This window comes from Ostrinia furnacalis, unplaced genomic scaffold, assembly GCF_004193835.3.
Source record: "Ostrinia furnacalis isolate ACB-3 unplaced genomic scaffold, ASM419383v2 OfSCF7606, whole genome shotgun sequence".
In the NCBI taxonomy this organism is placed as follows: domain Eukaryota; kingdom Metazoa; phylum Arthropoda; class Insecta; order Lepidoptera; family Crambidae; genus Ostrinia; species Ostrinia furnacalis.
Window position 1 is genome coordinate 99,602 of NW_021137845.1, and position 72,089 is coordinate 171,690.

General features: G+C 36.2%; 2 protein-coding genes across 2 annotated transcripts in view; one reads left to right on the plus strand and one right to left on the minus strand.

Moving 5' to 3' along the window:
* Positions 1–26,259: 26,259 nt before the first annotated feature.
* Positions 26,260–47,403, minus strand: slou (homeodomain transcription factor slouch). Its single transcript, XM_028322287.1, has 3 exons — positions 46,961–47,403; positions 28,039–28,364; positions 26,260–27,538 (listed from the first exon to the last, which is right to left on the minus strand). Exons 1-3 carry the CDS (start codon positions 47,253–47,255, stop codon positions 27,290–27,292), a joined length of 870 nt encoding a protein of 289 aa, XP_028178088.1. The 5' UTR covers positions 47,256–47,403; the 3' UTR covers positions 26,260–27,289.
* A 22,441-nt stretch (positions 47,404–69,844) lies between these two features.
* Positions 69,845–72,089, plus strand: part of LOC114365648 (facilitated trehalose transporter Tret1) — a 28,450-nt gene continuing 26,205 nt past the window's right edge. The window contains exon 1 of the mRNA XM_028322264.1: positions 69,845–69,995. Coding sequence (XP_028178065.1) covers positions 69,944–69,995 — 52 coding nt within the window. The 5' untranslated portion in view covers positions 69,845–69,943. The remainder of the gene's footprint in view (positions 69,996–72,089) is intronic.

Consider the following 72,089-nt stretch of genomic DNA (forward strand, 5'->3'; position numbering starts at 1 on the left):
TTATACAAGTGAGAAATACAAAGACAACCGTTGTAACTTTCTCCGCGGTCCAGTTAGTAAAGAATGGGCTCAAATAAAGATTCTCAAAGATCTAGTGAACTGGATACTCTGGAGTCTCTGAATAGATAGGTACGTTTGGTTACCTATTGGTTCTAAAGCTTGTATTACGTCAGACGACGGCACCCCAAGATATTATAAACACTGTGGCATCTTACGTAATTATCTTTCAACCACAAAATATGTTATAAAAGTCGGAAATGAGTTTTTTATCATACTTGTTCGTTATCGTTAAACTATGTATTAGCAAATACAATACAAACCCAATCGAGAATGTCGTAGGGGACGACAATAGGTCTCTCCACCATTTCATTGATTCCTCTAATCCAGTGGGACTCTTACAGAATGTCCAATGTGATAGAAAATTGTATGGCGATTGGGAGTATTGGGACTCTCGTAGAGGTAGATGTAGTGCCTATTAAAAAATGTCCTATTTAATAAAGAAAAGAAATCGTTAACGATTTGATGAACCAATGATGAAAGATACAGCTTTTTGGTCTTTATTGGTGTACCTACATTAACTCAAATCAAATCGTCTATTTAAATGCAAGTACGCTCCCAAAGAGCACTTGTATACGTTTTAAAGTGCGAAACTGAAGTTAAAATTAACATTGGACGAACGTTTTTAGCTCTCATTTGCCATTTGAATTTTAATTAGTTATTACTCGATTTATCAGCGTTTTACCAAAAACTAATAGACGTAAATACCTAGGACGTGTAACGATTGAAGACTGTCGGTATATTTTCGGACAAACATGTTTTCGTATTGAATAGGCATGATGTCACACATGATGTGTCAGCACAACACGTCGTGTAACCGGATGAGTCAAAATAGCCACTTTTTTTCTTTGAAATAGCCAGTTACACATATCTTTAAAATCTTTTTAAATCGCTTTTCATTTTTTTTCTTGGCTTTCGCGGTTTACCTTTAGCCACAACAGTCGCTTTTCATTTTCCTTTCGAAAACAAACGAACGTGTAACATAGAGCGGAGTACACACTGTTCGCAGCTCGTTACACGGCCGATAAGAGGCCATTATGTCGCGACAGCAGGCCTCTCCCGCGGGACAACTATTTTATTTTAGTTGATTTATAGGCCCGGAGGTGTCGCCTTCGCGCCGGGATAATTAGAGATATAAACGATTCGGGGTTTGTTAGGTAGGTAATAAAGGGATGGGTTTTGCAGCAATGTTAGGGTTCAGATTTTTATACCATATTTTTTTCGTATTTTCTACAGGTTATAAATCCTTTGTAAGTCAGTGTCAGAAGCAGTCTTGACAGTTTTCATGGCAAATCATAGATTATGTGAAATTATTCGAATTGACAAAAAAACATTGTAACTTTAATAAAAACGTATATTATGCAGGTGTAAACTTTGTATAGAATATAATCAAGTTTGATTTCGGTATTGCTTATTACTTGGTACTAAATAAACATTTTTTCTTTCTTTCTTTGTAAACTAGCAATCATTTAAATCAAATTGGTATCAAATCACGGACGCGCTAATGTGACATCAGTGAAATTAATCTCAAGCGCATAATTGAAACATTTGCAGACAATTTCAATATCAAAGCGTTCGTTGTTGCGTCGCTAATTTCTCGTTATCCTAAATTGTTATAAAGACGTCAAAACCGCTGCCATATTCAAATTTGAAATCACCGATCGTTTATTTAAATTTAACACGCAGTTGACTTCGAAAGACGAATCTGTTGCCGGACCTTTTAAATTGTCAAACTAACCCTGTTTGTCTACGCGCTAACAAAAGAGTTTACACGCTATTTAACAATATATTTCACATTAATTCGTATTGCTCGTCAGATGATTTGCATAATCCCATTCATAAAAGTTGATTTTTGTAGTTACGGTACAAAATTACATTATAAGTTCGTCATGCAAAACTGCTAATAGCGATAATTATGTAAATGCTGCTGATCGTATTATGTACCTAATAAATTATACTTTTTCTCTACGCTAAAGTATTATTATTACAGAAATATATTTTTAAATTTTCAACCAGATATTAAATTGGAACGAAATAACCTCGTAATGTAAAGCTATCCATCATACACATAGACAATAACTGATTTACTCTGACTCTCTGACACTGACTCGTGCGAAAATGTTTTAAATGAGTTTTTAATGTCACAATCATTGTCAGACAGACGCCTTCTCATAGTCCGTATCGTCCTACAAAATTAGCCGATCAATCATTCGTGTGACCGCAGCATTATTTGATGGGGTTGGGGCCACACGTCACAGATAAAAAGCGATATAATTTTGGCGGGAAAAGTGACAGCTTATCAATTTATTTTTAATTTGTCTAGCAATCAGAAAAAAGATTACTTTTTTTGAGTGTACCTATGTTACCTCAGAAATTGTAATTAATTAAAATTGTTTTATAATTATTTTTAGCTAAAGAATTATTTTATTGTTTTACTCATTGTACCTATTAGTTTAGACGAGAACGTGGACAAGTGACGAAAAATATCTTAGCACTGATGATGATGATGACGACAGCTAAAAATAATGAAACTGCTCAAATAAAATACGCGGTAGAGACGTCACAAGAATATCATTAAAATTTTGTCCACCAAATTACGTAATTTCGCGAATATTCGCACTAAAGCGCCCCCTAGGGACTTTATTAGAGGCGACGTTGCCCATTATACATTTTTAAACCGTATCCATATAAATTAATGTCAATACCACCCCAGTGTAATATCAATCTCTCTGTGTAGTTGTTCGCGGATTTTGTTACAAATAATATCATTTTGTACGGTGATTCGTTCTGAATGGTGCTACCTACCCTGTGTTGTGTACTTGGATGGTAAAGTTTGATACTTTATTGAAACTGTTTATCTAGTATAACATTTTTATTGTTTAATTTATTAAATTAATATGCGAAAATAAACGTACCTAGGTATACTTATTAGTAGAAACGAAAATTAAGACTTCTCTAAGTGTTAGATCTTCAAAGACTGAATTTCAAAAACCTTACTTAATTTAATCCTATGGCACTATGTAAGTAAAAAAATGATTAATGTTTACAATATTAATCACGTTATTAAAATAGTAAAATATTGTAGAGATAATTTCCAAGTATCAAGACACTTGCGTCCCGCTTTTCGGCCTATAACGAAGTGTTCCCCCAAACGAGGGTTGTCAGTTTACTGTTTCTTTATTCCATTATGTTTTAAACAGAAATGTCAGCTATCGGGCAAGTGCAGCGCGGGGCCGGTGCGCGCGAACAATGACGTTCCAAATTTGAATTAAGATCGCCAATTACGACAAATTATTTCTTGCCTGCCAGTATTTTAATTGGATGTCAGTTGAAAGGAGTTTCGTAGTCAATTGTTTGTAGCGAAATTGCGCTATACACTTTTGTACCAGCCAAGTTATCGTGTATTTTAACAAAGAGTTAGATAAATTAGAAAAAATAGAACTATTTAAACTATCGCACAATCAACTGGTACAATTAATTATACTATGTATAATAATTATTATTATATTGATGGGATTGCTACCATCTACCTTAATTTCGAGTATCTATGTAAGTATTTAAAACTTTAAACACCAATAATATGCACAACGTGCCTAATAATGTATCATCAAACTTTAACTGATCCTGCACTTTACTCATCACAATAAATAAATAAAAAACAGGCAAATATCATTTTCATCCGCGATCGTATCATCTGACACCATCCACAGATAACTAGCAGCCGACCGCAATTTCGCCAAAATGTTAGAGGGGAGATATTCTGACAAAAAGCGTCCTAATCAAATAAACAAGGGATGCAATCGCTACTGATCTGTCGACACGATCTCCAAATTGCGATTTGATGCCGGAGTGTACCCCCTGAGATTGTAATCTGTAATGTTGTCATCGGAAAAAATATGGGAACTTTTGGGAAACATTGATATACATATAGTTTTTGGATGATTTAAAGCGTTAAGATAAACCTTGTAGTAAAGCAAACAAAGCAAGAAGAATTAGTTATAATTTTCCAGTTCTTTCAAAGCAAGCAATTAAGTCTAAGATTAGATGGCTGTAAAGATTGCGGTTGTAGTTTTTATATTATGCTTCCTAAAAGTATTTATTATCTCCTCTTAAAACATTGCCAAGTTTGAGTTTAGTTAAGTGATATTTGGAATGATTCTATTAATATTACAAAAATAATGTCTACAGCATTTAATTTTAATAACTTTTGTAGTTGGGTAGAGCTATCTCTACCACATTAAATCAAAAGGCAAATATTTGCAAAAGTTAACCGCTGCCCAATTCATCTCAATCCCATATTAATTAATTAACCAACCACTTCTGGTTGCCCAAGATTTACCCCAATATCAAACAATAAAATAATAGGGGAGCAGATCAATTACAAAAAAATATATTTGCACAATGCAAGCAGTAAGGAAGCTTGTTTACTGATATAATATTAATAAAGATTTGATTCCTGTATCGGCGGCCATGTTTGTTTAGCTGTCAAAGTTTTGGCGCGACGCACGCGCGGCACGCGTCGCCGTGTAACGTTTTAATCTAATACAGGCAAGGGTATTCATTGTATACTGCCGCGAAATTGAGATGTGTTATTAGTGGATTTGCCTGATTGTTATTTTTATGGTGGAATAATAGGGCAGTGGAGTCAATGGAGGTTGTCTGAGTTCTCACAGTAAGATTAGTAACGCTACCTCGTAAACTAATACCAGTGGTCATAAAATAGCTAAAAGAGAATCAGGCGTAGAATTATTGCCATTGCTGTCGATTGATCAAAACAATAAATATTAAACCTCATAACACCTATATATTATGTTAACCGTCACCCACCTGTACTGGTCAAATCCTTTATTATNTCCATTATCCACTGGTAAAATTAGAGATGGTCAATGGTCATTCACTACAGTAGTAGTGGCGCCTAACGGTTCATAAGTCATAACACTCGAGGCACCTGCCTCTTTTGCTCGGTCACATTCACTAACTCAGTGAGCAATAAATCAGCTTTCACTACCTAAACTTACAAGTCATACTAATAAAGTATCTTATAGCACCTAACATGTATAAATTCTCTACTTCATTAATCGTGCCTGCTAGCATCACCCAAAGATTACCTCATAAACGTCCTATATCATATCCGCGAATTGCGTATTCCTCAAAATGAAAGCGCGTTGGTGTTTAGTATTTACCCGCCGAGCTATTAATTTGCATACTAATTTATCTTGTAATTAAGTACGCCTCAAATTGCTATCTCAGCCCTTCATAATCCTTTCGCGCTGTTGCTTGCGTCTGCGGGTGGTTGGGCTTAGTGTGGACATGCCATGGAATATTAGCTTTGAAACAGGCCTAGATGGTCTAATTTTTTTTTATTTTTGAACCTTAAGCTAAGGCAATTTGATAGCAATTTAGTTTAACTAGGCTTTACCGAACTTAGCCTGTTGATTGGGCTAATGAGTATGACTTATTTTTCTTCTAAATTACTCCAGCCTGCCCCAGTTATTTCAGAACTTTATCAGCCATTTCAGGAAAGCTCTAAGTAAGTCAAGGTCTAAAATATGAGAACTGTAGTCACACCTACTGCCACTTAAACGGTTAACTTTCTTATTTTCTATTGTGGGGGTTGTAAACACCTGAGTTTACAATGGTCAACAGATAATTGATATGTGATCCAGAATCTTATTTTTCTTTTAGGACCACTTCCACACTTAAATCGCCATTCGATCGACGTAACGTTAATAGCTCGTAGAGACGATGGCCGTTGGGGCAGGAAAGTTCTCGAGTGGCGACCACGGGCTGGAAGACGTAGCGTGGGCAGGCCTCCTACTAGGTGGACCAATGATCTGGTAAAGGTCGCGGGAAGAGCCTGGATGCGGGCAGCGCAGGACCGTTCATTGTGGAAAACCTTGGGGGAGGCCTTTGTCCAGCAGTGGACGTCATTTGACTGAAACGAATGAACGAACGTTAATAGATACCTAACAACAGATTATTAATTTATTTAAGTAAAATCACTTTAAATTCGTTTCATAGTGAGACTTTTTATACATTACTAGCTGACCCGGCGAACTTTGTTCCGCCTTAATGGCAATAAATAAGCAGACTTTTTTTTTTATTTCGAACGGGATAAAAAGTATCCTATGTCCTTCTCCTGGCTCTAAACTACCTCCCTGACAATTTTCAGCTAAATCGGTTCAGCCGTTCTTGAGTTATAAGTGGAGTAACTAACACGACTTTCTTTTATATATATAGATTTCAGAGAAAATCCCGCGTAATACATCCCACAAATCCAAGGGCGTATCCAGCGAGGCTAGCGGCTCTGCGGCTGGTGTTGACACGTCGCCGACAGACAGGGATTAAGGGTATCTGCATCACAAAGCCACTGCAGCCCGCCCTGGATGGCCGGCATTTTGAACGACCGTTTTTGGCGCTAGGTAACTGGCGTTAACGGTGTCAGAGTTGAACTGTCTCGTGAAGGTGATAGAGTTTAATTAAACGGTGTAACATCTTTTCAACATCTTCATTAATTTAAGTATTCAAGACTTAAGAAACTTTTGTTAAATTCTGAATAAAGTTTTTCTTTTTATCTTACACATCAAATAGCAAACACATTTAGTGTGAAATTACTCCATGGATTTGTTTGTAGTTTTAGTTAGGACATTAATTGTGACAGGATTCCGTGCTTCAGCTACAGATCGGTCAATTAAAAAACTATAGAGAAATAAATTGTTTGTTCGATACTCTCATACAAAAAGTTGTTATATTTGAACACCAGAATCAGAAAATTCAAGTCGAAAAGAGCCTTCATCGAAAACAGAAAATTCAGCGCAAATCCGGGCGGGCCGCTGATTAGTATTCAATCAATTAGTAGAGTAACAGTTAATGTATTATGATAACTAGCTTTTGCACTGTCTTGTTTTGGTTTCTCATAGAAAGGTGTGTCAAAAGTTTTCCTGAGTCTCAAACTATCTCTACCTTTACCTCAAAGTACCTATACCTTTAATCTAAATCGGATCTGTGCTATAAATGTGAAGATAGAGTTTCTTGCGCGTTTATGATATACTTCTATCCTTCATAAAATCTACTAACAGCTTAATAGAGAGCTATTACGCTATGTCGTATGCTCCAATCGATATCCAGTAAGAGGTCCCATTTCACGGCCGGGCGCTCCTTTTCTAGCTCGTAGAATTGAAACGTTTCGACTCCGCCGTCAAAAGGTAGACATGGATTTTATACTACTAATATTAAATGTGAGAGTTTGTCTGTTACCTATTATTCCACGAAAAGTACCTGCTGAAAAGATTTCTATGAAACTTTACATAGATTATTGTTTATAACTACAAAGCCAAGCCAAACCTTGGCTTGGCAAATCATTATTTGTTAGATAAATAAGTGAAAAGGTTAAATGTCAGTTTACTACCGCCCGTATTCACAAACGATGATTACTTAAGTGAAGCAGCAAATCGAACGCCAAGCGTTGAATAGAGCTCTGTGATTGGTTCGTATGTCACCCTGTGCGTCCACGCGCACTGTGAGACCTCATAGTAATGTTTGTGAATACGGGCGTTAAAATTGTAACAGGAAAATGTCTTAAATAACCCAAATTGTGTAACTCTACGGTTAATGCTGCTATTAACGTTATTTTCTGCAGATCTTACATCATTAATTGACTAGAAGTGCGACGAATTTTATTATCTTAGTAGAAATTGCTATGTCAAATTATGTTCTACCTAATTAATCGTGGCGGAACTAATGTATTAAATTAACCTCAAAATTAGCCAATAATTATAAAACTCTTGACAGAGAACCGTGTCTAAATCGGTCAAACTGTTTTAGAGTCAGTTAAATGGGAAAATTCGTCTGCAAAAAACAAAGAATGCAAACATTTGAAGTAAAGATGACAAAACATTTCGAAACACTCAATTCAACTTCGCAATCAAATGAAGCCTCTTCAAAACTCGATTCAGCAGACATAAATCCTTCTAATGATAATCTGACCTCTTACAACGTTAATATACTTTTAAACTATTATAAAAGGGAAAAAGCGCCGCCACGCGTCGCGCACGCGACCTAGCGCGACGGCGGTCGGCGAGCGAATGGCGGGGTTTGCATAATTTTTAATCACACGCTTGAGTGGGTAGTCGGTTAATATGACGGCCGATTTAAGGGTATTTAACGGGAGCTTGTGAAAACTAACGATTTCAGCGCGCGGTTTTCAGATCGGTTGGAAAATGTAATATTGGCTATACACAGAGAGAGTTAAAAGTTTTAAGTTGGGAATTTTGACATTGCTAATTTTGTTTTAAAGGTTTGTTTGCTTTTACTATCTTCGTTGGGGATAATTTTATTCGCGTGGTTTTCTGAATAAAGAAAAATAAAATAAAATTAGTAATAAAGTAGGGTAATAAATAAATAACATTTTAAATTGCATTAAATTGATTTACCTATTGAACAATTCAAGTTATAGTTTTAGTTTTTATCAAAATCACTTTTGCTCTGGATTTCGTCAGTAAGTTTTTTCCTTCAGCAAGACACCAATCACAATTGGAAACTTTCGCCTGTATTTTTCCAAAGATTAACCAGTGGCATTTCATCCATCTTTACACGGCTATGAAATCGCAATTATGACGTCACAAAAGCGTCCCCAAACACAATTTTCGCCCTTATTAAACCGGCAGCCAGGCGTGAGATTAAAAAATAGATCACGCTGCTTAACATTACAATGGAGCATAATCGCTGCGTATCACTTAGTTGCAGAATTATGGGGAACCCTCAAATGAATTGAATTATTAGTTGGATGCTTTCGAATGAGTTCTGATTTCGATTCACAATTAATGTTCTAGTTTAGTTTTACAGTAAGTAGAGTGAAGTAATTTTTCCTAAACGAAAATGATTCTACTTTTTACCCGACTACGCCAGAAGGAGGGTTACGTTTTTAAAAGGAGGTTAAGCCAGCTTGAGACGAATATATCAGCTGTCAACATCAGGACATATTGTTGTTACAACAACACGGTAGACTACACATACAAAACAAGATAAAGCATGTTTAGTCGGGCTCAGTGTCCAGTACAGAGCTTATGTAGAGCTTTTTTTAAGATGGATTAGTAAGCTAAAACCCTGATTGTACCCTTAAAAAATACTCGAATTTCGACCATCCATAAAAAACTTAGACCATCCATAAAAAATACTCGAATTTCTTTGTAATCTTTAATGATAGATCGCCCGGTGCTTTGTCCTGCTGGAAGCTCTTCTGGAAGGACTGGTCTTTTGNCATCTTTACACGGCTATGAAATCGCAATTATGACGTCACAAAAGCGTCCCCAAACACAATTTTCGCCCTTATTAAACCGGCAGCCAGGCGTGAGATTAAAAAATAGATCACGCTGCTTAACATTACAATGGGGCATAATCGCCGCGTATCACTTAGTTGCAGAATTATGGGGAACCCTCAAATGAATTGAATTATTAGTTGGATGCTTTCGAATGAGTTCTGAGTTCGATTCATAAATGGGTTCTAGTTAGTACAGTAAATTGGCTGAAGTTTGTCCTAAACGAAAATGATTCTACTTTTATTGGAGGTTAAGCAAGTTCCAGACGAATATTATGTCAGCTTACAACATCAGCAACAGGACATACTGTTACAACAACACGGTAGACTACACAGTCATATACAAGAGAAGGTAGTACGTTCATTCAAGCTCAGTGTCCAGTAAAGAACTTATGTAGAGCTTTTTTTAAGATAGGAAGCTAAAACACTGATTGAATGATTGTACCCTGAATTAGACATCATATTCATGAAGAAATTCAANACATTACCATAATGCCTGAAACTTAAAATAACTACATACTTAGGTACATTAGTTTCATAGCAGAAAAGTCGCATGAAATAAACTCGTCCGCAAATACCTACTTCAATTATATTTTCCAACCGCTTACTCTAAAAAACAAATGAAAACAAAACCGAAATAACATCACCGCCTTTAAAAACCTGATTAAACTTTGCAGAGATTTCCTTTTGGAACCTTCTGGAAGTTTTAAAAAGCGGAAAGAGCATACCGGGGTATTGCCGCATACTAAGTTGGTATAACAAAACAAATCGCTGGAAGCAATTTTCCTCATACGGACCTAATGCGGGCTTTTACTGCGCGTGTGTACACACGGCGGTATATCCCGCCTTTGCATTTGTGGGGGATTAAAAAACCTCTTTCTCTTTTGTTAAATTGTTAACTTAAACGAGAAAAAAATAGTTAAATGTTACTTAACTACTACTACTACTACTAGTATTTAAGTATGTAATCTGTAAGTCTAGATATTAGCACGTTTGTTGTTTAATATACCACGCAATTTTGTATACCCATTATAAGATACACTTGCCAAATGTTGGTCTCGAAGCGCTGGTAGGGTAAAAAGATTGTGAGACATGTAGCTCCTTAAATATAAGTCTAAACAAATAAAGAAATTTTGACTTTGACTTTGACTTAAATAATCCCACAAAAATAATTTCTGTGTAAAAGTTATCAGATCTTATGTCGAGTCAAGTTTCTATTGCCCGTATTCACAAAGGTTGCTTAAGTGAAGCAGAAAATCGAATGCACAGCTTTGAATAGAGCTCTGTGATTGGTTCGTATGTCACCCTGTGTGTCCACGCGCTCTGTGAGACCTCATAGTAATGTTTGTGAATGCGGGCGTATCTCTACTAGCTCTAAGTAAGCGAACTCTACCTAGGTACACTTTAGTTAGTCAAAATAGGCACGGTCGTTTCACTATCGTCACATGGGAAGGTAAAAAGTAATGAACATGTTTATCACCTGTAAATACAAAAGTTCTTTTAGTAACGAACTTGTAGCAAATATATTTTTAACTATTTAAATTATTTATTAATAAATGAAACAAGATTTCCGTTCGTGTGTGCTAGGGCGGGCGGGCGCGATGATTCTTTTTAAGAGCTTAAAGCGCGGAGCCGCCTAAATATGCAGCTTTTAAATGAAGTCTTAGACGCTGTCTGTTTCCATTGTTATTAGTTTTTATTCAGAATTTTAAATAATATGGTAATACTTTATTGGCCAAATAGGAAATAAGATTTGTTCTCGTGATTCAATCTGTGAGTAAGGGTAAGGTGGTCATGACACTATCAGTGAAAACCGGCCAAGTGCGAGTCGGGCTCGCGCACAAAGGGTTCCGTAGCAGCAACAGTTAAATCAACCTATCTCAAAAACTATAAGAGATACTTTGATCAAACCAAAAATCGTTGAAAGAGTTAATTAGCATGCATCACCTCTATTTTTTTTAGAATTTTATACCCCGTAGTTATAAAAATAGAGGGGGGGGGACATACTTTTTACGACTTTGAGAGCTGATATCTCAAAAACCGTTCACTTTAAGAAAAATGTTTTTTAGAAAACTTTATATCATTTTAAAAGACCTTTCCATTGATACCCCACACGGGTATGTACATCGAAAAAAAATTTTCATCCCTCAGTTACATGTATGGGGGGCCCCACCCCCAATTCTTTTTTTTACTATTTAGTGTCATAATTTTGTAGCGGTTCATACAACACATATTCCCATCAAATTTCATCACTGTAGTACTTATAGTTTCCGAGTAAATCGGCTGTGACAGACGGACAGACGGACAGACGGACAGACGGACACATACTTTTTACGACTTTGAGAGCTGATATCTCAAAAACCGTTCACTTTAAGAAAAATGTTTTTTAGAAAACTTTATATCATTTTAAAAGACCTTTCCATTGATACCCCACACGGGTATGTACATCGAAAAAAAATTTTCATCCCTCAGTTACATGTATGGGGGGCCCCACCCCCAATTCTTTTTTTTACTATTTAGTGTCATAATTTTGTAGCGGTTCATACAACACATATTCCCATCAAATTTCATCACTGTAGTACTTATAGTTTCCGAGTAAATCGGCTGTGACAGACGGACAGACGGACAGACGGACAGACGGACAGACGGACAGACGGACAGACGGACAGACGGACATGACGAAACTATAAGGGTTCCGTTTTTGCCATTTTGGCTACGGAACCCTAATAAAAAAATCATCCTTACCTATAAGCCAGTCTCGACAAATTAAAACTTAAAACATGATAATATTCAGTTTAATTTTTCAGTATTGCTTATTAACTTTCACCTACTCGTGCGATTAAAAATTAAATCACGCTACTTAACACAACAATGGGGTTCACTTGAATACCTATTGAGCGGACCTCTAAATATCGTTTTTAATTAAAACACATTTTGATGTTATTATGACTATTGTTCTCACTGTATTTAATTTGAAATAACCTAACAATATCTTAATCGATGTCTAATGCCTACTGATCCAATATAGCGTTATAAGATCGCGTTAACAATATCACATTAGCTTTTCGAACCGTGCCGTGTGAGATATTGGAATCATGCCAGTGTCGACCGTCTACTCGTAGAGCCGGCGCGATTTATGAAAGAATTGAATTCTCAATTACCACGAGTCGCGTCGTTTAATGCGGCCGTATATCCGCAAGGATATCTCGGTATAATGCCTTTAAGTATGCCTCCCATCATCCTATGGCCATGAGCTTTTTGGTCTCATTAAGGAATATTATTAATTGGCTTAGCTTTTTAGGACCTGCAACGCAATTTTCCCACTATCCTTGACTTGCTAACTCTGATGCAATACGAACAATACTCGTATTTGCCAAGTTCTTTTTGCTAAATTAGGTTTTGACAGTTAATCGAATTGTGAGTTATCAAGACTAAAATAACTTTAACCCAAAGCTAAATTCTGTTGATACTTTTTTTTAACAGAAGATCAACCTAAAAAACTGTAAAACGAGAAAGATCTCCAACACAAAATTATAGTAACGCAAATGGAAATTCGTAGGTGACAGGTAGAGCTAAATCAGTCAATGATAACTAGCTTTTTCATACATAAAGATAGCTATAATTTATTTCAAATTACCTAAAACATTTTCATAGCTCGGACCAATATGACATTTGGTGGATTTTAAAGTATTTCGCTCTTCATTTCTTACTCTAAATTATTATCATTGCGCATTTCTTATTTATTCAAAATTCGGGTTCAATTTACAAATGTTCCCGAAGAAATCTCGGGAGATGGGCCGCGTGCTTCGAGTGCTAAATGTGGGGACTAGTGATGTGATTGTAGTCACACATCACTAAGTTACACATAAGTGTGTAACTTCGTAATGATATATCCGTTCCACCATAGTGTGACTATAAAACGTTGAACGGTTATGATAATGGAAAAGAAAATTTTAGACTAGGAAAATGAAGAAGGGTCTTTTCAAACTATAATATTTTATACCTACTTACACATAGTATGCATCTAAATTAGTCTAATGGTATAAGAGTGAAAATGTAATGAACAGAGTTATTTTGGAATTTATCATTTAAATACGAATTAAAATGGATTTGTTATCTGAACATCACACTGAAAAATCGTTCAAAAACAATACTCGTTCCGTTGGACCAAGTAAGTAACTGGATTACCATACTTGCGTACACCACTAGCGTTCCTAGTTCGCAAGTACGGCGCTCGTTCATCAAATATGTATCGAGGAACGGAACCGCGTTCGATATCGTGCCACGTAAAGGCGCCATCTTGTTTTGATAGCAGCCCGGAAAGTTTCAGAGAAGTGGTTGGATAAATGACCTTCTAAAGAGCGCTGCCTCGATTCTTATTGGTTCGTAAAATAAGGTATTGACTCGATTTTGAAGGCGTGTGAGAAGGGCTTAAAGTAGGTAGATGTACCTACTTACAAAATATCTACCTATGTTTCGTCATTGCTGAAATACTTTTTTCTACGCGTTCTAAACATTTGAGTCGTGCCTTTGTAACTAATTCTATCGTTTACAAGAATTACACTAGTTTTGGTTGCAAAAAATATTTTTCATGTTAGCGTTATAAAAACATTTTTTTTAATCCACAACGTGGAAGCTATTGGCCTGTATCTGTATTTTATTTTGATGAAAATGCTGTTTCAGAATAGATAGTATTTACGACTTTGTTCTCAATAGTGAGACGCTATTTTTTCACTGACAGTCTGAAAAATACAGGTATCCATCTGGATAAGTACCTAATCTTAGAATAGCTTTAAAGTGACAAATGGATTAATGCAGTGTGAACAACAAATACAAACAAAAATACCTATTCCGGATACTGTTATCTGTTACATTTAAATTGCTATAACTTTCCGTTTGAGCACTAGCTAAGATGAAATTCTCAGACACCAAAGAATACAAAATTTTATACCTACCTGTCCATTGACCACATTACAAAATGCTGTTTAAATTCCCGACGATACGGTCCAATGTCGCTTAAATCTACATCGCAAAATAGGTAATTTGTTGCTAGAAGTGAGCAGTAAATAAAATACGTTTTATACAGCAGTTTATCTGAAGATTGGACCGCAATGGAGGCACTTGCAGAAGCATTACTCTGAATGAACAGTGTCAAAATAATTTCTTAGGCCGAGTTGCACTGAACATTATTGTTATAGTTGCGGTTAAAATAAATTGGTGCAACTCAGCCTTAAAATCTATTCCTACTAATGTCAGATATGTTTTTTCTAATAATATAAAAAGTTTCTTTATTTCCCTTCCTCACTTATTAGGCGCTTCGATGCCGCGATGGTTAGTTGAAATTCGTACTTATCTTGTGCGAGTTCGATTTCCTGGGTATGCTTCAGAAATAAATACATTAGATACGCAATGTGTTGATTGTAGACTGAACGACAGTAGCTAATTAGACACCATCTACTATCAAAAAAACGATGGAAAGTCTCATGTTGACAATTGACAACTAATCAATGATTGATTAGTCCAGTGGATAATCCATCTATCATCCATCCATCCATTTGATAAATCATCATCATCATCATCATCATGAAACATTTGATGGTATAATTCATATGCATGGTTGTGAGTGAGAGCTTACCGTGTTAACATTTTCACTATGTCCAAGCAGAATTGTCTCTCCCAAGAAATGTAATAAACAGGCGCTGCTGTTAAAATGCATTATTTTCCTCCAAAGAAAAGTTGGAGAAGTTTTATTAAGAACATTTTAAGTTTCTGTCTGGGAGTACTAAAATTTTTCACTGTTTTAAAAACTAGTTATGCATCCGTCAGCTCCCTCTGCTCTAGACTAAACAAGATAAGTCATCACTTTCCACTCTACAGTGTAAGCATTCGTAGAATTGTTATTCACATAAGAGATGTGTCAGCAGAACTAAATTGTAAACACCGTACTGGACGACTGCGATCGGCCACAATATTAAATCATTATTAAATCGCCTCCAACTCGGCGAGGACGTGATCACTTAGTTTAATTAAATATAATCCTTTTTAAAAAGCTTCCACCCCGCTCCCGAAATCTGACTGGCGCAGCCGTTCGGATTTATTGCTGCAAGTTTTCCTAAAGTTTACGCGATTGGTGTCAAAATCCGNCATTTAAATTGCTATAACTTTCCGTTTGAGCACTAGCAAAGATGAGATTCTCAGACACCAAAGATACAAAATTTTATACCTACCTGTCCATAGACCACGTTACAAAATGCTATTTAAATTCCCGACGATACGGTCCAATGTCGCTTAAATCTACATCGCAAAATAGGTAATTTGTTGCTAGAAGTGAGCAGTAAATAAAATACGTTTTATACAGCAGTTTATCTGAAGATTGGACCGCAATGGAGGCACTTACAGAAGCATTACTCTGAATGAACAGTGTTAAAATAATTTCTTAGGCCGAGTTGCACTGAACATTATTGTTATAGTTACGGTTAAAATAAATTGGTGCAACTCAGCCTTAAAATCTATTCATACTAATGTTAGATATGTTTTTTCTAATAATATAAAAAGTTTCCTTATTTCCCTTCCTCATTTATTAGGCGCTTCGATGCCGCGATGGTTAGAGGAAATTCGTACTTACGAGTATCTATATAGCTCTTATATACAGGGTGTTAGGTAAATGGGTATGTGAGCTGACACTAGCCCATGTTAACATGGTCATATAAATGGTATGGTGAAGTCAGAAATTTGATATCATCATTTTATTTTTTTAAATTTTCATACAAAATAAATTTTATAAATTCCGATTTGTGATTGAACGACAGTAGCTAATTAGACACCATCTACTGTCAAAAAAACGATGGAAAGTCTCATCTTGACAATTGACAACTAATCAATGATTTCCAGTGGATAATCCATCTATCATCCATCCATAATTTGATAAATCATCATCATCATCATCATCATCATCATGAAACATTTGATGGTATAATTTATATGCATGGTTGTGAGTGAGAGCTTACCGTGTTAACATTTCCACTATGTCCAAGCAGAATTGTCTCTCCCAAGAAATGTAATAAACAGGCGCTGCTGTTAAAATGCATTATTTTCCTCCAAAGAAAAGTTGGAGAAGTTTTATTAAGAACATTTTAAGTTTCTGTCTGGGAGTACTAAAATTTTTCACTGTTTTAAAAACTAGTTATTAAAGACAGCATTTCGGGATGAAAAGAAAAGCAAAAAGGCGAAACTTGTTTTACTTACATTTCTCTAACGCTAGTGCAGGATTTTAAAATGTTCGTGGAATTCTTCTCATATTTGGTCGCCCTTGTTTCCCCGCGAATGAGATAAATTCACAAAAAATCAGCTGATAAGTAATTATGAGTTAGAATTATTTAAAAATCCACTACACGGTATGAACAAAAGATTATGTGATGATTTTAGATAGAATGCATGGACTTTACCTGCCTAGCTCGTACATTTTTTTTTTTTTTTTAAAAGATTATTAGTAATTTGTTATTACACAAATTACTAATACTCCCGTTAGCCCCTCGTACTAAGCTAAATATGCTTGTGTCACGAGTGAGCTCACCACAAGTTATCATGTTACATACATATCAATTCCTGTATCGATTAATTGAAAAAGAGGCTGACAAATTTTATGACTGAGTTTTTTCCGCCACTTCTTCTGTGCACCAGCCCGTATGTTATCCCGAAGGTGGTAGAGCATGCTATATTTGGGACGTGTACCAGGGCCTAAGTGCTGAATAAATACGAGTATTTTGTTTTTTTTATTTAATCTCGCCTCACAGTTTATCAGATATTAAACATAGGTAGGTACAGATTTCATAAGTTTAAACGCGTAGCACGATAGAAAATCGATTACATCTGTTGATATTTTCTTCAAAGCCAAATGTAACATCTTCGTTTTGTGTCTGTGACTACCAGATATTCCTGTCACGATAATCAGCCGAGGCTTCAGCCGTTGGAGCGTACGAACGATCAAAGACTGGGTAATGGCTGCAATTTACATTTAATTATACATATCGCGTAGTTTAACATCAATTTTACACGCCCGGTGGCAAGGTGCCTTTCCGTAGAGACGACTAGTCGGGTAATTATTTAGGTTGTAGCCGACATGATCAGGTAAACAGTAAGAATGCTGTTTGTTTTCCTAACAATAAAATAAAAATAAAATAATTTAGTCTCCACTGCAGGAAAACGACCCTATCTAATTTACCAAAGACAAAAAAGTATTTGGACTACATTGTTCACTTTGGTAGTCACTTTTCAGAGCATTTAATTATACTTACATGTACTTCATTTTTCAGAATAAATCATTCAATTATAGCTTGCGCTATTAATGTACTTACTTTTCCCAAAGTTCGAGCAACATCGACTAGTGCTAAGAAGAAGTAAGTGGAAGATACTCAGACTTCATGATTTTTACCTTGAAGAGGCTATTACTGGGCAGGTGTGTATCACCCTAGGGCCTAGACTGTGTCTGCTTAAAATAAGGTGTGATTGTTGTCCTATGCTGAAAAAAAATTTACACTGCCAATCGAAATCGTTGTCACAAAACAGCACCTTATCCAACGTGAAACCAATACCTCTAACGTTACAGCTGTCGCTCTCTATCTTGTCCAAACCGAAAGGGACAGACTCAGGGCGGCTCTAATTTTTGCGGCACCCGATATCCTTGAGGCGATGATAAAGCGTGTCGATCACACGTGTTGGTGTTGACTGCTGATGTTCTACAGTAGTAGGTATCTACCTTTAGTTTAATAGGTCTGTCTGTACTATCGTCAAATAGTTCGCGACACCCAAAGAGTTCGCAACACGCCTCGTCAAGAACACTCATAAAAACTCCTTTACTTCTGCAAGTAGTCTTTTAAAAAGCACTTTTACAGGTCCCAGCATTAACCCTACCACTGCTTCGGTACAATAAATAGGTCAGTGCTGAGAAGGAGCAGCGCAAGAAATTCAGTCACCATTAGAAATAATAATCAATCATTTTTAATTGACCCGTATGGTAACACATAACAGGAATTTTGTTTTCAAAGGGGTCACTTAAAATTAGGGATTAATGATGAAAACGGGCATGAGTTCGCAACACGTCTTTGTTATAGGAATAAGGTTGTGATCAACTTTTTGACCACTTTGAATGTCACGAACTATTGTCGCTGACTGTACGTAGAGTTATTCCCAGCAGACTACATACCTACTTTTTGTCGGCTGAAGTTTAATCGGGCTGTAAATCGGTATAAACAATGAACATGGAAGGACGCACGTTACACTGATTTGGTACTAGGCCGTCCTCACAAAATTAGAAGCCAACCAAACTATTGGCCGATAAAAAGTCTGCGGAGGCTTTTGTAGGTAAGCTTACCTATTTACAGTCGTCGGAATATTAGAGTTGTACATTTTGTTTCAAAATAATTGATTGATTGAACATAAGATAATTGTATCCGTTTACCTTGATGTGCTGTCGTCTGCCGGGCTAGGATGCGCGCCGTGATAATATCTTCTCGATGATTTTAAATGACAAACGTATGGGCTTATCGCGTTAAATCGATAGCGCGATAAAAGCTTATCGTGGCGCGCATCTTAGGCCTACTGTAGGTACGTTTTCTCAGTTGAGTGAGTGCGAGTCAAACTGAAACTTCTGAAATTGACCTATTAATACAAAATCTATTTTTAGGGTTCCATAACCAAAGGGACTATTTATATGCCTCTGACATCTGACATTGTGGAGTAGGCTGTATCTGATGAACCGTAGTCAGGTTAGTTGAATTTTAATACACCTGACTAAACACACTAATTTCTAAGCTAATACCTGGTACTATCACTTTGCTATAGCACAGTGTCACTAATCACAGCAATTAAAATTAATTAGTTTGGTGTATGAAACCGTTTGGCTACGCTGAGGGTAGCTAATACAGATTTCAACGTGTCGCTCGAAGCTAATTTAATGGAGCAAAATATAGAGCAAACGAAATAAAATCGTAAAGTTTTATTTAAAAGTTTTTAGAACTTAATCTAAATATTTCAAAGAACACAAGGATAGGCGAATCGACCAACGATTGTCATGTTTCGTTTGATCTATAACATCGATTACAATTTCAAATTAGAATGGAACATTCCCTGAGCTTACAATTCATTTCAAAATGGGTGATTTTAAATCACATTTATCTGTCTTCTCGATGCTCAATATAGCCTATTAGTAGAATATCCTAATGTCTATTTTCTTTGAGGTAACTCTGATATATTTGACACCGCGTAAAAACTACACGGGTCCCACATATTTCTGTCCGGCAAACGAGTAACAATAATTTACGAAATTGCCGTGTTCCTCTTGCATTCTCGGGAACATTTATTGCTTTTTAATGTACTAGACGACAAGCCGCTTTACCGTAAACCAGCCAGTCACGCGTCATAACGTTCACTTTCATCTTTTTCTAACCTCACATCCGTCAAAAAGTAACGAATACAAACATGGCGGAGTAAATTTGGCGCCAACGCCCGCCATAATAAGTGACATGTGCTAAAGCGCAAATTGAGTTTTTGAAACGGTTTTTTAAAGATTATCGCGACACTGTCAGCTAGTCAGAAGAATGAAGTGGACGGTGGAAAGATCACAGGACAGACGGGAGCTTTGAACGCACCGTCAAAGCCGACACGCGGTTACAGCCACGACACATATAACTCAAACCATTTGTCACTTTTAATTGCCACTTGTTGGTTGTCGAAAACAAGCGAGGGAAAGCGATATATTTAGTTTATTGTGAAATAAACGGAGTTAGGCGCCGATGCGGTCCAGTGGCGGGTGAATTAAGACATTACGGGGATCGAGCATCGTTTTGTTCAAAGGCCATATTTGTACGTCATCGATGATGGCCCCTTTGATGTTCACTTGTCCCGGCCATAAATAGACAAAGTTTAAAAACGAATGACGTCCGTTAATTTGGATCATTTTAACAGCTTTTTTGAAGTTTCAGATCCTTTTAATATAAAGCTACGATGAAATCATCTCAATATAATTTTGGTGGCTCTACATTTAAGTACTGTAAAAGTATTTAATGACTATGAAAACCCTGCATCAGACTCGGGCCATTTCTCAGACTTGTTCGGCTGGAATGATAAGTACGAGTATAACTTGTCAAAAAGTCGCGGCTTCTACCAATATCTACCACAAAATATCTCTATTATCTGTAGGCANCGCAGGCAAAGATCGAAGCAGTATTCCGATCTAATGAGGTCCTCCCCAGCTATAATAGCCTCGTTTATACGGCAATAAACTAAATATATTCGCGGCGGCGCGTGACGCTGCCGCCCTGACAAGCAATTAAAAATGACAGATGACGCGCCGCCATCTTGCGGTTTCAAAGACACCGTTAGCGCGGCAAAACACCCTTGATGTAGGAATTTGCTTGACACATTTTTGGCTAGTTAAAATTTGTTTTTTTCGGTAGCTGTCAATCAATCTTGAGGTAATTTTGTTGAGATTATGAGGTGCGACAGCTTACAGCTTTAAAATTGATGTTAAGTTCGCATTTAGAACTTTGGTTTCAGTTTTATTAAAAGACTGGTTTTAGCACGCGGCCTCGTCTGAAGAATAAACAATACTTCCAAGGCCGTAATGCGAATTTTATCGCGATCATACTAACTTACTATGAATCCACTAATAATGTAAAAGCTTGCGGGAATGGATGGGTGTTTGTTACTCTTTCACGTAAAAACTACTGTATTGATTTTCATGAAGCTTTGTCAACTTTATAAAGCTTTATAACGTGTTTCAAATTTTGCCAGTTGCCAAGAAAAACCGTATGGCTCGCACGGTAAAAAAGTTATCCCTAATATAGAGTCAGGCGTATAACTCTACACGCCCTAATTCTACACTTTTAGTAAAATAAATTATGTGGCTTTGGCTTGGCCGTTACTACAAGAACTAAGTATTGTATAACAATAGAATACGCATGTGACGACAGCAGAACGGCCATGCTACATTTATTTTCAATGACGTATTTAAAGGTGACTTTCGCCTAATAATATAATGATTAATTAAAATGTGTATAGATATTTATATTCATATTGTTTTGTATACAACACCTGTTAATACAGATGTGCATAATATAAAAATTGTTTTGTATACAACACCTGTTAATACGACAGATGTGCTTAATATAAAAATTAAGACCCTTTCAGAAAATTCATCAGAATTAAGATCGACGTCAAGCCATCATCACTATATTCTCACTGCAGGTATAATTACTACAAAAATATTTTAAACATTAATAACGCAATTTTTCACAATTTGCAACATTTTTAGATATTCCAATAAAAAAATGTACTTACTTTTACAAGATCCATCATCCACTTTTTTTAATAATATTGAAAATTCATTTTCAGAAAAGAAAATCAAAATGAAGAGATTCTTGACTATTATGGTGGCTGTGGCGGTCATGGTATTGGTGAAATGTGAAGATTATGGTGTATTGTATAGGACTCAAGGATGTAATAACAATTGTGACGAGTATGGTCGAAAATTATGATGACTATGGCTGAGTTGCACCACCTAACTTTGACCGTAACTTTAACGATAACTGGTATTTTTTGTGAGGTTGAACCCAGACTATGATGTACCTACGTTAGTATAATATCTTTCAAGTAATTTTCAAGATGATCTGGTGAAGGTCACGGGACGTATATTATACCTGGATGCGGGACTGGTAATTATGGAAATCCGTGGGGGAGGCCTGTGTCTGTCGTCGGTCAATGGACGTCATTTGGCTGAAACGAACAATTTTTAGATTCAAGAGAACTAAAGTTTTGGGGTATTCCCATCGCCCAGCAGGCTTTCCTGAAATATTGTTAAACCATTGATTTGGCAAGTATCATTCATCAGTCCTTCACTATATTAGGTATGTATTGTAGTGTACAGTTCCCAGCTACCCATTTTTTCTTTTTTTTTCTTTCCCTCTCCTCATCACCATTTCAGCCACAGGACGTCCACTGCTGAACATAGGCCTCCCCCAAGGATTTCTATAACGACTTCCACATCGCACGGTTGGTAGTGGCCTGCATCAGGCAGGCATCCTTTCCCTCTCATCAGATGGTAATTCGAGACTACATGACCGAAAATGGGTAGCTGTAACTGTGGCCCGCTGTTCCATTGCTGTAATAGGGATGAGCTTGTGCAATATCTGCTAAACATACTTTTTTGAACTGTTTGATTTTTCCTAAGATTTTGTATAGTGCAACAACACTACTTTTACAGTGGAAAATTAATTAAGTAACTTTCCTGAACAAGCCTTTTTTGTAGAAATGTGTCTTTTAATATTAGTTATTGGTGTCAAAAAATCGATTGAATTTCATACTTACGAACTCTTAATTTTTCTTTTGCATGGTGGTTTAGTGATGTGTAATAAAACAATTGTACAACTTGAAACTATTTTATATCAACATCGAATTTGTAAGTGGGTCGTCCACGGGCTACATGTATTTACAGCATTGAGCTTCAACTTAAATTAAACTATGATATTAAATAATATACAAGACTATTTACAATTTTATTTCATCCGACAATAAAGAAGTTATGAAATATTTTTTGGTTTCGCTTAGAAAGACAATTTTTAATGAGATACTTGTAAAGTCTGACAAAATAACTTAAATAAAATAAAAACTTAAAAATATTTTTTAGTATATTTTTATAAGGTGATAGGATAGGTAGAGTTAGTTAGTACACAATAAAATATGAATTAACTTAATCAATATACAAAGTAACGCTGTGATAATAATGACAAGTAAGTAATTACCTGTCTAATAATATTTTTTTCTGTAAAAACTCTGAAAATTTAAGGTCGAGGTATTGAGAATAAGCGTGAAAATTATATTGTCGTTACATACTGGCTGCTTAGAATTGGCATTTGGTCGGCATAAAAAGAAATGGTTTTTAAGCCTGGCTGAGCGCTGAAGGCATTCTCATATAATGAGGACTGTCCATTGCACCAGTTAGGGCGCCGAATACTCTCGTCAAAATTACAAATATGAAAATTGTAATTCCGAAATCACTTCGCTCTGACGTTTATTTTTGTAGTTACTTTGCCCCGTGAAACGGACTTTGTCTAGGCCTTGTGTAACTTGCTAAACGGGACTATTCCCACCTCTCGTTCCCACCACTGCAACTCCTGTGTAGCCAGGATCTACAGCTTGACCGTCATGAAAACCCAACCAATGAAGGTGAAGTTTGTCCCGGGCGAAAGTTAAACTGTCATTGGACCCGCAACGAAATTAATCAGAAAAACATAGGAGGAGTTCGAAATTAAGGTTCGACTTCCCTCCATTGCAAAGCGGATGACAGGTGACAAACAAAGGTTTAAACCTTAACATCTTAACATTCGCCAGTGATGCCAACTGTTTGAACGTAAATACAATAGCGTCAGTAAAACTGCGCTTAACTCAGTCTATGCCTGGGATTTTTTTTTTTTTATTTGTGGCAACCAAACCTCTCTGGGAGGTTTATTTCTGCCAATGTCGAGTGAAAAATATTGACATAGTTATCAATAGAACGTGGGTGTTTCAGTTCTATTGATTTTTCATGGATTCCGTGGAGTTAAGTATGCCCGTAAGCAGGTTTCGAGACGCCACCGGGTCCAAAGCGGGTTGTTCATACGACAACCCACTCGACACTCGTTGCGCGCTCAAATTCGAAGTATTTCAATGTTTTTTATAATTTATCACTTCACTGCACTTTAGAACACAAAATAACACCAAATTTGTACACTAAAGTCCATTAAATAATAAATTGAAACCATTAAAACAGATCGACCATGCTTCCCGTTCAACTACCCTCCATGGAATCTATGCCTGGGATATGGAAGCGGCACGGCAGAGGTGACATTGACATATTGTGACGTGACAAGTCATATAATTCTGAAGGAGATCTGGAAGTCTCGCTGACGTCTGACGTTACAAAAACTCCCTCCCGAGCCGCTCCATTCATCAAGTACTGACTGAGTTATGAGACCTGTGGGTCTAGACAAAGTGCAAATTATAATCGCCAACCAGTCGAAAAGTGGTCGAAAAGCCCCTTTTTTGTATGGAGTTTTGACGGATTCGATTTTCGATTCGATCAAAAAGTGCGTTTTGTCTAGGGGGGCTGTAGGTATAAACGCTGCGATCTTTTCACAAGTGTCATGCCCTCTGTGTGTCAGAGTCATAGAGACAAGTATTTGAATTTACAATTTAAAATTTTGTGAAAAAGGTAGAATATTTATAATAATAACTAAGAATTATTCGTTGTTATACAAAAACTATCTCGTAACCACCATACCCAAATGCTCGAGTACTAACTATAAAATATGTTATTTTGGCACAGATCCAAGCACTTAAGTAAAAATAAAGTACATTAACACTAAACTACTCGTTGATATTTACAACACTCTTTGTACATTTCTTACCTTAAGACTAACTTTTTACATAATTGCGAGAATATTAATTAGAAATTTTGTCGTTAATTTAGTTATCTAATGAAATTGCAACACCTTTTTGAGGGTTGATTTCACAACATTGCCTTTTACATGTTCATTAAATAAATATAAAACAGTTACAGAAAATTAGTCACATAGTAATACTATCTAATTTGAAAGGAAATTACAATATTTAATTGCGATAATTATGTCAATGCGGCCTACCGTTTTTGTGCTCAACAGTTGGCACCTCTGGTGAATGACAGGTCTATACAGTGGCGCCATCCTATGAATGCAAAATGCGATAGAAGGTACTGCTTTGGTGCCACTGTCTTAGCCAGTACCTAACGAGTGACAAGAGTCATTCTACATTGGCGCCAACACTTGAGTGCTAACAGTTCATTAGAACAGATAGTAGATACNCTTAATGAGGACTGTCTATTGAACCACTTTTGACGCCGCCTATCCCTCTTGTCAAAATTACAAATTTGAAAATTGTACCTAATTCCGAAATCGCTTCGCTTTGGCGTTTATTTTTGTATTTACTTTGCCCCGTGAAGCGGACTTTGTCTAGGCCTTGTGTAACTTGCTAAACGGGACTATTCCCACCTCTCGTTCCCACCACTGCAACTCCTGTGTAGCCAGGATCTACAGCTTGACCGCCATGAAAACCCAACCAATGAAGGTCAAGTTTGTCCCGGGCGAAAGTTAAACTGTCATTGGACCCGCAACGAAATTAATCAGAAAAACATAGGAGGAGTTCGAAATTAAGGTTCGACTTCCCTCCATTGCAAAGCGGATGACAGGTGACAAACAAAGGTTTAAAACCTTAACATTTTAACATTAGCCAGTGATGCCAACTGTTGAACGTAAATACAATAGCGTCAGTAAAACTGCGCTTAACTCAGTCTATGCCTGGGGTATGGAAGCGGCAAGGGATGGGTGACATTGACATATTGTGACGTGACAAGTCATATAATTCTGAAGGAGATCTGAAGTATCGCTGACGTCGGACGTTACAAAAACTCCCTCCCGAGCCGCTCCATTCATCAAGTACTGACTGAGTTAAGAGACCAGTGGGTCTAGACAAAGTGCAAATTATAATCGCAAACCAGTCGAAAAGTGGTCGAAAAGCCCCTTTTTTGTATGGAGTTTTGACGGATTCGATTTTCAATTCGATCAAAAAGTGCGTTTTGTCTAGGGGGGCTGTAGGTATAAACGCTGCGATCTTTTCACAAGTGTCATGCCCTCTGTGTGTCAGAGTCATAGAGACAAGTATTTGAATTTACAATTTAAAATTTTGTGAAAAAGGTAGAATATTTATAATAATAACTAAGAATTATTCGTTGTTATACAAAAACTATCTCGTAAACCACCATACCCAAATGCTCGAGTACCTACTAACTATAAAATATGTTATTTTGGCACAGATCCAAGCACTTAAGTAAAAATAAAGTACATTAACACTAAACTACTCGTTGATATTTACAACACTTTTTGTACATTTCTTACCTTAAGACTAACTTTTTACATAATTGCGAGAATATTAATTAGAAATTTTGTCGTTAATTTAGTTAATAATGATATTGCAACACCTTTATGATGGCTGATTAAACAATACTGCCATTTTAGATGTTCATTAAATAAGTTACATAAAACAGTTACAGAAAATTAGTCACATGGTTGTAAATCAAAGTATTTTACTATCTAATTTCAAAGGAAATTACAATATTTACTTGCGATAGTTCAATGCGACCTACCGTTTTTGTGCTCAACAGTTGGCACCACTGGTGAATGACAGGTCTAGACAGTGGCGCCATCCTGTGAATGAATACGATACGATAGTAGGTACTGCTTTGGCGCCACTGTCTTACGCCCGTTTTCACAAACATTACTATGAGGTCTCACAGCACAGTTCGTGATTACGGGCGTTAGCCAGTACTTAACGAGTGACAAGACTTATTCTTGTACATTGGCGCTAACTCTTGAGTGCTAACAGTTCATTGGAACAGAAAGTAGATACTTTAAAGATGCCAAAGAGTGTCCGGTAGATTTCGGAATATGATTTTAAGTTTTGGATGTAATTTTAATATTTCTGACACAATAAAATCATTATCCAAAATTTTACGGCGCTTTCCTTATCCATACATATCACAATCGATTCATAATTTCACTTAGACAATTTCACTAAAAGCACTAGTAATGTTAAAAAAATGTTTAATAAAATCTAGACCGAAACTGTCACTGGCAAAATTGTTCACTAATGTTTTTCGCCAACACATGTTAGTGATGAACCTTTTATGCTTGATTCGAAGAATATCTTTCAAAAAAGATAATTTTTATCATCACCTTGTGTTCTGCCAACACCTCAACACTAACTGTCACTGTCACTTCAATTTGACAGACCGCACGGGCTGTCATTTTCCTTATCAACCCTAGGATCCTGGGACCCTGGGCGCTGCCACAATCACGTGTGGGAATGTCCCAGACTCCCATGAGAATGGTGGTGGTTCGCTGCGAGGTGGTGGAAGTATGGCGCGTAGGGTCCCGGGCCTGTGAAGGGGTAGGGAACCCCGTGGGAGTATAGCAGCCCTCCAGGGTAGGGGCCGGATGGGAACCCCCCAGCTGAGGGGGGCGGCACGGTTGGGCTGTTGACGTCCATCCCAGGGTTCTGCTTTTTCCACTTCGTTCTGCGGTTTTGGAACCAAATTTTGACCTAGGAACAAAATGTACGTTTTAAAGCTCTTTTTGGTTTGTTTCAGATAAGTATAGCAACAATTTGACTTTTGGTGTATAAATTGGTACGTGCAGACAACTGGAAAAGTTATAGTTAAATGGTTCGTCGTTAAACTCAAAATCCTAATTGTAACAAAGACGTGTTGCGAACATGAGTACTTTGGGTGTCACGAGCTATCTGACGCTGACTGTACCAGTTGTCTGAACGTGCAACAAAACAGGGTGTTCATTTCTGAAAATAATTATTTGTAAAATTAAAAAGAAGATCATAAATGACACAAGCAAGAACTTAATTTCCAAATAGGTAATCTAAGGCTGGGTTGCACCATCTCAATTTAACTTTGAAAAACGTCAGAAATCTGTCAAACTCCATACAAAAAAGTACCGGTTATCGTTGTAGTTACGGTCAAAGTTAGATGGTGCAACTCAGCCTAACTAAATTTAATTTACATTCTAAAAAATAAGACATTAGATCCGTACCTGTGTCTCTGTCAAACTCAAGCTCAGCGCCAGATTCAGCCTCTCGCACACCGACAAATACCTCGTGGTCTTGAACTTATTCTCTAAAGACACCAGCTGTTCGTACGTGAAGGCTGTCCTCGCCCTTCTGGGCTTGGTGCCTCCTTTAGAATCTCTGCTGGAAGACCCAGACTTTCCTTTCTTGGAGCTGGAGCTGGTGGGACTCTTTGGGTCCCCATTCTCGTCCAGATCGGATTGGGTAAGAATGTCGTCATCCATGTTGGAGGTTTGGTCGTCGGTCTCCACATCGTCTGCTTCCAGGTCCGAGTGTTGGAGGTGGTCTTTGACTGTAACAAAGATAGACAAAGGTCAGTTGAAGTTTGAAATAAATATTAGGTGGGAGAAGTACGTAAATATAATTTATAACAGATAAATCAAATCGACATTTTCATTTAAAACATCATCTTAGGCTGAGTTGCACCACCTAACTTTAACCGTGACTTCAACGATAACTGGTGTATTTTGTATGGAGTTTGACAGATTTTTGACGTTTGTTAAAATCAAAGTTAGATGGTGCAACCAAGCCTTATTCTTGATTTGACACTGGTAAACCAGTCAATTAATTTAATCTAAATTTCTTAGACTGGCTTTATATTGCCTTTTGTTTTTTTTATGAGGCAAACGAGGTTTCAAAAGTTACCGAAATGCCTTTGCAGACAACAGTGACGAATATAAATATCCAAGACAGCAAACTATAAATATCGCGATATTTTAAAACCCATAAACGGGTTACATAAATCACGCTATTTTATAGTTTCCTCATAACGCTATTTTCATAAAAAATTTCATGTTTTCCAAATGATATAATGGATGTGTCCGTTTCCTGTTCCCATCAGATTTGTTGCCAGTGCGAAATAGTTTTAAAACGGCCATTAATTTTTAATGTAGCAACATCGGTAGCGGAAACATTAAAGTATAATTTACGATTGTTTCGCGTTTAGTAAAATTAGTATTATTTGGACCGCTAATGGCGGGAGGATGTGTAAATATTAGCAAATTGGCTGGCAGTTTATGTCGTTAGTCCGCTCGTATAAAACACGATACAATTCAGTGGAAACGAGACGAATAATTGGGAAAAATGGCGCGTAAACAGATTATATAACTCGATAATGTATTAATGAGCCCTCAAATATTTGCAAATTTTCTATTATTCGATTACATGAAAGCTTTACAGACCATTTTGTATAAAAAAAGTGCAAAAACTCTAGTTCGTCGACTCTATAAGAAAATATGACGTAAAAAATGTAGAGTCATTTATTACTCTGAGAAAGTGGTTACTCTCAAACATTGTTATTCCAGACAATAAAATTAAAATTCTAGAACGGTTTCCACTGAACCTTTCATCTCCAAGTAACATATTACAATTTTATTACCTCTCAAGACAAATGAAAACATGCTATCGGAAACTCTTACTGAAAACGGTTAAACCTTTAGGTCGTATTTGCTTGAGCTGATATTTGAAGTTGTGTCTTAACGGTGAAGAATTTGAGTCTAATTGGGTGTGTAATGGTTTGAGTTTTATGCCTTATTGCCTAAAGTCGGGTGTCCACATCATGCAACACGAATTAGCCCGATAAAATTACGGGCAGATGGCGCTGCTGAGTGATATATGGAGGCCACAGTGAATATGACGAAGAATTAAGTATATCAAGTCGTAACGATCCCTGAAATGTGCACTTATTTACTACTTTTGTAACAAGAGCAGCGACAAAATTTTGTGACAACACCTTCTCTTTATAATATAATAAATACACAGTACATGCAGCCTCATAGCTAGCTGCTAAAACTGGCCACGAAAGTAATCATCTCAAATATTCATCACGTTCGTAAAAACTAATTTACTCATTAATTTAAGTTTGCGTTAGTTGTAAAAATATAATTTTATTGTAAAAAATATTTACTCATTGTTTCTCAGATATACAGGTAAAATTGATTCTCAAATCAAAATATAAAATTGAATACATACATAGGCCCTTTCCAGGGCGCTTATACTATTAGTAACAGGTGCTTTATTAATCGAAATTCATAACTTTTTTATCTATGTTTAAAAAATCTCTACTGTTTGCTAAACTGTGTAATGTAATGATACGTATGCATGGACGATAGCACATCAAGACAAGCTCTGTGCCATCCTATATTAGAAATAAGAGCGACTTTACAGCGAAAATGTAGAGTCTAAAGTGCTGTCAACTGTACAATCTTAAATTAATAATGTCCGAAGGTCAGTTCTCCATCGAAAGATATATAGAGATGGCATTTAATGGCGTGGAAAATCAGGAGAGGAAATGAGAGCGTTATTTATGATGAAAAGTGCTGTAGAGTCGTAAAATTATTATTATTATAAAGAGCTGTGGTTTTCTGAATAAAGAAAAAAAAAATCTGTTTCAGAATTTGATTTTAATTAAGATGACTTCGTATGAGATAAAACTGCCTGGATTGCGCCGTGAATGCTTCAAAGTAAACTAATAAGAACGTTAAATCCAGTTTAAATTAAGTATAGAAATTAGATACATAAGAAATAAGTTACTTTCCTCATTATCAAAATGATAATAATTCCAAAACGAATACCTACCTACAATTAAGTGTAAGTTAACGTCAAAGCAAGCTTTGTATTATTTTTACATTCTCTTTACATAAAGAATCGAAAATTTGACAAAGCGTCAAATCTATTTATTTATCATCTATTCTCACATCATTTTCACCAAGTAAAGACTATTTAAAAATAAAATATTTATTTTCACTTTAAAATTAAACATGGATTATTTTAACTTATTTTTTTTCTATTTTAGACAATTTTTTGCACACTTCTTATTCGGGCACTCTTGTCAGAGTGGTCGTGGTTGCGCTGACGAGGTACATGGTGGGGTGATGTCATCTCCGAGGGTAGCTCTCCTGGCGATGTGTTTCCATTTCTGACGGTTAGAGGCGTCGCGAGTACATTGGACCATGGTGGATTTTTGCACACACCTGAATGATAATGTTCATTACGGCTGCATTTAACTATACCCGATAGCTGAAAGTTTCAGCTGAAGCCAAATAAACAATGCGCGTACCGCGTGAGCCGTTAGTCCGTCGCTACGCGCGCCACGCGCTAATCGCCTTCGCGCTATATTTCACTCCGCGCGACAGCTGATCAACTATGCCGATTGTAACCTTAGCTCTGACGTAGTAATGAAGTTGATTAGTCGAAACTAATATACGTCGGGCCAATATGAAGGCAAACGATTGCTATTTATCGCCGTGCGATAATAATAATACATTAGACCTCTTATTAATAAAAAGTTACACCTAGGATGAACGATGATGATGATTAATTTCCATACTAAATGACAATTTAAGCCAGAGTTTAACTAGGGTGTAACTTTTATTAATAAGGGGGCTAGGGTATTATACAAGTAAATGATAGAGATTTTAGAAAATTTTCCCGGGGCTGTCTATGGAAGTTTTCCGGCGAATTGTCACACTTTTATCTTAATCCACGTTCCAAGTCACTGGATTGAATTTTCAAATATTTTTTCTTGGGTCATTGGGCCCACCGTCAACGTGCATGAAAGTTCTAAGTTCAGAACCAATAAAAGTACAGTCGGTCAGTCAAAGTTATTAATTTGAGCAAAAAGAGCGTGTTTCGGAAAAGAATCAAGACTACGCCCTCGAATAGAGTATCATTTTACTGAGTTGCACCACCTAATTTTGACCGTAACTTTGACGGTAACCGGTGGTTTTTTGTATGGAATTGACAGATTTTTGGTGTTGTTAACGTTAAAATAAGATGGTGCAACTCAGCCTAAGCAAAAAGAGCGTATTTAAAAAAAATCAAGACTACACCCTCGAATCATTTTACATCTCATCTAAGCCTTATGAAGCTCACTATATTTACCAAAGAAAATTTCAGGACTACGCCCTGAAATATACACTCGATCTCGATCCCTTCAGGATGGTGCCCTGAATAGCACCCTTACACGATGTACCGACCCCCAAATAACGCAGGGTAGGCAAACATCGGCGTGAACAAGCCAGCTAAGTTGCAGGGATTTACAGGTTTGCGGGGAGACCGGGGCTGGGAGGCTGTAGTGCGTTGTGCGGAACACGATGTTCATAAATATGTTATTGGAGCACTTTCAGGGGAAACAAAGCTTGACTACGGGAATAAGTAAATTTTGATACACTAAAAGCTCAGTCTACTATGCAGGCTTCAGGCTGGTACAAGATATTATGATCATACAATACATATTGTGCAAAGTATTTTTTAAATGACATTACTTTTCAATCTTCATAATGTAAAATTCTCGTGTCATTGTATTTGTAACCAAACTTCTCCGAAACAGCTTGACCGATTCTTAGGAAATATTATGTGTATATTCAGTAGGTCTGAGAATAAGACATAAACTATTTTTCATGTCCCTAGGTAGCACTGCTAGTAAATAAAGATTCATTTATATCTGGCAAAAACAGTTACCTAGTCTTCGTTTTCAAAGGACATAATAAATACCAAAAGAAAGCCTTGGTTCATGATTTAGAAGCTACTAAAGTAAGATGTTATAATAAAGGTTTGAGGAATCTGAGGGACAATAGGTCATCTGGATTTCTTCTCCATCATAGGAATCTTATCTTAAAGTAGCATGAAACGGAATGATTGATTTCCATATTCCCTCTCGATCGATCGAGACAACAGAACCAAATGAGTGCACTTAGTCAACCCTCCGGGCCCCAAATCCGCCGAGGAAAGCACTTGTAATCAAGCCTTTATTAATTACAAACTTCGACCGCAGCCACCCCACCCCGCCCTCCCCTTCAAGCAATTACCATCTTTAAGCTCTGTTTGCTAAAGTTAAAAATCCCAAAACGGATCGCTATTAACCCAAACTCAGCCTTATCTTTTGGGCGTAAGCTTCGGAAGCTTCAGGCTATTATGTACAAGCAATATTGAGCTTACTAGTTGGTAAGTTAAGGTGGTTTTTTGGTGGGGATCTGTTGATGGCAAACAAGAACCATCAATTTGTTAAATGAAGAAAGTGGAGAGTAATTTTGTGCCGGATCGGTGGCGAGGCGTGTTCGCAAATGGAGTCTAGTAGTGTTTCAGTTGGGGAAGTCTTAAATGCGATATTATTCACGCATATAAGCACTTATTACTTGGTTAGTTCTTGGGTGAACTGAAATTGCGTCTACATGATACATTTTCGTGAAAGAGAAAAAATGCAAGCATTCGAGTACGGCAGTAGACACCATTCTGTCACAAAACAAGTGGTTATTGATTGTTTTCATTTCTTTTATTAATTTTGTAGTCGCTAATCATATTCCAAGTTACGTCTGTCTTTGTTAATCATTGAAATTCGCAGATATAAAATGATCATTAATACTTAAGAAAGAACACAATTTATGACGGTTTCATATACCTAGTGCAACACATTTTTTCAGTGAGACTTATTTAACGTAATTAAGATTGAAAATATTGTCGTCAGCTTCCTTCGCCCTGATCATCACTTTCTATCAAGTGAGATGCAGTGGAAGCTTCCCTGAGTAGTTAAAAAAATTATAAGTTAGTAGTATAGACCAAATTTAACTAAGATTCTGAATACACGATAAAATAGCATTGATTTCAAGTTGTTTACAAGATGTTAACGATCTATAACTTCTCAATTTCAAAGTATTTCCTCTCAAAGTACTTAACTCTTCGGAAGGATTAAAACAATAACTCCTTCCCAACCCTCCAATACCAGGGAATTAAAACAAACTGTACCGGAAGCGGAAATGCGTGTTAACGAGGGTTTTATGTTGGCAACACTGCGCGCTGACTTTTTAATTAGCCCCCGAATTACCCTGAATTGCGTGATAACTCCCTGTTCTTTTACGAGAATACAAATTGGTTGGAATCTGTGTAAAAGGGGTAATTATGACCAAAATAACCTGAACACAGCTCTGTAAGTCAACTTTTGTACGGAAATAGTTAAATTATTCTACGATCTGAAGAAATTCGTCTCTATTTATCAAATCTTAATTATGTCTTTCTAGACAATACCATAAGTGATGCAGTTTCTTACACGAAACTTGTACTTATAATGTTACAATACATTCACTTACTTACTGCAGTATAGCAAGAGTGAAACTTTGTAGGTAATACTGGTAATACACACTGCTTTTACTTGGAATTGTCATTCTCACTAAAATGTCTCTGGGGTGGTGGCGTAGTGAGGCGGGTCGTTACATTCCCTCTAATATGGTCGAGTGAAGCGATGGCTGGTTCACTCGTCATGTCTNTCAGCCATCACCCTTTATCAGATTAAATTGAATTTGTAATAATTACAGTTCCAGCTCTGCATATCCCATGATTTGTCACCTCTATTCTTTTACAATAAGTTTTCAGATTGATGCTATTCGCTTTCTCCTGAGCCTGAATGCAGAATTCTCAGAATTTAGAAGGGATGCAGCAAATAGATTTCATGACGGTCTAATCTTTGTTTGTAAGCTTTACAGGAATTTTCTACACCCTCTTTGACGTTTGGTATCACTTCAGTGGACTTTGTAAACAGGTCGATGCCATAATGTCTACATGAGTCTTAGGATGCATTTGTATTTTGTTTGTTCTCCAAGCTTCTTCTGCCCAGTATCGAGTTACTGTTGGACAATCTCATCTTCTTAGGGCAAAGTTAACATGGATAGATTTTAATGGTATTATATTAAAATTAATTAATGATTTAACATATTAATATCAATTATATTAAGAGCGTTTACGCGAAGCGCGGCGTTTCAAGGGGCATATCATTGGAAATGATTCGCGCGCGGCGTTTTTTAATGGTTTTCAAATGTTTATAGCAAAACAATAACAATGAATTATGTATCGTTTCAAAGTAAATATTTTAAAGAAGATGTTATTTTATTATATTAAGCTATTTTTATGTTGGATTTTTGAAGAATAATGGTGTTAAAATCACTTTGATTTTTGGGTATTTCACGTTCTTTGAATTTGTGATTTCTTATTGTAAAATGCTGAAATCTAAGAATTTTCTCAATTAACTATTTGCCTTAGGACCTATGCTATAGGATATAAGTGTTTGTTATATCGTTTTCACAGTATTTTTATAAAAAATTTCAGCTTGTTAACTGACGCTAAAGTGGAAATTTGAAAACCTGTGTGAACTTATCTTGATAGAATTCTTAAATACTAAACTAATTGCAATATTTTCTCAATTAACTATTTAGACGACGAAATTGCCTTAATTTTTTTATGCCTATAACATATTTGTAATATTACTGGTTAATGATTGTAACGAGTTGAAAAAGTACTGTTTTTGCGCCAAACGGCGTAAACGCTCTTAATAGTAAAAATAAATATCTGGTACGAGACATGTTTCACGCAGGGGACATCTTCTGGCCATCAGGAAGCCCCGATTTCACTCCAGCTAACTTTTTTTTGTGGGGTTACCTTGGGGTTAAAATATACTCTAAAATCCAACAACCATGCGGCAACTGAAGCTGAACATTTGTCATGAAATCGAATCTATTTCGAGGTAACTATAACGAAAGCTTTACAAAATTTTGATGTCAGATTGGAATAAAAGTCCGTAAAGTTGTTATGCGAAAGTCTAGGTATTTTATAATCATACTTATTCAATCGTGAGTGCAATTTGTAGGTAATAACTTCATACAACGGTGATTATAAATATATGGTAATTAGTACATGGAAATTAGAAAACTATAGTTTTTCTTCAAAATTTCCAAGATCTGAAGGGTATGCAAATACTGTCTTACAATAACGTATGGAGGCCAAAATACTGATTCTACTTAAATCAACAACGAGGATCTACCTTCAAAAATCTAGTTTAAAAATAAGGACATGGTAAATAGAAAAATTGAAAACCAAAGATATGGTAATTATACTCTTACGCAATTCATCGACGGTNCATTTGGCAAAACATACTTTGCCAAACAATAATTTGCTAAACAATAATATGCCAAAAACGACATTTGCGAATTAAAAGTTTGCAATAAGTTGTTTTGCCATATGAGAATTTGCCAAATGAAAATTTGCGAAACGTTGTTTGCGATGTGATAATTTGTGAAACGTGTTTTGGCCAAACATTAGTAATCCGCCGTTGCCACAAAAAAGAAAAATCGTCGCTGTAAAAAATGGCGGCAGTCACCGCGCGGGAAAATCTCCCGCCATAACTGGGGAGGATACACATTTTGCTGAAAATTTAGGACAATTTAATTCAATGAATTTAAAAACATTAACTTTTGTCAAAATATGCGTTAAGTATACTAATAATTAATTATGCAAATAGTATGACTAATAACACGACTAACCGAATAGTTAAAGGAGTAATTATTCTGTTATGTAGGTATAATATGTTATGGATAACATGGTGTGTTGTGTATGCAGTACTTACCATACATTTTCCAGCCGAAAAAAGAGATGTAACTAACAGGTGATGTCATAAAGAGCTAAACACTGTGGAAATTAACCCATTATAGACTAGCGGTCCCATATGGTACCACTTTTTTGTGTGTTTTAATTTGGCTCTATACATTAATACATGAAAAGATGCAGTGCTCTGATTGATGCAAATCGTAGCCAATAGATATGGTCTATGCTTCTAGGAATAAAAATTGACAGTTATTCTTTTCAGTTGTGTGTAATTAATGATTGAAGTGAGCGCATCAAAATTTTCTCTTAAAAATTGACGCGCCATTCAAGTAAGTGATCTNTACTTGCTTACATGTCATAGAACTAACTAAGGGCTCGCGCCGCGCGCGTAAATGATGTGTCAAATATTATTATTTAGGCTTGTGTGCCCAAAAACAAAAAACGTCACGGGAATTAGGATTTTCGCTCGGACAAGCAGTTTTTTAATTCTAATTATTTACAGAATGGTTCTATTGAATAGATATTTTGCCATGCATAAGACAATCTTTTATACTCTTTAAAATGTTGAATGGAGTAAACCAAATCTTTACGACATAAAAATTACAGCCAACTTTTAACATTAAGTCGGTGTGCGGACGCGTAACGGTAATTAGAGAACAGGGTTTCATAAAATTAATTTATACACAAATACTTAAAATAGAGGCCTATGATTTAATGCACAACTGGATAGGGTTGTTAAGTAACATATAAAAATACTTTCATGTATCTAATTTGTCATTTTAAACGATTTAACAGCCCGGACACGCAAAAACTAGCTCATCTGAGAATGGCCGTGATAACTACAATATTTCAACTATTTATCACTCGACATTGGCAGAAATAAACCTCCCAGAGAGGTTTGGTTGCCACTAAAAAAAAAAGCAAGAAGAGTGTTTCGAAATAAATCAAGACTACAAACTCGAATAGAGTATCATTTTACATCTCATCAAAGTCTTAAGAAGCTCGCTACATTTACCAAAGAAAATTTCAGGAGTATGCCCTGAAATATACACTCGATCTCGATCCCTTCAGGATGGTGCCCTGAATAGCACCCTTACACGATGTACCGATCCCCAAATAACGCAGGGTAGGCAAACATCGGCGTGAACAAGCCAGCTAAGTTGCAGGGATTTACAGGTTTGCGGGGAGACCGGGCCTGGGCGGCTGTAGTGCGTTGTGCGGAACACGATGTTCATAAATATGTTATTGGAGCACTTTCAGAGGAAACAAAGCTTGACTACGGGAATAAGTACATTTTGATACACTAAAAGCTCAGTCTACTATGCAGGCTTCAGGCTGGTACAAGACATTATGATCATACAATACAATATATTGTGCAAAGTTTTTTTTAAATGGCATTATTTTTAAATCTTCATAATGTTAAATTCTCGTGTATCTGTAACCAAACTTCTCCGAAACAGCTTGACCGATTCTTATGAAATATTATGTGTATATTCTGTAAGTCTGAGAATAAGACATAAACTATTTTTCATGTCCCTAGCTGAGAAAAACAGAAAAACAAAACAAAAACAGTTACTTATTATAATATTAAAGGACATAGTAAATACCAAAACGAAGGCTTTATTCATGATTCAGAAACCACTAAAGTAACATGTTATAATAAAGGTTTGAGGAATCTGAGGGACAATAGGTCATCTGGATTTCTTCTCCATCATAGGAATCTTATCTTAAAGTAGCATGAAACGGAATGATTGATTTCCATATTCCCTCTCGATCGATCGAGACAACAGAACCAAACGAGTGCACTTAGTCAACCCCCCGGGCCCCAAATCCGCCGAGGAAAGCACTTGTAATCAAGCCTTTATTAATTACAAACTTCGACCGCAGCCACCCCACCCCGCCATCCCCTTCAAGCAATTACCATCTTTAAGCTCTGTTTGCTAAAGTTAAAAATCCCAAAACGGATCGCTATTAACCCAAACTCAGCCTTATCTTTTGGGCGTAAGCTTCGGAAGCCTCAGGCGATTATGTACAAGCAATATTGAGCTTACTAGTTTGAAAGCTAAGGTGGTTTTTTGGTGGGGATCTGTTGATGGCAAACAAGAACCATCAATTTGTTAAATGAAGAAAGTGGAGAGTAATTTTGTGCCGGATCGGTGGCGAGGCGTGTTCGCAGATGGAGTCTAGTAGTGTTTCAGTTGGGGACGTCTTAAATGCGATATTATTCACGCATATAAGCACTTATTACTTGGTTAGTTCTTGGGTGAACTGAAATTGCGTCTATATGATACATTTTCGTGAAAGAGAAAAAATGCAAGCATTCGAGTACGGCAGTAGACACCATTCTGTCACAAAACAAGTGGTTATTGATTGTTGTCATTTCTTTTATTAATTTTGTAGTCGCTTATCATATTCCAAGTTAAGTACGTCTGTCTTTGTATCATTTAAATTCGCAGATATAAAATGATCATCCATACTTAAAAAAAGAACATAATTATGACAGTTTCATATACTTAGTGCTACATATTTTTTCAGTGAGACTTATTTAACGTAAATAAGATTGAAAATATTAACGTCAGCTTACTTCGCCCTCATCATCACGTGAGATGCAGTGCAAGCTTTTCCAGGTAGTTAAAAGAGTTATAAATTAGCAGTAGGTATCTAGGTATAGACCAAATTTAACGTAAAGTGAACTCAGTATGACGAAACTAAGCAAGAAACTAATTTTGACAATCAAAATTGTCACGTTATCGTTGAATTCAGACTGCGAATCTCGAATTTTATCGAATACGCAAACGATTCGAAGACGAAAGTTGTTCATGCTAGAGGTACTGCATACACGATAAAATAGAATCAATTTCAAGTTGTTTACAAGATGTTAACGATCTATAACTTCTCAATTTCAAAGTATTGCTCCCAAAGTACTTAACTCTTCGGAAGGATTAAAACAATAACTCCTTCCCAACCCTCCAATACCAGGGAATTAAAACAAACTGTACCGGAAGCGGAAATGCGTGTTAACGAGGGTTTTATGTTGGCAACACTGCGCGCTGACTTTTTAATTAGACCCCGAATTACCCTGAATTGCGTGATAACTCCCCGTTCTTTTACGAGAATACAAATTGGGTGGAATCTGTGTAAAGGGGTAATTATGACCAAAATAATCCTAGTACCTTTCTGTAAGTCAAAGTTTGGATGGAAATAGTTTAAATAATCTACGACCGACGACTGGGTAGGGCACATAGTACGCAGAACTGACGGCCGATGGGGCAGCAAGGTTCTGGAATGGAGGCCACGTACCGGAAAACGCAGCGTGGGACGTCAACCCACAAGGTGGACCGACGACCTGATAAAGGTAGCAGGAAGGCGCTGGATACAGGCCGCTACCAACCGTGCGATGTGGAAGTCATTGGGGGAGGCCTATGTTCAGCAGTGGACGTCCTGTGGCTGAAATGATGATGATGAATCTACGACCAGAGGTTTGTCTCTATTTATGAAATTCTCAATCATGTCTTTCTAGACAATACCGTAAGTGATGCAGTTTCTTACACGAAACTTGTAAACTTAGGGCCTTATTACAAAAAAAGTTAAACCCGGGACAAACACTCTGGTTTGAAATGATCCATACTTAAATGTCAATTTAAACCAGAGTTCAAGCAGTCTAATTTCTTGTAATAAGGGGTATGTATATCCCTTATAATGTTACAATAAATTCACTCACTACTTTGCGATCTACTCAAGTAGGTAGACCATAGAGAAGAGAGTTTTATTATGACATTTTAATAAGCTTTAAGAGGAAAAACGTGATAGAGAAGTATTTCAGGCGACAGAATTCACTGCACCTAAATGATGTTTTAGCGAGAATTTCAATGGTTCAAAAACGGATGAAATTAGCCGGGAAATTCACGTGTGAAAATCTTTTGTATGAATTATAAAATTCAGCAAAGCCATCATTGAAATTCAAAAATCGACTTCAGCTATGAAAGAACACCAACAAAACGAAAAGCTCTATATCTCTCGGACACCGCTCAAAACGCTTACCCAGCGAATAACCCGGCATTTATTGCGTCCGGCCCTACCCGGACGCGTCCGACCGGACTTAAAGGCCCAAAAAATAACCCACCCTAAACGCTTCTGGAATTTATGTCCTCGTCTTGACCCTTGCGACGCCTTATTCACCTTTATTTTTATTTGACTGAGCAAGGAACAAATCTTAGTGCAAAGGGGATAATAAAATAATCGTTAGATTCGTTTAGACGAGTCTAATTTCACGGATTGGTGCGCAAAGGGACGCGGCCGTGTAGGGTTAACTCCGTCTCGCTCGCTCGCGGGTATTGGGTAAGCTGTCTCGCTCCCCCGCCGACCAATCGACGTGAATCGCAGAAGTTGGGTATTACCTATTCTTATATTCGGCATTTGTGGGTTTACGTAGTCCTGCGTTTGACATCAAAGATGTTTTAAAGTGGAATCTTTATTCGTCTTTAAAATATTCTGTATGACGCCAAGGCTTTAAGAAAATCAAAAACATAGGTGGGCACTATAACTTCAAATATTTCCGCTTCTGCAGATACAGAAATTAGATAGGTAAGGTATGATGGGCGTTTTAGGTTGTTGTTGTTGTCTTATTGCGAACAAATAGAGACTAACACTGGCAGCTGATATCTCATCTGAATAATAGGTTTAAAAAAGCTTTACTGACTTATTTAATTAATAAATGTTATTATAATATATCTGAATTCTTTGACGATAAATCTAATTAGTTTATGTAACTGTCAAATTTTATTGTTGTCTGACAAATTGTATGCTCTTTGAGCGGAAGTTCCGCTCAAAGAGCATACAATTTGGCGGAACATAGTGATACTACCTAATGTAACATGTCACCATTTTACCTATGATTTACAATAAATGATTTTGTATTTGTATTTATTTGTAGGTATGGCCCACTATGGCCTGCAACTTGACAAAGCACTTTCTCTATTGAACCACCATCCTAGACAGGCATACAGTTAGTGAGATTGCTGGACCCCTATAGAATAATAAATAAAAGTTCATGGAATCTCTAAACTTACATCAATGTAGAGTTTTACAGCTAAAGACAGATGGACAGATAGATGTCGTTAGAGACCGTCGAAATTTAAAATGTTTCTCTGCAATCACCTGTAGACATATTAGATACGTATTTCAAGAAACCATTAGAGTTTCGTGATTTTTTCACACAATAGCCAAAACTGAGCATTCTAACGAGTTTGTTCACTTATTTATCATTGCACCTAAACGTCTTCCGAAGCGTCTTGATACTTGCCAAATTGTCCGCGCAAAATAATAGCACATTAGTGCGATGGACCGTGAACGATTGATACTTTACGTGTCCACTGTCCACGTGAAGTGGGGTTCGAGCAAAAGGCTTATCGTAACGAGATCTTATCGGATCGTAGAATAGCTGGATTGATGTTACGCTGCCTACATGGTTACTAAATCGTAGATGGGTTTAATTTTCAGTTGCTTCTGAAGAAATTTCGAGGAAAATACAAAACCTGCCTATAGTTCTCTCAAGGTTTTCAGGGGTCAGGCATTTTCTATTTATGTGATTATATCTTATCTTATGTAAAAGCTTCTTTAAAACCGTACAGCGCATAATATCAAGTACTTGTAGTTAGGAAACCCTAGCTGAAAAACGGTGTGCTTTATTGCACAAATTAGTGATTTGTTGTTTCTGGAATGATTTGAGGTATAAACTTTATACCATTAATAATTCAATACAATTGGATTGATGGAAAATAATGTTATTGCAATAAGATTAGAAATAAGAAAGCTGTTTCCGTGCTTATTCAATAGAACCAAAGTCCAAAAAAGCAAAACCTGAAAACAGTTTCAAAATCACGCGTAGAGTCTATGAGACTATCAGACGATTTACTCAAAATACTCTTTGACAAAAAATAAAGAGATGGAATTTTACGCCTCTTTGATGCACGTCCAGGGTAACTAGTAGAAACATACCTCCATCCTCTAGAAATCTTTAGATCATTATCTTGTACAGTAATTTAAATCACTGCCAAAAACATGGCCGTTGATTGTAAAATACACAACGGTTTTCAGCATGTCAATATGTTGATAGTCCGCGCAACATTCCTCGCTGCGCCGCGACGTGTCGCCGTAAATCAAAGGCGTGCGCGCGCGCCGATGATAGGTTTACAGCTTCCACACTTCGATTACGATTGCACAATTGATTGGACGATGGTATGGCAGGGGAATTAAGATTTTAATTAGGTGTGGCGAGGTTGCAAGTATTTTCTGATCTTTTTAAAATTATGTTCTACCTGTAAGCATTTTTAAGAGATTTTGGACTTTTTTTCCTGATTGGACACACAAAAATCACTTGTTTTAGAGGTCCCACTTTGGTCAAAGCGCAAAATTAGAAGGCTTAAATAAAAATTGATGTTATCGAGTGCGATGCCTAGTGGCTTTGCATAAAGCTGACTTCATTTTTATTGATTTGTACATTTTAACCATAAATATACCTACTCAAAGAAGTAGTAATCACAAACTGCAAATGTAAGTATCATTTACTCCTCTAAATTAATTAAGATAAATTATTTTGGTAAAGATTGATTAGGTTTCAGGGAGAGGCCCTGAAACTCTCTGTCGTGAAAACAAAACATTGAAAACATTACCTACATCAGTAAGTAAATAATATATAACATCAATTTAAGTTATTTAATTGTTTGTAAGCACTTGTCAAACTGATAGAGCAAAAAATCATGGGACATGTAAAGGCTTCTTAAAAGCTCAAAATTTGATAATTTGTACGTACTTACTAATTTATACATTTAGGCCAAACAACTAAGCCAATTATTTTTTAATCTCGATACGCTAAAGCATAACTTTCCTAAAACCGAACTGGATCAACACTTCGGTCCATAAATCAGCGTCCTGCGCGTCCAACATAATTCACCGCGCAGCCGGCCATGACGACAGCCTAACAGCTTCCCACTCGATTGAGATGCATTCTCATATTAAGATGTGGAAATAATACTTAATGTTATAGTTATCTTCATCAAGAAACATGGGATTTAATGGATAAGGCTCTTTTGAAAGCAATAAAAGCTATGAAGCTTTTATGAAAAAAGCTTTATAATTTTAGGGATCTTGTTGAGGTACTTATGTTTTGTAAATTCCTAAATACAAACTGTTTCCAGTCATCTCTTGTGGCTTAGTAGGTACATAATTAAGCTACTTTGATAAATGTTAAGAAAAGGCAGCCCATATCCTCGTTTTTTTTTTACACACTAAACTGGTGGTACATTTTTGTTCTAATTTCAATCGTAAACTAGCAATGATATCTGTAGGTATATTTATCAGATTTTAAAGGCCTGTTTAAGAGGTAGAGTTTCTTCTACTTATTATTACACGCATAAAATTTGTCGATTTTTTTATTATAACAAATTTTTTATCACATAAAGCGATAAGAAACCTATAAAACCATAGTAAGAAATTGCAGGTTTTAACTGCGCGATGTAATTTTTTTTTAACCACAACGAGGAAGCTCTTGGCCTGTATCTCACCTGATGGTAAGTGATGATAATTAAATAATTGTCAATGTGTTTATTTACAATCAGAAATGTTATTTCAGCTGTTTCAAGCAGGTTTAAAATTGAGATGGCTCCTGACCGGTGGTCGTGCGTATAAATCAATATCCAAACAGCCGTGTGCGCCGACAAATTTACTGCTTCCTCGCCGGTGGCACTGCGATTGAGATATTGTGCTTTTATTCGAATAAAGTGGCCCCTAAATTATGGTTATCATCCTTAAAACATTGGGGACAGGCAATTTGAAAGTTTGGAAAGAACAGCGATATGAAAATTAGTAATTTGGCGATTTTTTCAGGGGTTGCGTAAATAAAAACAAATTAGCTAGCATCGCTCAGTAAAAGATATAAAAAACAAATGGAATTACGTTATTAAGTAACTAGGTATGCTTACTTATCAAAATAGATTACATTATTGAATGTCAAAATTAATAGGTCTGCTAAAGTTTTTCTAGATTTTTTGCAATTGCTAAAAAGCAATTCTACACAAAATCTAGAAAAAAATATTATTGTAACCTCATTATTTCGAAGTAAGATCAATTTCAAAATTTAATAGTAGCATTTAAGTTATAATTATATATAAATCACTTATTTTGCTTTTTATACAATTTGAAAGTTGGTGTAAAAACGACTCTCTAAAATAGATAGGTATCTGAAAACTTTTCTAACTGAAACCATTTTTCTGTACCCATTCATTACACGCTCAGATCATAGAAATTACACGAGTAATTGAGCAGAATAACAATTTCTTGTCACAATAAATAAATGCCGGCGTTTAATAAAAAACTGATTTGCTTTAACAAATAAATAATAATTAGACCACTTTTAAATAGACCAAATAGGAAATGCCATTATGCTCTTGATTGAGTACGTGACATACGGACAAACCTTTTGTACAGCTATCTGTGTTCAGTTTAATCAATTTGAGGCTTTATTTCGTTGAGATAACGGTATTGAACGTGCAGTTCGAATCACGGTATCAATAAATTGGTAATTGGTTTCCCTGACACTCTTGACGTCTCTATCATGTAGTACGTGACGATGACTTTTTGCTCGCTCACATAATACAGGGTGTCCCATAACAAAGTTGACGCTTGACCACCTTAGATTTCTTCGCAACGACTAGACCCAACGCCCATATGTTTTCAAATTAATGGACAAAAGACAAAATTGTGGGTGCGATTGAGTATGGTAATTTCGTGCAAACGAAACATTTTTTTAAGTTATCATGCTTCGTTGATAGTACATTGAATCAAAATTCCGTGCTATGAAAATGTATGGTGACGCTTTAGCCGTTTGCCGCGCGTCTCTCTCGCATCCGTCGGAATCACCATACATTTTCATATTGCGAATACAGCGCGCCGCGATCTACGAAAATTATAAACTCTTTTATACCCGACTAATTTTGATGATTTCGGTACAAATGAACCGTGACAGCTGCCCAACGATGACACCTCTTAAGTCTGACACCAGATTTGTTTATTGAACTCGTGATACCTAGGTAAGGAATATTTCATCAACGAAAAGTTTCATCAATGTCCATTGGAATTTTATTTTTAATACTGCGTTACTTAGGTACATGTTTGCATTTAGGTACTTACAACAAAAGAATAGTAGATTTATTTATTCATCATTCTTTATTGCACTAAACATTTTATAACAATTTGCGAATTTAATGCCTCGGAATGATTTTATCTATTTTCTATAGTCTTTTCACTTGTCACGGATTTTGAAACACCCTGTATATTACTTTATTGAAAGTGAGTGGCTTGTCAGCACCCGTTAGCTTCTATTTAGCAGCCTGAGCATAGAATCGAGCCTAAATAGACCCATTGTCGAGTAAAATACATTACGGTAAAGCGAAAATAGAGAAGGTTCTTGTAAACGATGTATAATTTGTATTATCTTAAAAAAGTTAAAATATCTACGTCTAGATAAGATTAGTACATTAGATAAAATAAAATAGACTCATTGTTATGTAAAATAGATATAGCAAAAAAAAAGGAAATATACTTAGTAAAAGAAGAAAGAAGTAAAAGAATAAAAGAAGACGATGCATATTTGTTTTAATACGTTGACGTTCAGTTAAAATGATTATTTTTTAATTAAAGTTTCCTAATTTTTACGGCACTAACTTTAATCCAATAAAATTTATTGCAGTGTATTATTTATAAGTGTGTCTTATAAATGAAGGCACTATTTATACCTACTCTAATACAATATGTTTTTAATATTTTTTTATGTTCTGCTTATCAAAATCTGTAGATTTTTTTAGAGAAATAAAATTACAATATTAATGTTGCTCTACAACTTTACTATGATAGCACAATACACTAGCAAGTTGTAGATATTAATTAAACACATTTTTGCATTAAATAGACTTTACTGCGATAGAGTTCATAGCACTTAATACAATCTGATTAATTCAAAAAACAGTAAAACAAATACACTAATAATTCTTAAAAAAAATCCATAGCAAAAAGATTTAATTGACTACAGTAGAAACTAGTTAAGTGCAGTAAGTGCAGTTTGTGTTTTAATTAAGTCACTTTTCTTTCCGTACGAGTTCGTTGTTCAAAACTTTCACAAAAACTAGTGAAGTTGCATTGGCATTATTATTTGCACAAATAATGGCAGAAATTGAGAAAAAAACTGTAACATGCTATAAAGACAAAAATTTGTTCGTTTCGTTCGAAAAAAAAAATCATGTTATTTCTAGTGTCTCTACCTACGGTTTAGTAATTTTACTGGACTATATTTTATACACAGCACCTTAATTAATTTATCTGTGTCATAAAAATGATTCGCATAAAAATGGGATTTACAAGAACTGAATGAGTTCCTACCATAATTTTTTTAAATCTAATTTGCTACCCAAAAACACGGACTCTCAGAAGCCGAAGAAAAAACAAAACAATATCTAACCCTAAACTCACCGGAGTCACTGTCATCCCGGTCGTAGTGCGGCCTCCAGTACTGCTCGTCGTATCTCAGCGGCACCTCGGACCGTCCCGTGAACTTGTTGGGGTCCAGGATGTTCTCCACGGAGAACGCGATGGCCTGCCTCTCAGGAGGCCTGGTCAGCCCCAGCCGCCGCGTCAGGTCCACCGGAGCCGCCTCCTCCACCCCCACGACGTCCACCTCCCCGTTCGCCTCGCATTCCGCCTCAGTCTCCCCATCAGGCTCCTCGCGCCTGTCCTCCGATCCTCGCGCCATCGCGAGCATCGTCATAGCACCGCCTATATCCTGAATACTCGTCGCCAAAACATACGATCAACAACCGTTCGGTTAACACTTCCACACATTCGTCCTCATCAAAGTACGTACGAATTCTTAACCCTCAATTCGCACTGTAATCCCACGTCCGGCGCGGCTGAACATTCGGGCATCACAACACGCTGTCAACTGGCTGGCTAGAGGCGGGCGGGGCACACGCGGTGGGGGCCAGCAGCTCGCGCTCCCGATTGGCGGCGGCAAACGAGGCGTGCCCGGGGTGGAGAAACGTAATCGAGCAATAAGGTTTAAACAATTTCGTTTAATACGTTGAATTATGTAAGAGAGCGGCGGGCAAGTAATCGCGCACAAGCGATAACGCCATTTGCGCTACTTCGTTACGTATTAATGGTGCAGGAAATTGACTTATGAATTTTAGAGGTTGAGGTCGCTGAAGATCGGGCTAAAGCGGCCCCCGGCGGCCGTGCGCGGTTATTTTCCTAGTTAAGCGCTGGAACAATGATGTTTATTGAGTTTTGAACTTAATGGGTTTCGGGCCGCGGCCGCCAGCGATTTAAGCTATTAACGTGTTTGTGTTGCGCCGCGGCTCTACGTGTTTACGTGTACCGTTACGTATTCATAAATGGCAAAAAGTCACCGCATTGTTTTCGTACTACGAACTTGAAATAAATCCTTACAGGATAGACTTCAATTACTTCAAGAAAGAATTTCAGCACCTCTCATGCCTGTTACAAAATATTGAGAGAACTACATTCATATTTCAGCTCTACTTAACTCTTTATGATAATTCAAAGGAATGAAAATTCAAAAATATATTCTTAAAATTCTCAAACACCATAAATAAGATCGACAAATACGTTGGTATAAATAAGTACAATTGGGTACCTAAATAGGTCAAAAAGAACATTTTGAATTATAAAAAACCGCTTTAGCACTTTAAAAGAGTAATAATAAATATTAAATAAGGCCAAAACCGCACCCATTCTATAAGTCTTTTCAGATATTTAATAACTTTTCCCAAGTACTTTACGAAATAAAAGTAGTCGTGATGTCGTGAATTCGTGATGGACCTTGCATGGCATTCGCAGGGTTAACGGTCGCTATTCGCTACACCGTTAGTCCTTTGAACTAGTTAATACTTTAATACACTCGAGGGCACAAAAATCGCAACTTTTTCATATTTTTCAGATGTATGCGTCTAAATCATTCTAATTTTTTGTGGAGATATTAACTAGGTACGGATGAGCATTGCTAATTTAATTGCGTATGTAAGCAAACAAAATAATAATAATAAGAATAAGAAGGGAGAATAACTTTTTCCAAAACGATTCATGTTTAGATGCGATGATGTCCGATAAATTATCTGGGGGCACGGCAGTGCCCCCACCAAGTCGAGCAAAAAAGCGGCACGGCCGTACCATCCTTTTCTCGAAGCAATTCAGGCCATTTTCGACCCTGTATCAACTAAATAATTTAATTTACACGTGTTTTCATGCGATGGCCAAGTCAATAATTTATGTAAAACGTTAAAGATTTCCTGGCCGGACTTGGTATTACATGGATCTCACAACTTTTTACCGTAGAACAACTGAGTTGCGAGACTTGGTTTTTTTGACAAGTAAATGTTTTTGATGGGTTGTAATTTACGATTACCTACTTCCTAAATCTGTATTTGATTAATAACGCTATGGCCGATTTTACCATCGTCGGATAACTTTTAACTCAAGATTAAGTTTGGCACAGATGGCAGTTTCAGTATGAGAAAAAAACTTTTTTAAAAACAAGCTTTATTCTGAAATGCAGTTGTACTAAAAAACTAAAAAGACTATAACAAGTGAAGTCAATATAAAGCTTGTAATAAAATATGTCAAAATGACAAGTTTATGCTCTAAATAAAAGTTATCCGACGATGGTAAAGTCAGCCCAATCAGCTTAACTTATAACATGACTGAATCCATAGTAAGTATTCATTAAATAATTAAGGAGTACCTACTCCTTATAAATCAAAAGGAAAGTTTACTACAAAATCTTAAGAATAATACAGTCATGAAGAAGATATTAGATAGTTACATAGTATAGGGTCAGTATTAATTTATTCCACAATTAAAAACCAGTTAAGACCCCAAAAAGTCACACGGAAACGTTATCCAAATCAACAAAACACCAAATAAATGCTTTTTACTGTTCTGTGATTTGTCCAACGAACAAAAAACGCGNCCGTTACGTATTCATAAATGGCAAAAAGTCACTGTATTGTTTTCGTACTACGAACTTGAAATAAATCCTGAAAGGAAGGACTTCAATTACTTCAAGAAAGAATTTAAGCTCCTTTCATCCCCATTACAAAATATTGAGAGAACTAGATTCATATTTCAGCTCTACTTCAAAAATATATTCTTAAAATTCTCAAACACCTTAAATAAGATCGACAAATACGTAGGTATAAATAAGTACAATTGGGTATCTAAATAGGACAAACTGAACATTTTAAATCATAAAAAACCGCTTTAGCACTTTAAAAGAGTAATAATAAATATTAAATAAGGCCAAAACCGCACCCATTCTACAAGTTCTTTCAGATATTTAACTTTTCCCAAGTACTTTACGACATAAAAGTAGTCGTGACGTCGTGACGGACCTGCATGGCATTCGCAGGGTTAACGGTCGCTATTCGCTACACCGTTAGTCCTTTGAACTAGTTAATACTTTAATACACTCGAGGGCACAAAAATCGCACCTTTTTCATATTTTTCAGATGTAGGTATGCATTTGAAACATTCAAATTTTTTGTGGAGATGTTGACTAGGTACTGATGGCGGAAGAGCATTGCTATTTTAATTGCGTATGTAAGCAAACGAAAAAATTATAATACCTAGTTACATAGCCAAACTTCTTGTTATATTATTTTTTGTTTTGTTAGAGAAAATAATGCAATTTTGGAAAATCTCATTTGTAAGACTGATTTGTGTGTAGGAAAATGGTGTATAGATTTTTATGAAGTTAAGTGTACATGACAACCAAAGTGGGTCTGGCTGTGATTTTGTATAATATGCTACCGCTAAAACTCCATTGAAGAAAGGAGAATAACTTTTTCCAAATCGATTTATGTTTTTATGCGATGATATCCGATAAATTATTGTAATTTGGTAAAAGGTAAAATGTGCTCATAACATAATAGATAGATAGATATTTATTTGCATCGCCATAATGTAACATATGGTAGATAATCGTAGGTTAGGTACTGCGATTACTTCCTAATTCTGTATTTAATTCGTAACAACAACCTTAATTTACAACCTTGTGTTCTTCTTTAATTTAATTTTAATTTATCGGAGCTTAAATCTGAATTCAAGAACTGGTGGCTTCAGGAAATGGAAACACAATAGGGGAGAATTCGGTATATTGTACCGCCGGGTAAATTGTACCACCCTCATTTAATTACCGGACTCTCCCTTATTAGATGAAAATAACGCTTTATTCTTTTAAGTCATATTCAAGCTTATCTTGTAACATGGCTGAATCATAATAAGTATTCATGAATATTGATGAATAATTAAAGAGTACCTTCTCCTTATAAATCAAAAGGACAAGTTTACTACACAATCGTAAGAAGAATACAGTCATGAAGAAGATAGATAGTTAAATAGTAAGTATAGCGTCAGTATTAATTTATTCCACAATTAAAAACCAGTTAAGACCCCAAAAAGTCACACGGAAACGTTATCCAAATCAACAAAACACCAAATAAATGCTTTTTACTGTTCTGCGATCTGTCCAACGAACAAAAAACGCGTTTCCACACGACGACAGTCGGTAAATCGAGTCGGACACAACAAAGCGTCGCCGGAATCGATCGGGAACCAATTTGTCTCCTAATAGCTTTCTTCTGAATATAGCCAATGATCACCTCGGTTTGGTTGCGACTGCTTAAACTACTAACTTAGGCTAAGCTGCACCATTTTACTTTATCCGTAACTATAACCATAACCGGTGTTTTTGTATATTATGGAGTTTGTCAGACTTTTGAAGTAAGGTGGTGCAACCCAGCCTTAGAATTACAGACTCGTAATGGGTAATATAATGTTTCGAGCTAATGACCTATAGGATCATATTAACTACAATATGAAAATCGCAATAAATGTTTTTGACCTAAGTGAAACACATCTACATCGGCATTAAAAAAAGTTACAATATTACAACTGGCAATTGGGCCTCTAGAAAGAGTAACGTTCCTAAATATGTACGACGAATGAATTTTCTGGTCCCTTGGCTTGGTAGAAAAGAAAGAAGGAAAATTTTTGTTATTAAAATAAAATGTCATATTATTTATGAGCGAGACCACAAAACACAGACCAGCAGTTGACGAAGATCGATCCTTCTTAAAAGTCTCAAGTCCATACTCCGAGAAGTCCAGTTTGACAGTCCGTCAGTCGTCAGTGGCCGTTTATTTTTTATTTGCACGGCTAATCGGAGCTAAAGATCTCACAGCCACCAATGACATGCACGATTTCGGCAGTTAGACACGCTGCTTGAGAAACCACTGGTTTAATACAGGGTGTTATTGTGGTCACTCGCAAGCGTTTTGGGGTTATATTAAGCCTATGGCTTTGGTTGGAGCTTTGGTAAAGACTTTGGATAGGGCTTCAACACTTTTCGATAAAAACTGACTGACTAGGAACTTATCGCATCTTATCTTATTACTTTTGGTTAAAAAAAAACTCGGATTTCTGACATCGATAATTAACTTGAATTTCGAGAAAGCTTTAGAAGTACCTATGCAAGATGTAATTACTTGAAAGTGCACCAGGAAATTGGCCTTGGCTTTTTTTGTGCAATTTTTAAATAAATAAATCTTAGACCTTAGTCCTGTAGTAGACTGAAATCTTAGAGCTGCTATTGGGGGTTCTTAGAAGGGTAGTACTTGCAGAAAACTTATTACCTAAGATGTAAGACACTTTTCAATATGCCAAATATACCTCAATGTATAATACAGAAAATAAAATAAAATGTATTTCAAGATGATATCGGCTTCTAATCAACCAAACAGCCTGTATTCAAACGAGTTGAAATTTAAAGAAAAAATGTGAGATTCCGTCGCGTATTACACATTATCGCCGCATGATTACCGCGCGGTGGGACGCGGGGCCCACAAAGACCCCCTACTGGGGCGCAGAGTGCCCCCTCCGGGGCACAATGGGCCCCCGCCAGCGGACAGCATCAGTCATTTGTGTATCTAATCTGTGATACAACAAGTCTTTATCAGTTGATAGATTGATATTTAGATAGCTGTAAGCTAAATATATTATAGCTAGTAGCTACTAACTGACCCGGCGAACTTCGTACCGCTTATGTTCATTAGAAATAATGTAGGATTAAAATAATGGTGGAAGAATTTTTCATATCAGTCTAGTACCTACGAGTAGTTTCGAAGTCTATTAAATACAAACAAACATTCAAAATTTTCCTCTTTACACTAATATTTTGTGTAGACTGTGTAGTTAGGCGAGGTAGTTTTCTTCCTTTCATCATTTCAGCCACATGACATGAGGTCATCGGACCACCTTGTGAGCGGACATCCTACACTGCGCTTGCTGGTACGAGGCCTTCACTCCAGAACCTTGCTAGCTATTAATGCTTTGATATAAAGCTTTGTCCAATAAAGATCTTTGAATGACGATAAATGGTTATGTATCACTTATGAATCAAACTCACTTTGTGTATCATCTACTATCTATAACAGAAGCAATCGTATTCTACAATTTGTAAAGAACAAAAACAACACAAGCGGAAGTTTAAAAAAACATCATCCAATTAAAATATTAAAAGACTAATGAATGAAAGTAAAAAAACTTCCTGATCGATGCATAAATCCGTGTTAGTGAGCTCCTGTTTTTGTAAAGTGATTAATTAAAAAGTTTTAACGCAAAAAGGCCGCACTTCGGCCAATTAACATTCTGTCTGCCTTCATTTCTCGGCTTTATTTCAGACCGTGTCACTTACTTAAGTGTTGTACGAGATCGATTTAAATGAATAAAATATCGATAACTTTCAGAAACAATTTAGGGACTAAAGTATTTGTAAAACACCAGTAACCTCGCAGGGGTCGAAAGCTGACATCATAAACAAAAATTTTTGTTCTACGAGTTTTAATATAGTTCAATACATTAGGAGTTTTAACAAACTAAAGAAATCCTCATTAAAATACGTGTTATTTAAGTGTAAAAAAGTTTGCTTATTTTCATCATAGTCCGTTCAACTGATATTTCCAGCACAAGAGAGAAACATTGTTTTGTAAAAGCAATCGATTGGATGTGTCAATAATTTTATTGGACATAATTACAATTAAAGGATCTCGAAAGCTTCAGCACTTTGCTGGCTAACTTCTAGGCAATTATTCAATCTTCTTACAGATATTAACATCGATAACCTCTAGTACAAACTCTATCGATAGCGTTACAACACTGTTGCAGGATCGTTAAGGAATCCACTGCGACAATGTTTATAATAAACATCTGACGTAATTAACGAGCTTCCATATTTTATTGGGGCCAATCAACTTTTTGATAATTCAATTAAGTAAGTGGACTTTTAAAATGATTGAGATTTTAAAAGTTCAAAGAAAGGATTTATGAGAGATGAAATTAGTTTCGTTAGTTAATGTAGAATAATTTATCTTTTTACTTACAAAATTTTTAAATTTACTTTTAAATTTTTCTATAATACTTAAACCTCCATATAAATTGGTACAGGGCGACCACGAGCCGGAAGACGTAGCGTGGGCAGGCCTCCCACTAGGTGGACCGACGATCTGGTGAAGGTCGCGGGAGGTGCCTGGATGCGTTGTAGAAATCCTTGGGGGAAGCCTTTGTCCAGCAGTGGACGTCTTTCGGCTGAAACGAACGAAGGGCGAACTCAGTGCCATAATAAAGGCATTCTTTGCCAGTCAACCTTCGGGCTAAATAGACAAAAGAACAGGAAAAAAACCCTAAACTAAATAAGTAAGAAGCACCGAACCTATTTCAAAATTATTGGACTTCTAATGGTTGAATCAACCCTGCAATATCCAAACCAGGAACAAAATAATTCCTTATTTTATGAGTCTCGCCAGAGAACCGAACCCAGGAACAGTCCGTAACCACTAAGCATACTGACACAAGCTCTTGATTTATACCATCTCATTGCAGTCATCAAAGCGGTGACTAACAATCCCATCCAATCCAATCCACAGAGTGAATTAGTGTAATATATTTAGAGGACGCCACATTACAGAAACGATTCATTTATAATTGGCCTCCTGAAAAAAGATGGAAGCAGTGTGACGGGTTGGAGACATGTGGTTCCGTACGTTGTTTCCAATGACTTGAAATTTTGTATTTGGCAACTGTTTGCAAAATCGCCTGTATTTTGTGGAAGATAATGTTTTCTATATCTATAAAAGCGATAGGTCACTGATTGACTGACTCACTCATCACGAAATCTAAGAAACTACAAGTGCTAAGAGTCTCAAATTGTACATGGGGGTTCCTTTTAGAATGTAGATGCTCCCTAAGAACGGATTTTACGAATCTCCACCCCTAAGGGGTAAATCGGGGACACGGGATCCACGCGTACGAAGTCGCGGGCAGCCGCTAGTTAGCCATATTGACAAATCTTTGTCATAGTCATATAAAAGCTATAATAATTTGACGATTTGCAAATATTACTTAATTTAGTCCAGTCAAAGTTTTGATTATGAGTATTTTCACGGGATAATTGTCAGACAGATAACGCTTCTAATAAAGATTGCTGGTAACGTTTTTCCAAGACTGTATCCGAAACCTGGGAAAAACCCGAAGTTTTCCTGGAAGTTCTTAATAGGCTATCAGAGCTCTCATTAGTACTTCCAGGAACTTTGTTCAGCTTGGTTTATAAGATAATGCTTATAGTTTCATAACTAAGTGGAATGTTTTGACTTGTCTAGCTACATTGAAAGAAATATTAGCTACTAAGAAACATCTATAAAAAAATATATTATGAAAGCTCAAATAATCGACGATTTCAATAATAATAAGACTTGAAACTGGAAGAGATGGCGACACGGAAATTTTTAAAGACTTTGTGTACCTATTCGTTTATAGTAACTTATTGTAAAACCTAATTGATTTCGTTCATAAAATTAGTACGCAAGTCTCGTCTGAAAACGGCCTCGCTAACACCGCGGGCCCCCAAAAGCGCGCCTCCTGAAACAGATTTGTTAAATACAAATTGGTTATTAAAATTCCCCGCGCGCTCCGAGATATTTGTGGCGGGAGTTATTAGTTCCTTTGACAGATTCCCGCTTTTTTGCCTTGTCAACTTTAAAGGAAAGATGTGATAGTGAGAAATACTTTTACTTTGTGTTTGTGATTTGTAATTACAACGTGTAAGTTTGGGAGTGAACGCCACTCAATAAGGACATGTCAATTGACTATAAGGACTAGATTTAAGTGTATTTGAAGAAGTTGTCCCTTGGAGTAGTTAATTGGTTAACGCTATACCCAATTGTATTTTAGTATATTTTTTACGAGATTTTCTTACAGATTTTTTTCAGGAAGGAACCTTTTGAAGGCGCCAAATTTAATTTTGTTTCCTGTCACTTTGTGGTGATTTGAATGTATTTGGCATATTAGAAACTTGCACTACTCTCTTCTTTTGATGCAAAAACAGTATCTATCCTACGTCTGGGCTTCGAGGTGGCTTTAAAATTATTATTTTCATACTAGTACTAACTACTAATTTACGTGTTTACTATGAATAGGTGTTATCGAATATTATCACTAATCCCAAAGAACAATTTACACGTTCTCCCAATTTTTAAATTCAGGGTCATTCTGTACAAGTCATCAAGTTAACAATTTCGTCAAATAGCTCGCATTTCTCGCACGTCAGAGCATCCCCTGGATTGATTTCACGGCGGTCGGTTGGTTAGCCGTCAACAGGCCATCCGCCCGACATGACAGCCGTGGAGAGGCGTGAGAGAATGGCAGAATGACCCTGCTGTTTACTATTTTAATTTGAGCGAAATGATTAGTCGGAATCGGTAATATGGCACAAATAGGTTTTATTAGTGCTGATCTTTAAAAAAAATACTTTTAATAGCTTTGTCGAAATGATTTTAGCTCTGTTTGAAATGTGTAAACAGGGGACGCTGCTTCATGCACCGACGAATTTAAGAATGAGTACCTAAATAAGAAAGGATGAAGGATGAAAGAAGGCTCGTGCTCTTGTGGAATTTCTTGGGCGAGGCTTTTGTCCAGCAGTGGACTGTTATTCGCTGATAATGATAATTTGCGAAATCGGTATACCTATAGGAAATCGTAGTTACTTATTATGCAGCAAAGATGTTCTCTTTAAAAAAAAATGGCTTAAGGGAAATTTGTTTTTAGAGACTCCCAAATCCATGGTGTTAGCGTAGGTGCAATTTTTTTTCGTATAAAATCGTATCACAGGTTTCTTGAAACCGTCAGTCACTTTTAGATTCCCTAATATACGAGCATAATACAATGCTGCTCGGCAATCTTGCTAAAAAATGCTCATTTACCTACCCTCAAGCAAAATCTTCCCTCAGGAATCCTGTGCGAGAGTCTATTTGGAAGTCTTGCGGACGATAAATCATGGAGCTGTCAGGCGTCCGTGACAAATTGCGCCACCTAGCGGAGATAACTATTTTGGGTTAGCTTGGCATAATGATCTGCGGTCTAATGGTTCTACTACTTTGATGTTAAAGTTAAGCTGTTCGATAGAGCTGTAGCGCTTATTTTACTTAGCCTGAGTCCGTTTAGTGACGGTCGAAAAGCTAGTTATTTCACTGATATCAGGACACAAACGATATAGAATGTATTTGTCTTAGGCTGAGTTGCACCACCTAAATTTGACCGTAACTTTGACGATAACCGGTGTTTTTTGTATGAAGTTTGACAGATTTTTGACGTTTGTCAAAGTTAAAGTAAGATGGTGCAACCCAGCCTTAAAGTAAGTACTAACATTGTAAATATGAATGAAACTCTTTATCCAAGTTAAGTTTCACGTTAGTCCACTGAAAAAATAAACAATTGATGAAATTGATATGTCTACAAAAAGATTAGATTAAGCATTAAAGAAAATGAACTAACTATAAATAAGTGAGTTAACTAAAATTGTCGTGAAATAAAAATTTGAAAGTGTAAAAAACCTTTATTATTTTTTATCACGAGATGCGTATACCTATCCGTATGTTCTGGCAGAGCTTATGGAAACCTTTTAAAAGTAAAGGCAGAACATTCAGGTTTGGTTGAATTATAATTAAATATTGCAATACATTGTAAAGAGCTGAAGAAAAAAAGACCAACGACACATTTGGCGCGCTGTCACCTTGCATTCTGAAACGCGCGCGCACTCCTAATTGCATGTATAGCTTCTCTCACGAACACATTTATTTGTCAATAATAATTGTCGTGCCTTTTTATGCAATTGGCAAGAAATCTACATCATAGTACAGAATAATTTAGACTAAGTAAAATACTGAAGGCTTTTAAACGCGTAAGCGCGTTTATGACTTTCTCTAATAGAGCTTATACCCAGACAAATACGAAGCTGCGGAGAGAAGCCAATAATAAATATCTAATTAACTTAATTAATCCTACTAATCGATGCAGTGTAATTAAAGAACCACAGAAAAAAAAAGTCAACGACATTAATTTTGGCGCGCTGTCACCTCGTCAAGATGCGTTCGGAAACGTGCGCGCATTCCTTTCCTAATTGCATGTATCGCTTCTCTCACGAACACATTTGTCAATTGACGCGCCTCCTTTATAAACGGTGATTAGTCGCCTATTCTTAGCTGCTTATTAAGATTTCAAATTGAACACAAATTGGGTGTCACGCCTAACAGATTTCTAGTTTCTTTATGGGTGAAAAATATGCTAGTTGACATGAAGACAGGCTCGTTTTCCGGACATCTAAAAGACATCAGTTAGGGTGCTAGTGATTGTAATTGAAAGCTAAAAACGTACAGCTAATTTCGCGGCACAAATAGGTTTTGTTGGTTATTAATTTGAAACGCTTTGTCACTTCATGTTGGATTAAGGGAACACTAATGAGGAGATTCTAAAGAAGAACTCAGTGCGTTAGTTTTGTTTTATTACCTAATTACTTTTTCATGCCAAAGCACCCTGAACAGTTTTCTGAAGAAATCGCTTGGGGTCCAGCCCGTCCAGCTTATGAAATCTACCAACTCTACACCTCAAGTGGACTAACTGTGACAAATGATTTTTTAATTTTTCTCTTAGAATTGATTCTCTAACCACTTAATCCCAACCCAACGCGTTCTAATAATGAATAAAATTTGGATCAAATAAAATGTGAAAAAATCGTGAAGTGGAAAAATCGCCAGATGAGAGAGATTCAAATTCTCGAAATGATAAAAATAATAAAGATCGTATGGCCCGTGGCAAATGAAATGTGAAATAAAAGCCAAACCCGTCTAATTAGTTGGTGTGTTCTAATTTGACACAGGAGTCAATCACCGAGGAGAGAATTACTGCGCTAAACAAATGACGGCCGACACCTCGTCTCTTCGCGCCTGAAAAAAAACTAATCTAATTAAAAAGAAGTTCACAAATTGACACTGGCTGGATACGCTTATGCAAGCCACAAAGAAAAAAAAGATCGATTCGTGTTTGAATTTGAAAATCGAATGGGATTGGATGCAGCGCCATCTGTGGACGGGCGTACAACGCGCGTCGACAAGCGTGCGGATCGATTCGACACGGTGAGTTTTTTAATCCGACGCCTTTAGTCTTGGGGACTGGGTAGGTTTTGGGGTACACAAGTCTTGTTTAAAAGAGTCCGAAGTGTTTGGAATACCTACATAGTAACGACTGAATAAATCCCGTAGAACTAATTAATATTAATTAAAATTTAACATTCATTCAAAATTCGTAGTTTAAGACAGAAACAAAAAACAACAATATTAAAAAAAAAATCTTCAAAAAAAAATCGAGTAGCAAATAACTACTCTCTGCCTACATGATAGGCAATAATAAAAATAGTCACAATAAATGTGTAGAACATATTTTACACTAATAAGTAGAATACGCAATAACAAAAATAGTCACATTAAATGTAGAACATATTTTATACTTTATTAGTATACATATAGTAGGTTGGATGTCAAAATTAGGGAGTAGAGAAAAATAAAATAGTGGATTAGGCAACCTATCCCCTCGCCTACATAAACCAAACGCACCGAGACGAATTCGGATGCCGAACCATCAATTAGTGAATGCTCTCACAACACTAAAAAAGCATTCCGTTTTTGAAAAACACACGGCTTTGAAACCGATAGACAGCAAAACGAGAAAGTAACGAGAATCAGTCGCAGCCGCTCGAGGTGGCGAAAAAAAAAGGAATATTCTAGGGCTGGCCGTAAACGGGACTATTCCCACCTCATATAACCACCCTTGCGACTCCTGAAATACAGCCAGAGAACTAATCCAAGATTTAAGTACAGCTTGACCGCCAATAAGCGCCATAAAACATGTGAAGGCTACCTCTCGTCCCCACTGTTTGCAACTCCTATGTAGCTGTTACGGTCAAAGTGATAAATGTGAAAATTATGAATAATCGCCGGTTATTATGAATAATTACCGCATGATTTGGTAAATGTGATTAATATGAGGTCATTTATGTGTGTATAAAACTAAATAGGCGGCTTAGGGGTGGCCCAAGGGCCACCCCCGCCGCACCTTAACCTATTTTTCACTTTAAATCAAAACATTATGTTATAGGCATCATGGAAAAGTAATATTATGCAAGAAACATTCCAAACCCATTATGCCAAATTATGTTAATTATGATATCAAAACGTTCAAAAGTTTGGCTGTACACGAGCACGTACACAAGATGTTATTCTCTTTTATGAAATTTGTTAGTACTAATTAAGGTTGAATTATCAAATAATCACTGTTAAATGTGATTAATTTATCACTTTTACCGCGACTGTCGGTAATTATTCATAATAACCGGTTATTATGAATAATTTTCAATTTATCACATTAAAACCGTAACATAGCCACGATATTATGCTGCTTGACCGCCAATAAAAACCCAAAAAATGAAAGTTACTAGGACCAGTAGGAAAATTTAAAAAGAAGAAAAAACTTACACTTTGTTTGCTTGACCCTGTGGTTGACTGGTAGAAAATGCGTTAAGTCAGCTGTGCATGTTGCGCAATAAAGATTAAATAAATAAATAAAAGTGCGTGCGACTGTAAATCACTCAGATTCACAATCGTACGACTAAATAATTGTTTGATCAACAACAAGCTTAGGCTGGGTTGCACCATCTTCATTTAACAAACGTCAAAAATCTGTCAAATTCCATACAAAAAATCGTTATAGTGCAACTCAGCCTGAGCAATATTTCAGTTCAGCACAGCCTTAACTAGTAGTACCACCACTAAGGTAGTACCATCATAGAAGTCCTAGCGATTTAAAAATTTATCTATTGGCTTAAAATTTTTGAGGAATACGTTTTTCTAACATTGTCAGCCCTGCCCACTCCGCACGTCCGGAAATCGTTACAGAGTTTCGATTGCGTCCGTAATACGTTCGTTTGATTTGATTGAAAAATAAAAGCTTTGTTTTTTTTCTTTCCGGCCATCGTGCAGGGTGATTAATCCCATTGCTTGGAAAAATATTATGGACTCAATGTTTCGCTTCTACTCGTGCTGAAACGACGAATAGGGATATTTTCAAAAGTCCAGCTGTGTGTCATCATTGATTGGATGTTTCTTTAGTTTTTTATTCGACTTTAAAAAGGAGGAGGTTCTCATTGCTGCATGTGTTCTGCAGATGTTAATAAAACTTAGTAATTAAACAAAACTGACCTAACTTAGCAAACCTTACTAAGTGAGTTATTTCAGAAATCTCTAGTTCTGCTACCGGCTGACTACATAACTAATCATAATTATAAAGAGTTAAATAATTTGTGATCTGTTATGGTGTCAGATGAATCGTTTCAAACCCATAGAATTATAGTGATAAAACTATTTATCTTATTCTCCTGTAGCTTCAGATCGATCGATACAGAGTGCCATCTAGCGACACTTAAAGGAATGACTTACTAACAATGTTTAAGGAAACTCAAATGTAAATAATGAAACACTTAAGTCCCACTTAATTGATAAGATGTCGCTAACTTAAAAGATTTTAATTGACAAAACAATATGATAAATTTCATATCGAGAAGATTGTTAACTTAACAGGGTGAAGTATTTTTTATTTTGTAAACAATTTCTATCATTAGTAATTTTTAAATTTTAGTTTTTAAGTAATTTTAAGTTTATGTAAATAAAAGCTTATTTTAACTTAACAGGCTTTCTATTTAACTTCTAATGTTCGACATAGTCACAAGTCAAATAAGGAAATATTGGAATTGGAAGCCTCCTCGGTCCTTATTAACGAAAAATATTAGGCATTTTTTTCAACCTCCTTAATAACCAGCCAGCAAACGCCGTTGCCACAAAAAAGAAAAATCGTCGCTGTAAAAAATGGCGGCAGTCACCGCGCGGGAAAATCTCCCGCCATAACTGGGGAGGATACACATTTTGCTGAAAATTTAGGACATTTTTAATTTAAAATAACTTGAAAACATCGAACTGTCTCAAAATATGCGTTAAGTTCCTATGACTAGTAGTTAACACTATTAAAATATTTACTGCAGTAAATTCTGTTATGTTATGATAATAAATCAAATCAAAAGGAATGTAGAGCGTTTTACAAGGGCTATTCAAAAAAGTCTGGTGTCCTTCCTGATAGCCTCTAATCTAAGTTGTTACACAAGTTGTTAGCTAGACCATAAATTGTTTGTTACAAAATAGCACCTTAATAAATAACGACATAAAATGCCGTGTTTAGATGTGCTGTATAACAGAAAATTGTTAGAAAGTCACAAAGATTAGGTACAGTAAAATCAATTTACATTAGTGATTTTCCCAGATTTCCCATCGTTCTGGCCACCCTACCCATAACGTGGGGCGGAGGCCTAATTGGAATCCAGTTACAATAAACGCGTCAACCCCGGCGTCGGGGCGGAAAAATAATCACCCTCCGTGGTTTTTAAACTCGGAAGATGGGATAAAAATACTCCACCATAAACGAGGAGGCTGCGAGAGGTGATTGAATGATTTTAATAAATTACAACAAACCTCTGTTAATATTTTGGCCCATGTAATTATAATAAATAACACACATGATTTAGTAAGTAAATAAATCAAATCCAATCAAAACACACCTTTTAAAACACCTTTTTCATAGCTATTAATGCTATAATTGAGCAAAGTTACACTGTACACACTACTACTGTAGGAAACTGTGTATCTTGTTTTTTGGGTTCCCTTTTGGGAATCGAACCCAAACCCCGGGGACTGTCTGTCCCACTCACTACCCACTGGAGCATAGAGTTTACTTTTGCGGTTTTAACAAATACTTAGCAAAAAATATACAATAGTAGCGTGACCCATTTTCGAACAAGGTCGAAAACATTTAATTGTCTCGGATCCAATTATGTAAGTAGTAGGTACCTACATAATGATGGGGTTATACTTATTAGACCTGTAGTAAACAGTTTTTTTTTTTTTTAATATTTCAATTACGTATAAATATCATTGGAAGGTCATTTGTGTAGTTAGTACTTAGATCTTATTTTATAAGCAGGTACAAAAATGCAGCTACGAATCAGCTAACAGTTTGATAAATAAAGGTGTTAAAATGTTCTAATCTAATTTGTTACTTCTTTATTTTTTCACTGGTATGCGTAGGTACGTGATACTTAGACAAACTTAATTTCATGCAATCGAAGCCACGGGAAAACCCTTGTTTTAATCCAAATGTCAATCATCGAAGTTAATAAGGCCTATCCAGTGAAATGATTACCCTTTCACTCGCTCAAATACTAGAATAAACCTTCGCACTATGACTATAAGAACCAATATCCAATGGCGCAGGTATATTGATTCATGGACAGATGGAAAGCCACAGTTAAATAGCAGTAAGCTACATCCGTTTCAAAATTGAAGATTAAACAATATTTTGACACGACTTCAGATAGTGTAGAGTATTTTCAATTTAGGCTTAAGTTTTCATAGTTTTTTTCTGGCTCTCGCGATTTACGTATTTCTACATCGGAGTCAAATTTGTTTTTATCCATCCATCAGCCCCACCCAAACCTCCACTTTTTTTTAGATATTCTAGTTTTGTGATATTGTAATCTTAATAACAGAATACCTACTAAAAAGTGAACAATACTTTTTTGGTATACTTTTGATTACCTATCATACTTTTACGGGATGGTAAAGCTTGGGACTTTGGGAGAAAATAAAACAAAACCTATTTTCAGGATCCTTCACTCATATTATCCCGGTACTTTTCCATTAACCGTTTCCCAACCTTTACATTGTTGTTGGCAAAATACACAAGCTGTAGGTGCCATAAAAAAGTTTTCTTTATAAATTATAACAGTTTTAAAAAGTTTTGCAGCGACAGGGTCAATAGTCTTACTGCACACTTTGACTGTGCTCATTATTCAAGATCAAGGCCAACCGCTGCGATTAGCGCTAATCGCTGGAATAAAATTAGCGAACTGCGGATAAGTCACCAAGTGTCCTGTTGAACGCCTTGCATTGTTATGCATATTGCTTGGCTAAATAGGTCGGACTTGCCTTGGTTACTTTGTAGGAAAAAAAAATATTCTTTGAAATTTTCAGTTATTACCTTCCTACCTATCTTTAAGGTGACAATCAACAATTTCTTATGTGAGTGTTAATTTTAAAACATGGCCCTTATAATAAGCAATTGGTCTTTGAAACGATGCCTACCATAGATCAGACATACCATACGTAGATACTACAACACATTTCTTATTTTGACCACAGATGAATGATAATAAGTTATGGTTTTACCACGAAACTGTGAGACGCAACACAAAAATAATGTAATGTTTTTTGACGTTTCATAGCAGTGAATTAACTCATCGTCATCATTTTAGCCATAGGACGTCCACTGCTGAACATAGGCCTCCCCCAATGATTTCTAATTAACTTATCAAAAGAAAAGTGTATTGTCGATGATACTGAATAAACATTTTTTCTTTCTTTCTCTTTCTTTCAAAATCTCTCTACACTGTCTCTACAATTAAATAGATCGACTGATGCTGAGAAGAAGTGCTGTCATCTGCTCTACGACAGAATGTCCACTAAAGGCAGCTTATAAATTGTAACTGACAAAAAAAGTAAGAGTAAGTAATTGTTTAAGCCCCGAAATAACCCTAACCCATTACACCAACACAAAAACTCCTCCCAATTTAACGGTATTAATGTCTTCATACGGCCTTCTACAAAAAATGCTCATTAAAATCCTTACTATCACTCTCAATCAATTACTTTTTGCAAATCAGAAAAAATCTTGTGAAGGGAACGTCGTTGAAAACAAAGGTTTTACACACAGAAGTAATTGTAGCGGCCGGCCGGTCGCACGTCTTTGTTATTATCAATTTATCAAAACTTTATTAACTATTTAATTGTGAGAAGTTATTGATAACTTCTGTGTGGGCTGTTTTTAATATGATTGATAACCTTAAGTTGAAATGGCGGCAATATTTGGCAGCTTCCTTGGGTAAGTGATATGATAAGATTGTGTTTTTATGCAGTTTAGGAATTCTACATCGTTTCCGGGGTTCAATAATAAGTAGATACCTACAAACTTCTTAGTGTTCGTAGTCGTCAATACTATGTGGTAATTACACCTATGTATTTAATAAATAAACAATAAAAAATAGTTCATTTCTTGAGTTAAATCGTTAATTTAACTTAAAAACATTTCACGAGCAGGTAGGACACTATAACGCCCGTATTTACAAACGATGCTTGCTTAAGTGAGCAGCAAATCGAGCGCACAGCCCTGAATAGAGCTTTGTGATTGTTTCGTGTGTCACCCTGTGCGTCCACGCGCACTGTGAGACCTCATAGTAATGTTTGTGAATACGGGCGCGCCCGTATTGGTTCGTTGTGTATTACGCCCGGGCGTAATACACAACGAACCACATGCCCCAAGACGGGCCTAACTACAGACGACAGCTGTCGTGCATGTGGAGAACATGCGGAGTCCATTGAAACACCTGTGTACTGTGCGAATACGACGCGCTAGAACTACTATGATGGGGTCTCCTGGGGTCGGCTTATCGGGAAACACAAAAGATCCAAATGTTTCGAAATAAGATAAGATAACATAACATTTAAAGCCTTCATTTAAATCACAATAAAAAACATTACATAATGTAAAAAATATAGGTAACCTGGTTAACTCTATGAACCTCAATACCTGTCACCTCTTTCTTTTAGGGATGTAATAATCTCTCCTTGATATTCTAGCAATGTTACCTTCAAATTAACTTTAGAATAGTAATTTTATGAAATATCTTTCAATAAAATTAAATTAACCTTTACTTTTTTAATACTCAGATTCAGTCAACCGGGTCAGGCTATGTTCCTACGTTGCTTGTTTACTGTGTTGTTACAATAAACATGACACTGTAAGTTTTTTTTATTCGACATTACCGATAGAAGCGGTTAAATTCGTGATTCAAAACAACTCTGGGATTTTTCTGGTTTTTACACAAATAATTGTAATTAAAGAGATTGCAATCAGGTAGGTATTAAATTAACTCCAAAAGAAGAATTGTTAAATGCACCATGAATTGCCAAAACTAAAAGGAAACTTATTAATAACTAGCTTTCCGCCCGCGGCTTCGCCCGCGTGGAATTTTGTCTGTCACAGAAAAACTTTATCGCGCGCGTCCCTGTTTCAAAAACCGGGATAAAAACTATCCTATGTTCTTTCCCGGGACTCAAACTATCTCTATGCCAAATTTCATCAAAATCGGTTGCGAGGTTTAAGCGGGAAAGCGTANTAATATTCCTTACCCAATCTACAGTTTTTTCTACATTTAATATCACTTCTGTTATTTGCTTGTTTATTAATACATATAATAATAATAATAAAATATATAATTTACCCTATTTTTATAAAGTTCATGTTTAAGTTATGTTTTAATCGACTGACACGGTAAGAGGCTAGCGGTACCATATGGTACCAGCATTTTTTTTCTAGATTACAGGTCGGATCATTTTTTTAATGTTTGTATAGCATTATGTAGACCATAATTATGAACATATTTCAAAAAAACAAAAATCTGACACTTTACGAAAACTCAGTCTATAATGGGTTAATAATTATTTAGAGTTGTTTTACAAGATAAGTGCCATTTTTGCTGCAAAAGTTGTTCTGAATGGAACATGATACAAGCTGAGTAGGAGCCATTTTGGTTCAATAAATTATGTATGTAATTTAAATTGTGTAAAACGTTTGTTTGAACCAAATAAACCATTTTTCTTTCTTTCTTTCTTTCAAAATCTGTTGTCCTTCTGATAGCCTCTAATCTAAGTTGATAGCACATGAGACCTTACATTTTTGTTGCAAATACCACCTTAATAAGTACCTACAACGATATAAGATGCCTCTTTTAACTTAACATTGGTACAGCCTGATTTGCCCTGATTTTCATCAGTTTATTTTCCCGAATTTCCCATCATTCTGGCCACCCTACCCATAACGTGGGGCGGAGGCCTAATTGGAATCCAGTTACAATAAACGCGTCAACCCCGGCGTCGGGGCGGAAAAATAATCACCCTCCGTGGTTTTTAAACTCGGAAGATGGGATAAAAATACTCCACCATAAACGAGGAGGCTGCGAGAGGTGATTGAATGATTTTAATAAATTACAACCAACCTCTGTAATATTTTGGCCCGTGTACTTAATCAAAATAAATAACACACATGATTTAGTAAGTAAATAAATCAAATCCAATCAAAATATTTAATATTATGTATGTAGGCCCCAACCAACACTTCGGGACATTTATTATTTATATGGGATGGTGCTGAGAATGGTGGTGTGGTAATTTACCAGCTAAGTAGGTATTTATTCTATTAACACCTTTTTCATAGCTATTAATTGAGCAAAGTATTATCATTTTAAGGGCTCATGTTCTGGGACTGTTTTATTTTTAACTAGCTTTCCGCCCGCGGCTTCGCCCGCGTGGAATTTTGACTGTCACAGAAAAACTTTATCGCGCGCTTCCTTTTTCAAAAACCGGGATAAAAACTATCCTATGTTCTTTCCCGGGACTCAAACTATCTCTATGCCAAATTTCATCAAAATCGGTTGCGAGGTTTAAGCGGGAAAGCGTAACAGACAGACAGACAGACAGACAGACAGAGTTACTTTCGCATTTATAATATTAGTTGGGATACCTTGTTTGTACCACATGAAGCAATAAAGATAATATGATTATGATTATTATGATTAACTACTACTGTAGGAAACGGGGTCTAATTTCACGTGATGCTTTTTTGGGTTCCCTTTTGGGAATCGAACCCAAACCCCGTGGATTGTCTGTCCTACTCAGTACCCACTAGAACATAGAGTCTACTTTTGCGGTTTTAACAAATACTTAGCAAAAAATATACTTACAATAGTAGCGTGACCCATTTTCGAACAAGGTCGAAAACATTTAATTATCTCGGATCCAATTATGTATAAGCAGTACCTACCTACCTACATAATAATGGGGTTATACTTATTAAACCTATAGTAAACAGTTTTTTATTTATATATTTCAATTACGTATAAATATCATTGGAAGGTCATTTGTGTAGTTAGTACTTAGATCTTATTTTATAAGCGGGTACAAAAAGACAGCTACCAATATTTAATAAATCAACTCAGGTATTAAATATTCTAATTTATTACTTCTTTTTTCCGGTGGAGTGCCTACGCGAGGCGATACCTAGACAAACTTAATTTCATGCAAGCGAAGCCACGGAAAAAACCCTTGTTTTAATCCAAATGTCAATCATCCAAGTCAATAAGGCCTATCCAGTGAAATGATTACCCTTTCACTCGCTCAAATACCAGAATAAACCATCGCACTATGATTATAAGAACCAATGTCCAATGGCGCCGGTATATTGATTCATGGACAGATGGAAAGCCACAGTTCATTTAAATAGCAGTAAGCTACATCGTTTTAAAGTTGAAGATTTAACAATAATTTGACGTGATTTCAGACAGTAAACAGAGAGAGAGAGAGAGAGAGTATTTTCGATTTAGGCTTAAGTTTTATTAGATTTTTTTCACATCGGAGTCAAATGGTTATTATCAGTCCTCTTTCTATCAGTTCTCTTTCTATCAGTCCCACCCAAACCTCCACTATTTTTCAGATATTCTAGTTTTGTCATTGGTAATCTCAATAACAGAATCTACTTATTATTTAAAACGAAAAAAGTGAACAATACTTTTTTGGTAACCTTTAAATACTTTTACAGGATGGTAAAGCTTGGGACTTTGGGAGAAAATAAAACAAAACCTATTTTCAGGACCCTTCATTTATATTAACCTGGTACTTTTCCATTATCCGTTTCCCAACCTTTATATTGTTGTTGGCAAAATAGACAAGCTGTACTCGTAGGTGCCATAAAAAAAGTTTTCTTTATAAATTATATCAGTTTTCAAAAGTTTTGCAGCGACAGGGTCAAATAGTCTTACTGCACACTTTGACTGTGCTCATTATTCAAGATCAAGGCCAACCGCGGCGATTAGCGCTAATCGCTGGAATAAAATTAGCGAACTGCGGATAAGTCACCAAGTGTCCTGTTGAACGCCTTGCATTGTTATGCATATTGCTTGGCTAAATAGGTCGGACTTGCCTTGGTTACTATGTTGAGATTGTTTAGAACGATTAATGCAAAAAAAACATTCTATGAAATACAGTTCAATAATTTTACCTTCCTTTACAATTTCTTAAAGGCGAGTGAATTTTTAATAAGAAATTGGTCTTTTAAATTATGTCTACCAGATGTCTGACATACTTAGTTAGTTACCTTTACATGTTGGTACTATAGCACATTTCTTATTTTGACCACAGATGAATAATTAATAAGTTATGGTTTTACCACGAAATAGCCCCGAATTAACTCATCATGATCATCATAAGCCACACGACATCCACTACTCAACATAGGCCTCCCCCAATGATTTCTAATTAACTTATCAAAAGAAAATTAAGTGTATTGTCGACGATACTGAATAAACATTTTTTCTTTCTTTCTCTTTCTTTCAAAATCTCTCTACACTGTCTCTACAATTAAATAGATCGACTGATGCTGAGAAGAAGTGCGGTCATCTGCTCTACGTCAGAATGTCCACTAAAGTCAGCTTATAAATTGTAACTGACAAAAAAAGTAAGAGTAAGTAATTGTTTAAACCCCGAAATAACACTAACCATTACACCAACACAAAAACTCCTCTCAATTTAACGGCATTAATGTCTTCATACGGCCTTCTACAAAAAATGCTCATTAAAATCCTTACTATCACTCTCAATCAATTACTTTTTGCAAATCAGAAAAAATCTTGTGAAGGGAACGTCGTTGAAAACAAAGGTTTTACACACAGAAGTAATTGTAGCGGCCGACCGGTCGCACGTCTTTGTTATTATCAATTTATCAAAACTTTATTAAACATTTAATTGTGAGAAGTTATTGATAACTTCTGTGTGGGCTGTTTTTAATATGATTGATAACCTTAAGTTGAAATGGCGGCAATATTTGGCAGCTTCCTTGGGTAAGTGATATCTAATGATAAGATTGTTTTTTTTATGCAGTTATGGAATTCTACATCGTTTCCGGGGTTCAGTTAAATAAGTAGGTACGAGTACCTAGAAACTTCTTACTGTTCGTAGTCATCAATGCTACTTATGTGGTGTGTATGATAAATAAATAATTTAAAAAAACATTTCTTGATTTAAATCGTTAATTTAACTTTACATTTCACGAGTGCGTTAACAGGCAGGACACTATAACGCCCGTATTTATAAACGATACTTACTTAAGTGAAGCAGAAAATCGAACGCACAGCGCTGAATAGAGCTCTGTGATTGTTTCGTGTGTCACCCTGTGCGTCCACGCGCACTGTGAGACCTCATAGTAATGTTTGTGAATACGGGCGTAATACACAACGAACCACGTACGTAATGCCCCAAGACGGGCCTAACTACAGACGACAGCTGTCGAGCATGTGGAGAACATGCGGAGTCCATGAAACACACCTGTGTACTGTGCGAATGCGACACGCTAGCTAGAACTAGGATGGGTCTCATGGGGTCGGCTTATCCGGCACCAGAAGACTATAGGTCCCTCTCATCCAAACACCTGATTCTTGCGGATAAGAAGGAATAAAGGTAGAGGGAAACACAAAAGATCCCAATGGCTCGAAGTAAGAATAAGATAACATAACATTACTTAAAGTGAAAAAAATATATGTAAGTTATTAACTCTATCAACATCAATACCTCTATCTTTTAGGGACTAATCCTTGATTCTCTAGCAATGTTACCTGACACATTTCTTTATCTTTATAAATACCTTAAGTATAATTATAAGGTGCATCTTTCAAGAAAATTCCATCAATATTTTTTATAGATTCAGTCAACCGGGGCAGGCTATAGGTACGTTGTTTGCTTGTTTACTAGGTATGTTGTTATTGTTACAATAAACATGACACTGTGAATTTGTTTTATTCGACATTGCCGATAGAAGCGGTTAAATTCAAACAACTCTGGGATTTTTCTGGTTTTTACACAAACAATTGTAATTAAAGAGATTACAATCAGGTAGGTATTTAATTCACTTCGAAAAGAAGAATTGTTAATGCAAGATGAATTGCCAAAACTAAAAGGAAACTTATTGATAGCTCGCACACTAAGTTTTATGAAACTAAATAGGTAGGCATATTTCATTTTCATGTAGAACAACAAACAAACAAAAACAATGACTCGCGTTTGCACTGGGAACGGCCAACCAAAAGCCATGTGTGTGTATGTTGCCAAAGAGTGGTTACTGTTTTCGATACGCCTTTGATGTATTTAAGCTTAAAGATCAAATATCATCTAATGAAAAAGCTCCTCAAGCAGTGAATCATGAATTCATGATGCTAATAACTACTTATACCCGTACAACTTTTTATTTAAGCTAAATACCTGACACAAAAAGTCTAATAAGCTCCACTAATACCACAGAATAAACTAATACCTACGTATAGACAAAAAGGAAACAATAAATTAGTACCTATAGACTTAAACCTGTTGCCCTTCACTTCCAAGATTACTTGGTGCTATAAATATTCAATTGGTCTGTTGCTAACAATAATATTTATTATAGCTAATACTATTATAAAGAGCCTGCGGGTGCATCTAGTCGATTCGCAATTCCTACCTGGCAAACTGTGTATAAGTAATGAAACAATCAATTTGTAACACCTGGCACGAAATAAAGCTGGTGCCCACCACTTACTGACTTACTTGGAATTATTGAAGTCGCTTAGAATTATTTAATACATTATTCAGATCTAGATTCCAGCTAGATGCTTAAGTCCAAGGTCTGAAACACTGGTTCTTCATTAATAAACCTTGCTAAATGTAGAGATATGAGCTAATGTAATGTTAAAGTCTAAAATTAGTTTCTTTACTTAAGTCTATATCGCAGATTTAATAATTTTGTGGTGTGTGTGTAGCCTATCACTTCATAATTGTTCTCATCATTCCCTTGAAATACCTACTTATAAATGTAAGTAGTTATTCAGAAATTTCGGTGCGTGAAATCGTTGATCGATTCTGTCTTATAAGATCTAGTACCTACCTACCTTTAAATCCTACACAAC

Excerpts from the sequence above, each read along its gene's own strand:
- slou (XM_028322287.1), bottom strand. The coding sequence starts at position 47,255 with ATGACGATGCTCGCGATGGCGCGAGGATCGGAGGACAGGCGCGAGGAG. Across the intron at positions 28,365-46,960 it reads CCGGGATGACAGTGACTCCG|TCAAAGACCACCTCCAACAC; the intron begins GTGAGTTTAGGG and ends TCTTTGTTACAG. Across the intron at positions 27,539-28,038 it reads TGAGTTTGACAGAGACACAG|GTCAAAATTTGGTTCCAAAA; the intron begins GTACGGATCTAA and ends TTTTGTTCCTAG.